At 40.9% G+C, this 72089-nt stretch overlaps 4 protein-coding genes across 4 annotated transcripts in view; 3 read left to right on the top strand and 1 right to left on the bottom strand.

The window, feature by feature from the left end:
* zgc:110339 (uncharacterized protein LOC550490 homolog) overlaps nucleotides 1-3068 on the top strand; it is a 7874-nt gene extending 4806 nt beyond the window's left edge. Inside the window, exon 6 of the mRNA XM_034685510.1 lies at nucleotides 1796-3068. Coding sequence (XP_034541401.1) covers nucleotides 1796-1909 — 114 coding nt within the window. The 3' untranslated portion in view covers nucleotides 1910-3068. The remainder of the gene's footprint in view (nucleotides 1-1795) is intronic.
* A 150-nt stretch (nucleotides 3069-3218) lies between these two features.
* On the bottom strand, nucleotides 3219-13794 carry galn (galanin/GMAP prepropeptide). The gene is made up of 6 exons (XM_034685512.1): nucleotides 13511-13794; nucleotides 13303-13383; nucleotides 11324-11378; nucleotides 5175-5261; nucleotides 4689-4760; nucleotides 3219-3424 (listed from the first exon to the last, which is right to left on the bottom strand). Exons 2-6 carry the CDS (start codon nucleotides 13381-13383, stop codon nucleotides 3363-3365), a joined length of 357 nt encoding a protein of 118 aa, XP_034541403.1. The 5' UTR covers nucleotides 13511-13794; the 3' UTR covers nucleotides 3219-3362.
* A 24121-nt stretch (nucleotides 13795-37915) lies between these two features.
* On the top strand, nucleotides 37916-61404 carry cfdp1 (craniofacial development protein 1). Its single transcript, XM_034685872.1, has 7 exons — nucleotides 37916-38278; nucleotides 39793-39919; nucleotides 45783-46011; nucleotides 46153-46256; nucleotides 53183-53314; nucleotides 58346-58504; nucleotides 60367-61404. The coding sequence occupies exons 1-7, from the start codon at nucleotides 38209-38211 to the stop codon at nucleotides 60455-60457; spliced, it is 912 nt and encodes a 303-aa protein (XP_034541763.1). The 5' UTR covers nucleotides 37916-38208; the 3' UTR covers nucleotides 60458-61404.
* Nucleotides 61405-69064: 7660 nt separating this feature from the next.
* The window catches only part of bcar1 (BCAR1 scaffold protein, Cas family member), a 102134-nt gene continuing 99109 nt past the window's right edge, over nucleotides 69065-72089 (top strand). Inside the window, exon 1 of the mRNA XM_034685506.1 lies at nucleotides 69065-69507. Coding sequence (XP_034541397.1) covers nucleotides 69496-69507 — 12 coding nt within the window. The 5' untranslated portion in view covers nucleotides 69065-69495. The remainder of the gene's footprint in view (nucleotides 69508-72089) is intronic.

Raw genomic sequence — 72089 nt, 5'->3', positions numbered from 1 at the left:
TTTTATATTTATTTGATCAACTTCTGAGGCGCTCAGACAGACACACACACACACACACACACACACACACACACACACACACACACACACACACACAAATACACACACACACACACCTGATACATTTCATTTAATCTAAAAACTGTGCTTTTGAGCTGAAACAAATCTTGGTAATGTCAATAAACTACAAGTAAAAAAAGCCATGGAAATTTCTCTTTTACTGTATTGAAAACGTATCGAACCGTGACACAAACGTATTGAACCGAACCGAACCTTGAGTTTTGTGTATCGTTGCACCCCTAATAAATACTTAAAAACAGACAGGTATGGGCGGGGACTTAGCCTAATAGTTAAGTAGTGTGCCCAAATAGCCGGCGGCCTGGGTTTGAATCCAGCCTGCAGCCTCTTTCCCCCATGTCATTCCCCCACTCTTTCCCAGTTTCCTACACTATCCACTCTCCTCTCCTCTATAAAATAAAGGTGTAAAAGCCCCAAAAATATAACTTAAAAAAAAAAAAAACCAGACAGGTAAAAAAAAAAAAGGCTTGTCTAAACAATTGGGGCTTTAACTGATTCTCATAAATGTCCTCAGTGTGTACAGCTCTCAGATGCAGTGGAATACTGTTCTGAAGTTTGTTGCAACAACCTTATAAGCATCGTCACCTTTAGTTTTTAGTCTGTTGTGAGGGACGGCCAGCAAACCCTGATCAGAGGACCTCAGAGTCCTGCTTGAGTTTTACGGCCTCAGCAGCTCTCTTATACATATGGGAGCCACGTATTGCTATATACACCACCACAAGAGTTTTAAACTCGATTCTGAACTTAATGGAGAGCCAATGCAAAGACTTGAGTGTGGGTGTGACATGAGACCTTCTGGATTATGTTATCTTAGTTTCAGTGTTTTGGACCACTTGTAGGCGGTTCAAAGACGTGTTGCTGAGACAATTGAACGAAGAATTATCATAATCTGAATGAGATGAAAGCATGAACAATCGTCTCAGGCTCAACCCCGGAAGGAGGGATTTAAGATACAGAAATGTCTAACTTCTGAAAAGTAAGTTAATTTATATGCTTCATACTCAGTCAGAGCTCCTTAACATGAATCACTGTCTGAAGTATCTGGTGTAGAATATGGAACTGATCTGTTGAGGTGCCCCTGTAGAAGTTCATTGACCCACAGTTACATTTGATTAATGCCTGAAAGGTGGACACATGCTCTGCAGGTGATAAGAGCGAGAGGTCCTCAGTACATCCCTCCTATTAATGCATTGGTTGAAGTGTAACACCTCATGTTCACGTGTTACTTAACCAAACTACCTCCACACCACAGAAGTCCTTTTCATTATCAGGACATCATGTCATGTCTTCCTGCCATTTCACCTGCATCAGTAGTTTGTGTTTCAAAGTGAGAAATCCTGCTCTTTGTAAGTTTTATCAAAGCTACCTGAAGTGAACCAACAAAGAAGCTCCAGAGTTATTAAATGGTGGTGTCGGGGTGCCCTGATGTTAACACATACGTGCAAATAAATCCTGCACGACAAAACAAGAACTGCATGTCAGACTGAATGTGACGGTGGTAATGAAACTGAGATTCACTGTGAAAACCAGTCATTACTGTCATTAACCAGCTTTTCACACAGTCCTGAATGCATCTCCATGAAATATAATTTACTGTGTGTGTGTGTGTGTGTGTGTGTGTGTGTGTGTGTGTGTGTGTGTGTGTGTGTGTGTGTGTGTGTGTGTGTGTGTGTGTGTGTGTGTGTGTGTGTGTGTGTGTGTGTGTGTGTGTTTTCAGGCTGATCTGTCAGTAGAGGAGAGTGTCTCTGCTCTTCTTTCTGTCCTCTCTGATCTGTCAGAAAAAGACCACGGAGGATTTAAGGACTACCGTGGAGACGATTTGCCGTGGTGAAACCAGACACCGGGTCTGTCAATCAGAGGGCAAATGAAGTGATGGATGACATGACGGCGCCCTGAAAGTGAAGCCAACACTCTCTACTAACAGCTGATTTCTTTGACGTGGAGGTTCTTATCATGTAACCATGTAGCTCTGGGTTAAGAGATTCGTAAGCTCCATGTATTTCTATATCTTTCCAAAGATTTTGAAGCCTTTGATTTCATCCTTTGATTTCATATGCAATCCTTCATACTCTAGAATAATCTGTTGGTTGTATGTTTGATGTAGAACAGTTTGTAGTTATTGATCATTACATGTCAAAAAGGTCAAGTTTCTTCAAGCTGTGCCTCAAGGATCCACTCTGCCTCTTTACTGTTTTTTTTAATTGCTGACAATCAGTCACAAGATTCAGAGATTAAGTCACGGTGAAAATAGGCAGTGTGTCATTATTATGACTGACAATCAGTGTTCAGATGCTGATTGTAGTTTTCAATCAGCATTTTGTAGTTTATTTCATGGCAGAAAAAACTTTCTTATAGTAATGTAGAAATGTAGAATCTGTACTCAGGGGTCTGGATTTTAGTATGAGAAGTGTTCTGCTCTGGTGTCAGCAGGCTTTTGTGTCTGCAGGAAAACAGTCTGTATGGAGAGCAAAAGCAGAAGGAACACAACCCAGCGTAATGACATCCCAGCTCCCATTGTTGGTAATCTGAGGAAGATTTATTTATCCCTATAAACAGATATCTGCAAGAAGAGCAGCTAGATCAGGAGGTTGTTTTTTGCATACTCCTCGCTACTGCATGCTGAAAAGTTTTCAGGGGTTTGTATGGGTGTCAGATGAAAGTGTGTGGATTCAGAGATTAAGGAAGTAATACTGAATATAAACTGAGAAGATGCCACTGACTTTAACCATCAACGCAAAGTGTGTCTCTGACATCTAGTGAACCAAAGCATTAACTTAGTATGTGACAGTTAAAATACAGATGTGAGAGCTCACATTGTTCTCCATAATGAAGGCAGCACAGACAGAGGGAAATGTCTGTTTATGTTGGTGCTCTCCTTTAGAATACATCCTGTAAAGCTCATAGCTCTACCTAACTGTGAAATAAACCAGGTCATGACTGATACATGTGTGGCTGACCTATGCAAAATAAATAAAGTCGTTGTCCAGTGAGTTCAGTGCCATAGTTTTATTCACTCCATTCTCTTCAATCACACGATACCATGATAGTTTAAAGGTTTTCACTTCATAGATCCCCCTTCAGTCAGCTGACGCTCTCTGACCTTCAGTGGATTTAAAGATTCATTCACAGGAGCAGAAAGATTTCATATCATTTTTTATTAGATTTTGGGGAACAGTTGATCTCTGTTAAAGAATCAGGTGTTTGGCAGCATGACTAATTCAGTTCAGAGAGTGACAGGAGCTACAGTTAGGAGACATGGGGGGCAGAAACAGACATATTAAAGATTAGGGATTGGCCAGTTCTTCTGATGTCACAGAGGATGGCAGGGTGTCCAACGCTCCCATCTCTGTAAACACAAACACACAGAACATTATCAAAACGCAATATAATGAGTCAAAATTATTTAAAATATTCAAAACACATGAAGAAAATGTCACTCTCTAAGTGATATCGGAAAGACTGCTCCCAAACTAAAAATATAAACACAAGGCTGATACGAAAAAGATCTCAAGGTTATTTTCCTGATATGCAAAAATGTTAATTTTAAAAACTGTCTGTCTTGAAGAAAGTTCAAATAAATAAATACAAGTTAGGATATCATGAAAAGTTCACTTTTTTCTGTTGTAACTCAAAACTAATAAAATAATACTGTAATATACTGAGATGTGTTTCCTTTCTTTACTGTGGGCTGTATCAAAAATGAAAACAGAAAAAGTCTTAAAACATTAGTTTAGTTTATATTTAAATTTTCCTTTCTTTTCTAGCTGATGGGAAATATTGAACTTTTTTACAATTGTCAAATTTTTTGATATGCCCTAGTTTTAATTTCACAACTATTACAAATAAATTATTATTTATAAAATTTGTCTCAGAATTATTTATCTATAAGAAGAAAAATGTGCTCACTGTAAATTCAAAAAGTTCAAGTTTAGAGAATTTATCAAAGAGGAAATTCAATTAGTCTCAGTGTAAAATCATCATGTTTTCTCAAGAGGTAGTGATAACAGCAACAATGTTCAAAGCTGAGACATTTGCCTCATTCATGTTTAAAGGTGCGTCAACGTCAAAGCTCTGAGAAGAAGGAGAGCAGAATGACGACAGAAATGTCAACATCAATACTCCTGAAGAAGTCCTGTTCACCTCGTCTAACGTTACCTTCAATGAAATGTTCACTTTAACGTGAGGTACAACAAATAAACAAGATCAGGTTTGAACTGGAACCTGAATTTAAATGTTCAGTTTGATGTTAATTCATAAAACAAGGAGGCTGAGAAGAGTCAAGGAAGCGTTACCGACGGCCAGGTTTTTTGTCGATCAAATCGTCTTTAATCAATATGTTGTGTCAACTTTTCATGTCTTAGCTGATAGCCAGATAGTGAGGGAGACACTTAACAGGGGGTTAAGCAAATGAGTATCCCTTCAGGATGAGACAAGGCCTCAACGCGAACCTGCTCACCATATTCAATTTGCATAACCACCTGTTTACCATGATTTATCCCAGGCTTATGATACTCAAAGTTCACAGCGGTCTGATGTGCATCAGGTTGGATTTGACTTCTCACATCAGTGGTTATTCTCAGGTTTATCTATCACAGACAGGATTAACATACCTTTAAGTTTGAGGTACGACAGAAAGTCAATTATGGTGTGGATGACGTCTCCATCTCCTATTCTCAGAGTACCTGAGGAGGTAAAGCAACAAAATACAGCCTATTAAACACGTCATCTACAGTCTATGGTACACTTAAAGGTTCTACATGTAAAGTAAGGTCAAAGTAATCTTCACTTTCTGTCAAACTGAACCAAATATCTCTGAAGTACTTGCGATTAACTTCTTAAATTCAGCAATTAATCAAGATTAAAAATAAATAGTTCATCAGCTCTGAAACAAAAAAGTCTCCAAATGGCTTAAGATTGTATTTAAAGAGAAATCTTATGGATTATTTTAGAAGTTCCCCCAAACAGTCATTGATACAAAGTGAAAAAAGGTATTCTTTGAGGGCCGTGAACTTATGTTCAGCAAAAAGGAACAAAGCTTAAAAGAAACAAAAAACATTGCAGAGGTTACATAACAATGTTTCTAAAAACAGACACACCTGTTCTGAAGTCCTCATCCTGGCCCATGTCCCTCTTTCCAGCCAGACCGGCCTTGTCTCCCAGAGTCCTGTGTCCGTCTATTCCATCTGAGCAGTGAGGAGTGATCAGAATACAGACAGTCACACAAACAGCCCCAGGTCACCTGAGTGTTCAGTCATCTGGTCTCAGAGTTAACAATAAAGTCCTACAGTAGTTCATTCTGCCGAGACATACATACATACATACATACAGTGCAAACATGGCACACCTGTACCTAAAGGAAAATGTTGAACACTGTTTATTTCAGCATGGTGTTTTGTTTGTAACTGTTTGGTTGAATTTCCAAACGGGTTGGAACCGGCTGCAGGGCTTGGCTCATGGAATTGCAGGAAAAAGAGGCAATAGAGAAGCACACATGTAAAACAGGATGAACAGCAGCTCGCACAGAGAATCAGTTAAAACAACAATGATGATGAGATGAAGATAAAGATAAAGAAAGGACAGGCGAGGTAACGTGCTATGCCATGATGATGGGTGCATTGACAGCACTGTCAGTGATATCCAGTTTTTAAGGGCACATGGATCATAGAGAGAAGTTTATATGCAGCCTTTTCTTATGAAACCTTTTTGTATCTGCTGGTTATTCCTGTCCATGTGTGTCATGTTAATAAATAATGTTAATAGGAAGATTTAAAGAGACAGTGCTTTGCTTTATCCTGGTACCTGTCTATAACTTGGGGTCTTTGATCAGCACAGAGAGAGTTTCTGAGTTTACCAAATTCCAGGAAGTAGCACATAAAGGAACAATGCAGTACTCAACAGTCAACGGTTAGTAAACAGAATCACAAAAAGGTTATAGACAATTATAAAATCAAGTGTAACTCCAGATGTTAAAGCTGGTGAGAGGAACAAACAGTTGATACTGAAGCTGGTTCCATCAGAGAGCCAGAAGTAATCATATTCACTTAATGCCATGCTCAAAGTGGGAAACTCCAGTGCTGTCAAAATGTTATACTGCTGTGTTTCAGGTTGTCGAATATAAAGCTGATGTTTAGTGTCACTGTGGATCATTTTCAACTCACTGCTTCTGGATGATCAGCAACTGAAAATGCAACAAGTGAAAATCAGGACAGGAACCTCACATCAGCTGTGTTCAAAGAACAGTTGATGTTAGTTCCCTGGCTCATCGTCTCTACAGGTTCTCACTGTTAATTGTTTTACAGCTGCTCTGTAAATGATAAAAGATTAGTTTCCTTTGTGTCGACTAACAAATCAAAATACAGTGAACATTAAAACAGCACTTCAACTTTCCACCCCCAACATGAGGTCAGAGGAGAATCCTGCTGTGTGAGTACGGTGTTTACTTGTCAGACGAATTCATATATTTAGAATTAAGGCCAAACAGGTTCAAATGCTAGCAGCCACGGCTGCTATGGGATCTCCTGAGGAACACAGAAGGGGCTGTGGGTTCACATGTACAAGCAATCTTTTAAAAGTAGGAGCAGTCGTGGGTAAAAAAAAAAAAAAAAACTCCTTTTAACTATCTCTGTATTAAAGTTTGACAGAGGTCTCTGAGTCTCCCGGGGAGTAGAGAAGGAGCTCCAGGAGAATGCAGTAATTTAGCAGCTTTATTTTTTTTCCTCCTTTTGGATAAAAGCTAAATTAAATAAAGGAATAATTATTTCATTTGTTTTGTAAGGAAAAATATAACAACAGACCTGCAAACTGAGTGAAATGTCTTTTTAGCTCCACAAATTTCAGATTCTGGAAACCACCCATGATTAAAGGCTCTGAGATGTATGCTTTTTTTTTTGTCACCCTGATTTAACTATCACGCTGAAGGGAGAGAAGGTCTCATATTACTTTTTGAGTTATGTTTGTGTGGTAAAAATATTCCTTCATAAGAAAACAGAAAATATCTATGTTTTCACACTGTTGTCTACGACTCTTACATACAAATCATCAGTTATTTTAATTTATGTAAAAATCGTTGAAGTACATCTTGACTCTGTGAGAGCTCCTGATGTTTGTAGCTTAGAAATGTTAAGTGGTCACGATGGTTTGACTCATCTTCAGCTTCCTCATTACATAAATCATTAAATAATTATATCATTATATAAAGTAGGGCCTGAGCTGGTCTCCTTTGCACTCTGTGCATGTGTTTGAACTTAAAATTAAAACACACAGCCCTGAAGTGACGTCAGGAGGAAAGAGATGTACTGGATTTAATTGTTAAAACGATAAATGCCGGGCGCAGATTTAGCTTAAAGGTTAAGTCACACGCCCATGTAGCGGGTGGCCCCTGCTCGTTTCCAGCCTGTGGCGTCCTTCCCACATGTCATTCTTTTGGTTTCCTGCTCTATCCATGGTCCTCTGCTCTCTAATAGAATAGAAGTGTAAAGTCCAAAAAATGTAACTTAAAAAAAAAACATGTTAATGGCATTCTTAAAAAACTATAAAATGCATTTTAATTTACCAGGTCTAAATGATAAAACATTTTGTTTCATATCAGTTTTTTACTTTATTTTCTTTAAAAATTCAACTTGGTATTGAAAGTATGATTATTTCAAAGTTTAATGCAAACTAAAACTAACAAACTAACTAAAAGTGGAACACTTAGCTGCTGATTTTTGTTGATGGGAGGATTTTAGAGACAGAATGTTTTAATTTTTCATTTGACATCCTAAGCAGAAGAAACTAAACTAACTCCACTATCAGTCTTTCTTCATGGTAACCCTTCACTCTGATGCCAAACGAAACGCAACAACAATGGCTGACACAAGATGAGGAAACTATCATTTTAACTGAGAAGGTGAGTCCCCCCGCCTGTGAGTCTTCTGTTTTTGCTATTCAAGTCTGGGTCTGTGCAAAAGTGACAAAATGTTTTTTTCTATGGGCACCATTTTGGTGGATTTCTGGATTTCTGTTGTTTATGAAACAAACTTTGGAGAGAAAGCGTTAGCCAACAGTGGCAGACTAACCAACACGCTAAGTTAAACGTTCATTAAGTGGAGTCAGCCGAGAACTAACCTTACTTTTTATAGTGTCTATCATGGTGTACATGCTGCATGTGGGGTCACTATTAGGATACAATGAGAGTCCTAGAGATGGATGGTTTTGTATCAGTGAGGGGCCATGCCTACCCTCACCTCTCATGAGATCAATATGTTTTCTTGGTTTGAAGCGCAGACAGAAAAGAGATGTTTGGATGTAAAAGCACAGACAGCAGAGAGATGACGGAGAGAAGCAGCAAACAGGCGGGTTGATGTTTGAGCAATTCACAGCCTGACACCAAGAGCCTGCAGCGGCCATCGTTTCTATCTTACATGGAGCGACCAGCTCGTCTCTGCCTCTGGCACTGGGAGAATCCTTTATCTGAATTAGGTGATCAATACGACCTGAAACACAGGATGAGGCAGGAGCAACCTTTACCTGGGCTATTCACACACATACACACACACACACACACACACACACACACACACACACACACACACACACACACACACACACACACACACAAAGGGACAACATTTCCAGGGGTTTCTGATCTCGACTGATTTGGACCCCACAGATTGGTATAAACCTACACACACATGTGGGAACGTGTCCTCTGAAGGTTATGGGGCAATAATAAAAAATAGCATGAGCCATCACAGTGGAGAGGGTGGACAGAAAAACAGAGCAGAAAATGAGCTCGACAGACTTTTGGGTTTCATCTGTGACATTTTCAGGCAGAACAGGAGACCTGTGAGTCCAGTAACCGCTCTGAAACAACAGGTGCATTTAAATGATGCTCTGGTTTCACCTCAAAATATCTAAACATTGTATGTTCCTTCACTACAACAATACAACCCTGTCTACTACATGTTTATACTATCAAACATGAAACACAGGACTAACACTGTGAGCAACCGTAGTTCAGTTTAGCAAAGTTAGTGGCTTGACTTTAGTAAAAGATCTTGATGTACATCGGTCAAATGAACTCTGCAGGTTACTTTACAAACATGACCTTACACTTCAGGGCCTGTGTCCATGAACGCTTTTGTCTTTAGTTTGCTGTTTTATTTGATAGAACAGCTTGACCAGAATGTGGGGAAAGAGTGAGACATGCACCAAATCATGCTGGGACCATGAAGAAGACTGTAGTCTCTGTGCATGGGGCGCCTGCTCTACGAGACGAGTCTTCCTTTGGCAGTGGCCATGAATTCTGCTCTCTGTATGCTTCATGTTTTCCCTTATTCGATGTCACAGAAAACAGAAGATCATTCATGTCATAGCATGAGCAGCAGCTCTAGCCATTGACATCATACCCCAAAAAATCACCTGTAGTCCCACATTCTTAAACTGAGAGTAATGAGGCTGAGGTGGTTTTGCATTTAGGACATTCAGGGCTGCAAACACTGAGCTACACAGTTCTTTTTATCCAGCACAAAACACACTCTGTCAATGGACACAGGCCTTAAAGATGTCAATGCTTCCTTTGGTGTCACACAGGAATTGAACTGTCAGCTCCTGGGTGAATATCATATGTATGTTTCTTTCATCTGTTGGCCATCGGCCGCCCCCCAAAGTGACTTACACCCTGCCTTTCCTCTTCTGAGGCCAGCCCCAGATTACAGGAGTTCAAGGCCAATCAAGGCTGGTGGAGTTGCCAAGAAACAACTATCGTCTAGCCACTAAGGCTAATGTTAGCTCATAGCCGGCAAACTATCATCTGAACTCCTGTTTAAGAGCAGTCAGTTCATGATTACTGTAGCTTCACAGCGAGGGACAGCAGCTTTAGTGCCAGCCTTTAAGTATGCAGACAAAACTTTTAGAGCTCCCCCGGTTGACCAGCCGCAGTATAATTCCTAAGGCCCGCTTCCTCCACGTTAACAGATGGGACATGGGTCATATTCTTAAATCCAAATCCAGGCCAAATTCATTATTCATTTTTCTGACTAGTTTAGTTTGAATTAGTTATTTGATGCTATAAAAAGAGGAGCTATAACATGGAGGGGTGGGGTGTCAATGTTAAAGCTCCACCACTCAAATCACTTCTGTCCATGTCTTTACTTTAATGTCACCAGTGCAATATGTCAGCACATATCAAGGTGCTATTTCAGCTTCCTGTCTTAACAAACGGAGGAGAAGGAGGCGTGTCGTCCATGTTTTTATACAGTCCGTTTTTGAAAACATCTCAAACATCTGGAGGATAACTCTGTTTTTCCATGCCATGCTTCTAATGTGTTTGCTTTATTTAAGTATTATCAGATTACTAATAATGAAAAGACGTCACATGTGTGTGTCTGTATCTCAGTGGTTTCTAATAATCAGAAATCCATAATTTCACTAATGTCGGTAGATGAGAGAAGAGTGGTCACACAAAGACGAACAGAACTGAACTGCCTGAAAATGTTGCCAAAGTATCATCGCTTTATATAAATTATATTTCTCTCCGGTATAAAATCAGTGATTTCAGTTTTACAGTCACCATTTACGTCATCCCACAGATCTCTGAATCCATGGTTCCTTAACTGGTCAAAGTTTGGTTGAGGAGTTTATGACTTTAATTTGTTATTGAAAGTCCAAATCTTTTTTTATTCGCTAGATTAATAAATGTGTTGGACATAAACAGGTTTGGACTCTGAGGACGGTGTGGGCGTAAAGACAAACCAGCAGCTGTCTGAGCACACAGAGGCAGAATGATGCAGAGACGGACATAAACAACGAAAATATTCAAACTGAAAAAGATCAGCAGCAGCAGAAACAAGCACGGAGAGTTAACGTAAGAGACGGCCAGGTTTATCTGCCGGGTCAGGGCTGTTATTTGGTCCAGGCAGTTTTTGTTTCCTGTGCAAATTTAGCAGACTTTATCATTTAACTTGCACTGCATCGATGTGACTTGACGACTGTTCATGGTGCACTGTTCTGACCAACACATAGCTCAAATTCCCCCCTACAGACATGCACACAGTTGAATGAAATAAGATGTGTTTTGGTCCTAAAGGTGCAGATGTTCCCTAACTCACCAACATCACATAACATTAAGAAAATGAGTTTAGCATACTAGAAATGTGTGTGTGTGTGTGTGTGTGTGTGTGTGTGTGTGTGCGTGTGCGTGTGCGTGTGTGTGCGTGTGCGTGTGTGTGTACTGTATGTTTGTGTGTGTGCGGCCAGTACTTACGGGGACCTAACAGGTATCCAGCACTGTTCAGTGTCCAGCCTCGTTTCTCCTTCGCCTGCAGGATCAACACACACACACGCGCACACACATAAAATCATCAGAACACACACAAACATGTCTTTTCCTTTATAGAGTTTATCTGAAAAATATAAAAACGATGAAAATAGTATTGATCTAGGAGCACCTTTCATTCTGGGAGGATGTTAAGTTAAGTTAAGGTAAAAATCTAACAGGCAGCAGATGAGAACAGGAATAATCAAGAACAAAGGGCTATATTACAGAAAAGAGAGCTGTGAAATGCATTATGACAAGAAGATATAAATTAAAACACAAAGTCAGAATAAAACAGAGGCTTTGTGACAGCTGGTTAAAGACAATGCTGAACAAACATTTCATTAGTTTAAAGATACGTCTGACTGTCATAGCCTCTCTTAAAGGACTTTCTAGGTGTTGATGCAGTGAGAGAGGCTGAGGAACTGTTTTGTTTTGTTTTTTCTGGGATATTTTGTGATCAGAAAAAGAGCTGAAGAGGAGCTAAGAGTCTGTGACAATTAAAAAAAAACAACAGTTGTACATTTTAAATATCAATAAATTAAACATTTATTTAGGATCATTCTGTAGTGCTTTAACCCTTTCAAGCATGGTGGACAGACATCTGGAAGTCACGTTAAACCATACCAGTTGTAAATTGTGCCGTGTTTTATCTGGAAACTGACATAAGCATCATCTGTTAATAAAATATTAGAGATGTTTAATTTTGTGGATAAAATAAATCACACTCAACACTTTAAAGTGCTTGTGTCTATATTTTCTCTTATTTAGTGTGTTCTAAATGCTACAATGCAATTATATACACTTTGCTAGTTTAATGAAAGCAACATTTCCCACATTTATTGTAGTGCTTTCAGCTGTGTTTATCATTTCACTGTTCAGCAGTAACCCCTGATTTATGGGCATTATTTCTGCAACATTTCCCAAAGTAAAGAACAAACTGGTTTGATTAAACGTTGATCCATGTAAGGGTTAAAACTTCTTCAGACAGGTACAGAAACATTCAACACAGTCTGATGTCAAAGTGAAGAACAATCATGAGACTACTTTGAAGTCATTCCCAGAACAAAAGCTGCAGGTGAAACTTAGAGCATCTTTTCTTTACCTCTGTCAGCTGTGCAGAGCATTTAGTGACTGTTTCTTTGTTTTCCTGCATGTTGTAGTTTTTGGGGATAAATTCAGCTTTTATTTTCATCTTGGCAGACAATATTTTAGATCTGTTCTTTTTAATTTCTACACTTTTACAGCATACCCAGATGATGTCATCCAACACATATTTATTTTATTTCACCCATATGTCTCTCTGTTTTTCTCTATAGATCCACGTTTTGTCTATTCTTTCTGTTTTTTGTTATAGTTAAACATATTTTTAGTACTCTATTTTGTTATTTTGTATGATGCATAAACGTTACATTTACCAATGTGATCTATTTATAACTTTTAGAGCATTTTCTTAAACTGTGGTATCTCTCTGTAGTACGTAAGAGTATTAGGTACACTGAAAAAAAAGAAGAATAATTAAAGTCAAATTTTGTATTATTATTATTACTATTATTATTATTATTATTATTATTATTATAAGAAAAAAAGTCAGAATTCTGACTTTTTTTCTCAGAATAATAATAATAAAAAAATGTGGACCTTTGGAGTTCTGAATTTAATCTCAGAATTGTGACTTTTTTTTATCAGAATAATATATATTTTTTAAATTGGACCTTCATCTCAGAGTTCTGACTTTTTTCTCAGAATAATAATAATTTTGAAAAAAAAATTGACATTAATCTCAGAATTCTGACTTTTTTCTCAGAATAATAGGCCTAATAATAATTTAAAAATTGGACCTTCATTTTTTTTTTTTAAGTGGCCCTAATCTTCTTCAGTACTGTAGCACCTGAGCATAAAGTGGTAGAATAAACTGATCGTCTTACCGCGATGACCAGTCCGATGGTCTCAGAGAGAGCTGCGCAGAAGATGAGCGACACGCAGAATATCCCGAAACACCTCTGCATCTAAAAAAGAAGAGCGGAAGAGAGCAGGCACATTACAAATAACAGACAAACTCAATTTTCAAAACATATGAACGAACTTTTCCACAGAATAAAAAGTATGAAACTCAAAAAACGGGAAGTTACTGACCTTGATGTTTTTTCTGTTCCTCGGTGTGTTTGAGCAGCTGAGGTGTCTCTGTGGTCAGTGTTCAGTGTTTGGGATGAACTCAGGTATCATCCACCTTTTATGCGCTCCCGCGCGTCCCTCTGCTGCTGTGCGCGCGCGTCAGCACCCCCTCCTCCTGCTGCAGGTCACGACCAGATCCATACTGAAACTCAATCACATCCGATAACAGCGTCATCTCTTCTCCTTTGTCACTCAGAGGATGAGATTGGATTTTAAAAAAGGAAAAGGCATTTGCTGTGTTTTTCTGTCCTGATCTGATGTTACTGAAATAACTCATTCACACATGGAGAAAGGAGCACACACAAACATAAACACACATAAACACACATAAACCACATAAACACACATAAACACACATAAACACACATAAACACACACACACACACACGCACACACACACACACACACACACACACACACACACACACAAACACACACACACACAAATACACACACGGTCTCCATCAGCTGTTTTGATTTTCACACATTTCATCCCTTCTTTTTATCATTTATTCCTCAATTATTATTTAAAAATCTTTATTAAAACTAAAATGTTCAGGTTTTGTTGAAACAGTTAAAACATTTCTCAAATCAAATCATCAGACTCTCTTCTTTTAGTTTTAATGAATGATTTCTAAAACAATAAATATATGAAATCTCCTGATAGATGCAAAATAATTAACCCACTGAATTCACCCAGCTCAAAGCTCCTGATGGAGTTTTAAGTGCTTATTTAACTGTGAAATGAAACCTAATGATTACTTAATATTAGCTACAAGAGCAAATAAGATCGTCAGTGTGAGGAAGAATTTATGTTAAATCAGTCGTCTGCTCACCTTTTGTAAGCTATGGCAGTGATGAATCAGAGTTTACAAAGTTATTTCTTTTATTTTTCTTCCATCTTATTTTTTCCATTGTAAATTCGGTTGTTGATCTTATTTTGATGTGCTTCATATCTTAACCATTAACTGTATAAATAATGGTTGACGTCACCCATCTGTTTCTGAAGCACTGCAGGAGCCATATTGGAAACGTTGAAGTCAGCCTAAGGTCTAGTGTGAGGTAAAGAGGCAGACTTTGAGCCTCATAGTCAACAGCTACAGGGTTCCCGTCTGTTAATCAAGTCAGCTGCGCCTCTCATATTTAAAAACTCTTAATCTTAATATCTTCGAAATTGCCGCATTATGAAAAAATTCCCCCCGTATACAGTGTGTGCCAATTGAGTAATTTGCTATCCAGACTACACTCGTTTTTTGTAACCAGGCTGTAAACATGTTTATTTCTGCTGTAAAGATTGTCTTTTTTGAATTCATGTGTATGGTTCACGGTACTTCTGGGGGACAGCCTCAAGCGGACATTTGATGAACTGCAATTTTAACGCTTCCACATTGGCTTCAATTAGGTTGCCGCTTGATCTTGCGGCACTAAAATGTGTAAGCTCTTTGGGGAAAACAAATTTTAAAAGCCATTTTCAATATTAACACCAGAAGACAGCAGCCAAAAAAGATGATTTATCTCTCAGGATACAAATATTTCCACATAATAAGTAAGAGCTTTCACTAAAAGCTACAGAGTTTAGAGCCCCAAATTGTTCTTCTAATCTGGTCTACGCTTGTAGTGAAATGTTTATCATCTTGCATTAGAGGGAGTTATCAGGCGCTTTAAGAACCCCTAAGAGCCTCTGTGATCCAAACCAATAAAAGTTCACGGGTTCAACGCCCTGCTAGGTGTTATTTTGTTAGATCTGTAATACCTGTAAGATGGTTTCTGATTTAATTTGAATCTGGTTTAAATATTTCAGGTTGTGAACTGAAATTTCATCTGAGTAGAACCACATGATGAAGCTTTAAATTACCCAGACACCCCAGGAGCTTAACTAGCTTTGCTTCTTACAATCAAATCTAATAACATTTAGTAATTGTCCATGCATACAAACAGTGGTGCCGTATAGGGGGGAAAAGTTAGGATGATTCTAAGGGCCCATGAGTGACAGGGGGGCCGAAAATAATAATAATAATCGGCATGAAAGAAGTCCCAGAAAAGGAGGGAAAGAAAAGAGAGAGAGGACCCAGTTTTTCTCCAGGAAAGGTTGGTATAGTCTTTCAGTGGTTAAAATCAACATGTTTGCTAGTTTGATGTCCACAATGAGATGAACTACATTTTAGCTAATTATACTAAATGGGTTTCCCCACCCTCCCTACCAGACTCAGCAGCTGATATGTCAGCAAATGCACTGTCTCCACACAACTCCGCCCAACCCAATGAACAAGAAGGTGAGCAGCGTAGCATGTCAATTAACATTATTGAAGGGGGTCTGTGAGAATCTCTTTTTTTTCCCTCTCTCTATCTGTACTATTACAATAGCCTATAAAACCAAAGCTATAGCTAAGCCATGAAAACATAATAAAATAAGGGGCAAATCAGTCATCTTGTGTGCAGGGAATCCTTCATCCGTCATACAGTAAATATTTGACTCCAAGAGGCAAGACAGCTGAAAATGTAGTTATGTAAAGCTTTGACTGGGTTGATTGGATCCTGGAGATGTGGTTACAGCAGTTGCACACGGTTCTTGTGGCCTTTGGTGATGGGGCCCAATGTGATATTTTTTCATTGGGCCCCAAATCCCTGGCGGCTCCCCAGCATACAAACAAGTAAAACGTTGGCTGTCATGAAAACACAGCTGATTATATAGGGACATGTTTTCAGATTAGAAAGATGGCAGTCACATTACTGGAAACACTGACTCCCACTAACTTCCTGCTTATCTAGAACAGACAGAAAGGTGGAGCTGATGGCCACCTGGCTAACAGCAACACACCCACCTGTCAGTCTAATCAGCCACACCCCTAAGCCTACCTCCCTTTAACCCTCAATCTAATGTAAACAGGTGAGTTGTATATAAACCCAGCTCGTACAGTTGTCATGAATAGAGAAATGAGCTATAGAGACGGAAACTGCTTTTGTACTGTAAACATGTTTATTTCTGCTGTAACATTTTAACAATGGGCTCTATGGGGACTGACTCACTGCAGGAGGTAGCCTCTAGTGGACACTCAGGGAACTGCATGTTGCTGCTTTGACTCTTTTATAAATGAGGATTCAGGAATTAGATGAAAATTGTAACGCAGTATTCAGTTTGTTCTATAACCTCCTCATTTTTAGCCAAGTAATAAGAGTTGTTTACATCTCCTTGTGCCAACCCTAGGACCAGAGAGAGATATTAAAACCTCCAGTTCAGGTCTAATGTGGATAAACAGATCTTCACTGTGATGACAAATACACCTCTGGCTTGATTAGCTTGTTTCGACAGGTTTTGCGCAGAGAATAAACCTCTGTGAGTACATCATAGCCCTTAGTTACCGTTGAATTATTTGTGTTATTATAATCATTATTAAATTTAAATGTTTGTAGCACCTATTCAGAGGCCTGGGGCGAGGAAACAGAAATGAAAGTCATCCTATAATGTCTTACAGGATGAGAAAACAAACAAAGCACAATTATAATATCCTCCCTGCAGGGGTCCAAACAAACCGAACTGACTTTTACAAACCCAGAGCAAAGAGGGAAGAAGCTGTTTTATGCTCTGTTTATAAAGCACGCACGCACGCACGCACGCACGCACGCACGCACGCACGCACGCACGCACGCACGCACGCACACACACACACACACACTGACCTGGAGAGGGGCCTTCCTGGCAGCAACCCCCTCTTATGATTTACTGTCACCAGCTGTAATGACGGTCACTGGTACCAGACATGATGGTGGGCATTACCAGGGCCAGGGCAGCTCATGATGATTATGACGATGATGATGATGGAGAGACCCAGGGAGACATGAAACTAAGAGAAGGAGAGGAGGTCACATGTCGAGTTAGAGAGAAAGGAACTGCGAGAGATGAAAAGAGAATGAGGAGGAGAGGACAGAGAAGGTGAGACAGAAAGGAGAGGGTGAATAAAAGAAATAGACGTGACTTGTTAATCACAAGAGAACAACTTCCTGGACGTGGACTTTGTTACGTCACCCTTGGCTCAAAAGCTGCAGTTTTGAGGAGTGGAGCTTGGAGTTACGACTGTCACCATTTTGGATTCTTTCAGAGCCAGGAGTGACCATGGGACACAGGGGATGGTAAGTGTTTAGTCAGTCTCTGCCCATGGCTGAATAATTCCCAGGCTAAGCAGAGCAACGTGATTTCAAACACAGGCCTGCTTATGACTCTTATTGTGTGTAAAAGTTGTATGGGAGGTAGCTTCATGATTCGGCCAATGTACTAGCTGTGTAACAGCCACAGGCTTACTATAGTATGCAGCGTCAGACCTAAGGTACCTTTTTGGACAAATGGTTTGTTGGTTAGATGGTTAACCATCATGTTGCCCACAGAATGAGATGTTGTGGTTATTGGCGAGAGTTTTACAGTTTTCAGTATCTAAAAGTCCAGAGAGCTTGTGAAATGTAGTCGACCAGCATCCACCAGGATTAGGTAAATGTCCTGAAATGACACGTTTCCTGTTTGTTAGGGTTTCATATTTTATTATGGGTTATTCTTTTTGAAATACGTATGAAGATAAGATCTCTGTAGACTATCTCAGATCAGACAGTAACTGAAGTGTGAACTTTAAACCCTGCCTTAAACACTTTGAGCTGATGGTTATGTTATCATCATGTTCAGTATGCACCAACAGAAGAAACCATTAGCAGTAAATGATCATGAACATGTGTTAGATCCATTGTGCAGGGAACAAAAAGGAGGAATAATGCTCCTGTGCACTGCTTCATTATATATCCATGTGATCAAGACATGGAGATAAAAGCAGTGTACAGCTGAAAGCAATAACAACCATCAAATACACAGACAGAAGAGAAATGATGATCATTATGAAAATGCCTTATTAACAGCTTGTTTTTCATATTTTCCCTCTTTGTTTGAATCATACTATCTGTCTTATTATTACAGGTGTTCACAATCAGTAAGGTGAGAGGATGAGGAGAAGGTAAACCTCTGTCAGAGCAGCATCAGATCTAAAGGTGTGTTGAATTCAGACTCTGTGAGGTAGTGTGTTTCTGCATCAGGTCCCAGTAACCTCTGTGAGATACTGAGTGCTCTGTGACTGTACACACCTCGTCTGCTGAGTGTTTAAAAAGGGATGCACCTGTCCAGAAACAACACCAAGGTACACTGTGGCTGTCTGACTGATGGTCAGTGGAGTGGTCACTGTGTGCCAGGAAACTACTCTCCACTACACCAGCCTGCAGCTTTAACACTCTATGAAGCCAACCATTTCACATGTTTACTCTCTCACCACCATACACAGAATGTGTTTTAATCCCAGATCATGCACTTTCTCTGTCTGGTTATGCAGTCATGTGTAGAGCTCAGCAGTGATTATAACTGGGACAATCTGCGGGTTGAAAATGTAGTGATGGCTGCATTTGTAGAATTTCTCTTTACAGTCGTTTCCTGTGATTGTGTTTTTGTTTCAGTTGATGAATTTGCTGTAAATTAATCTATTTCTTCTTGCACTTATTTTGTTGCATTTGTGCTGGTCTTTTGTATTTATTAAGTTAGTTTTGGGCTTTTAAGCCTGTATTTAGAGAATAGGATAGAGGATAGAGCAGGAATCTGGGAGAGAGTGGGCAGTGACACCACAGGTTGGAATCGAACCGCTAACTTCAGAGACTACAGCCTCTGTACATGCAGCGCACTATAACCATCAGGCCCTGAAACTTCAGTTTTTAACACTTCTGCATCTGCTTCATTTCTCAAGAGCAGAGGCTGCAGCCGGATCTTGACATTGGGCTCTATGGGGATTGATTCACTTTCAGTGACAGCCTCAAGTAGACACTGGAGGAACTGCAATTTTTGGGACTTCCACATTGGTTTCATTTGGTCCAATGTTTTCATAGTCTATGGTTCAAACTGAAATATGTTAAAAGGGAAACAGACAGGCTGAACATATAAAGATATACTGTTGGGGATGAAAAGCTTAAAAAAAGCCTTTGGATCTAATTTCTTTTCACTAAAAACTCGATCTCTATCTTAAACAGCTCACAATCTATCTTTTTCTGAAACAACAAAAAAGCTTTAGACGTTGCAGCTCCAAGTTTGACAAGATCAACTGCTTGAATATTAAATATTATTGAAGTATCAGCCTCAGTCTTTATCTTTTGGGATGAATAAGAAATTACCCCCAGTGTACATGGCTTAATTTGAAGGCAACACCGCTGGATCTGGTCCATGAACAGTTCATATGTACTTACCTCTGAAAGGCTGCCATAAAAACAACACAATTTGAGAGGAAAACAGAGACTCTTTTCTGAACTTCACTTAGATTATGAGCTGATAACACACAGGAATACAGTCTTATGATCCAGCAGTAGTGATGAGTAATGAAGACTCTTGACTTTATCATTGGAGCCTTGTTAGTTCTTTATTTACCTTAACATTCAGAGTGGAACGAAGGCAAAGATCTGCAGACTATCATACAAATCATGGGACATGCAGACTCAAAACTCACACAAACTCATTGTCTGATGTGGCAGGGTCAAAGGACAGACTGTCTCTGTGTGGATTATGTTACAATCGGTCCTGCTCTGGTTTTCTTCACTGTGGTCTCCCTGTTGTCGATACAGAGCGCTGCTGAGGTCAGGATTAAGTTATAGTGAGGGTTGTTACTTTGTGTACTCTGTTAGTATTGACCTGCATTGATCCGCACCTTCAGATCAGGTTTAGTTAACATTGTGAGAGATGATTTGACCTTCTGAGCAGGAGTTTCTCTATTACTCTGTTGACACTGCACATGAGGAGGTTGTGGTCTCTTTAGGGTATTCAGTCCAGCCTCACACTGTTATGTCGTCCCAGTTTTGTCTCGCTCAGACAAACAAACAAATGACCTGTGTAGACACCGATATATGGAGACAACCAAATGTTGTTGTGGACAATGTATAAATTAATATTAGAGGATTACATCCCAATTCAAAGGTGCACAGAGAAATTCTACAAGTTCATACAGGGATGAAAACTTCCATTGAGTTGATTTACTTCTCTTGAAAGAAATTTACATTGTAGTGTAAACTTTTCTGCATTGATATGTCTCACTCGATTGAATCTGCATTATGGTTACTGACAGAGTTTAAGGTAGGAAAAGGAGATGCCAGACAAAGTAGGCAAAGCAAGTCAGAGGACTTGGATGAGGAGAAGTAATCGTAAATAGTCTGGGGGCAGAGTACTTGTTTTCTTTTTATGTGTAATGCATCAGAAACATTGTAAAAGTTGTTTTCGTCTCCATTTGAGGACAGACCTGACAAAACTTGACTTTGACCCATTAATTACAAGAAAACGCAGTTTCTGTTTCAGCTTTATACCGCTGAGGTAAACCAGAGTGAAGCCTCTGTGGAACTTGATGTTTACAGCGAAACTGAGACTCAGCGTGAACAGATGAACAGGCGCTCCTCTGGGGGATGTAATAAACCAAAAAATTACAGTTTATTTAGTAACACTTTATTTGAAGGGGTATGCATAAGACTGACATGAGACTGTCATAACCATGACATGAAAGCTGTCATTAAGTTTATGGAGGCTTTATGAATGCTTATGAATGTTGTCATTAAGTGTCATTTGGTAAATTATGTCACCTCTAATGCAAAGTTGACATTGTTTTGGATGTCTTTGTCATGACAACTTGACATTAAACTAGACAAAATAACTGGTCAATGTCTTTGTCATGACAACTTGACAATAAGCTAAACAAAGTAGCCTTTCAATGTCTTTGTCATGACAAATTGATATTAACATGTCATAACAGGCCTGATTATCAAACCTACAGAAACTATTTGGCTTTATCTTTTAACAGTACATTAACCTGTCATATGTGGTTGGTGTTGACATTTGCTGTCATTATACCATTATAACAGTGTCATGAATGTGTTCCTTGACCTAAAGTAAAGTGGGACACTTTGGACTAGTCATAAAGGTGTTATTAAGTGCTATGACAAAGTCAAATTAATTTATAACAGTGTTCATTTATGATTTCCTCGACCTCAAGTAAAGTGGGACACTTTGGACTAGTCATAAGGATGTTATCAAGTGCTATGACACAGTCAAATGATATTAAATCAATACCTTAACAAAAGCAACATTAAAGTCAAGAAATTGTTTTTCTTTTACCGCATTTGTGTTTGTTCAGAACAAGAGCACAGGATTACTTCCTCATCCTCTGGCTGGCCCCGACATATACTTAACATGTACTTTTTGTACTTGAAGGGAAAAAAACAAAAACAAAAAAGGATCACTTGTCTAGATAACACTAAGATGTCATTAAATGGGATTACATTTTTCTTTTTTCAAAGATTGATCTCGGGATTTATTGAATTGATATGGGGTCATACAAATGGAAATGGATTTTATATTTTATAGTCCTAATATTTACTTGGCTTGTTTTTTTTTTACATCCTGGAAAAGTCTGCCCAAGACACCATTATGATGGCGTACACCTAACCAGTGGTGCCACTCGACCATTTTGAGGTGAATCTTCAGTGACTCCGAAGTACGATTACCTCTATGACGGCAGATTTCACACTTATAATTCTGCCATGCACGCTCCGTATGCTGAGTATGAGCACCAGTCTCTGGGTCAACAAAGTTCCTTTTATGGCAGACAGAATACTGGCCATATCCATACTGGGAAAGCTTCCCCTTGTAGGCTAAGGCATTCATCGACTTTAGCAATAGCAACTTTTTTTTGTCCCCTTTTCTCCCAATTTAGTCTTATCCAATTCCTGTATGTACTCTAGTCCTTGTTGGTGCACTCCCATCTGACGGCGAGAATATTCACCATGGGAGCATAGCACACTATCACTCACACCATTTCCCCCTGATTAGATGCCAAACAGATGCTGCAACCAACCAGTAGGAGTTGCTAGTGTAGCAGCAAGGACACATACTGACAGATACTGGTCCTGACTCCCTGTGGTCATTGAAAATCCAATGGCACTTATTGCAAAGAGTAGGGGGTCTGTGTCTCTCCATCTGGCCACCTAAGCATCCCGCAGTGTAACTGGCTCAATGATTCCCTCCCTCTCCACCTAAAGCTGATGCGTGGTGAGCGTTCTGGTGCAAAATGGCTGCCGTGCATCACCCAGGTGGGTCCTACACATTGGTGGTTGATGTGTTACACCTTTCTCTGTGAAGCACTTTGGGTATCATGATAAAGTGCTTTATGAATATAATCCATTACCATTCATAACTATCACAAAATGTTAAATGGTTTGTTCTGCTTTTTTAAAGGCGCTGTAAGTGATGTTTAATGTTTTCATTAAAATAAGTGTTTAATAGCTCTACCATCCAACAGCCATCACTGATTGAGTGTTTGGTCAGTAACGTCAGTCCCTCTGCTCTGCAGGCAACAGAAACTACATTTTCTGGTATCCTGTTCCCAGTTTCAGGAGAGAGAACTCCACACATTACGTGGAATAATCACGGAAGTGAGTGGAGTGAGGACAGTGTAGACTCGTAATTGTCCGTGGTTTAATTGTCTGTGGTTGAGTCTCCACGGTCCTCGCCTCATTCAATTCCGTGCTTTCTGATGTGTGTAGTTCTCTCACCTGATTGGATAAAGTGGGAACGGGATACCAGAAAATGCAGTTTCTGTCTCCTGCAGGGCAGGGGGGCTGGGCACACCAATGTAAATGCACCAATGACCCAACACTCTCTACCAGTGATGGCTGTTTGATTGTAGATTTATTTTACACTTACTACAAGAAAAAAAAAATAGATAGCCTACCTTTTCTTTTGTGGGCAAATTTGCTGTCATCGATAACAAGAAAGCAATGACGACCACCAATTTTTATTCCTCTCTTCCTCAGTCGCTTGAGGGCAGCAATACACTCCTTCAGCTTCTGTGTGGATAACATCGTACCCACCAAGACTATACGGTGTTTCTCTAACCACAAGCCCTGGATTACACCTGACATTAAGGCTCTGCTTAAGGACAAAAAGAGGGCCTTTTTGTCAGGCAGGGAGTTAGAGGGAGTTGAGGAGGAAGATCAGAGAGGGCAAAATCTGTTACAAGAGGAAGATGGAGAAAGAGCTGCAGCAGAACAATGTCAGCGGAGTCCGGAGGGGCCTGAAAACCATCACTGGGTACAAGAAACCTGGCACCCAGACTGAGGGGGATCTCAAGTGGGTGAATGACCTGAACATTTTCTTCAACAGATTTGATCAGTCAACCACCCCTCCCCCTGCCCAGATCCCACTGCTGCAACACCCATAGCCTACTGTAGCTGTGACTGGCCCTCCCCCTGTCCCCCTACCTCAACTGATCCCTATCCCTCAACACTCTGCATTTAGACCCCCTGTCCCTCTCAACTAGCCAGGTGAGGACTCAACTGAGAGGGTGCAAGACGAGGAAGGCTGCAGGTCCAAATGGCATCAGTTCAAGGCTCCTCAAATCCTGTGCAGACGAACTGTGTGGGATTGTGGGGCACATCTTCAACATATACATACTGCCTCCAAACACCAGAGTGCTTAGCTAGGTCAGTCTTGATGAAAGATCTTTTTCCAACAGAATAATTTTAACGTTACATGCATAAATCTAATCACAGCAGTGAGAGTTAACAACACTTGATACAGAGTAGTTATCCTACACTCATATCAGCTGCTGGGATATCATTGTGTAGCTAGCAGGGGAAAAAACTGATTTTGTGTTGTTAATAACTTAATCTATGGTTATTAACAGTGTTTAATGCTGAAATTGTGGGTTGTTTGTGTTTCTGAATGCCAACATCTCCTACGGGATGAATTAAAGTATCTATCTATACAGCTATCTATGTGATCTGACAGTATGTTTGAAAAAAAGGCTGGTTTACTATCCAGCCATTTTGTTCCCATTTTGCCATTAATTTCAATCCAGCTAATAGTAAACAAGTAGGTTACCCAAAATGACCTGTGAAACTTAGAGTACTAATGTAGCTGACATGATATGGTGCGTGTGTTCTTTGCTTTTTACAACTTTGACTAGATGGAAACTCGTTTCAGCAAAAGGACACATGGTGGGGGGATGGTAGCAAAGGAAGCTGACGAAGACCTGACAGAAGTTGTGGAGGAGATTAATGACAACCAGATAAGGCTGAGAGCCCTGTTCAACCAAAGAAGATGGTCAAATATTCCCCAAGGACATTATGTAAGCCATTTTTGTGTTACTACTTTCACCATCCACCGTCATCATAAATAAATTGCTAGCATCTTAAAATCTGGCTGTGGCTAAAACTGTCAATTGTGCTAGCAACTTTGGCAGCAGATTCTCAGCCTGTGTTCAATCTTTCTATCAACAAGCCATTAAATTTGGTTGAAAAAGATCTTTTGATGGAAATGAAATGAAAAAAAAAAATCTCATTACACTGAACAAAAATATAAACTCAACACTTTTGTTCTTGCTCCCATTTTTCATGAGCTGAATTCAAAGATCTAAGACTTTTTCTATCCACACAAAAAGCCTATTTCTCTCAAATTTGTTAACAAATTTCTCTAAATCTGTGTTAGCGAGCACTTCTCCTTCACCTGTGCTGAAGTTGTAATGTGTAGCACTTTGAGATTATCTTATAATGTAGTGTATTAGAAAAAAATATTATTATTATTACATTCTCGGGACAGTAGATTAAAAAAGGCTGAATTGCAATCACAATGTTTACCAAAAAATATTGTATGCAGGGTCACCAAAAAGGGCATTGGAGGCGGCCAAACTCAAAGAACAAATCAAGATGGATTGACAAAAGATTTAACACCTTGAGGAACGCATTAAATACCTGGAGGAGGACAACAGGGAACTGAAAAGCGACAAGGACTTCCTACTTTCCCAAATTAAAAGACACCCTCAGGCCCCTGCATCTACTGGAATGTCAGGTAGAATGGAATTACAATTAACATTATTCATGCAGTACTAGATGTTCTGAGATGGACTGATGTTCAGGCAAGTCATGGAGGACAGAGCAAAATAGCTTTGTTTTTAAGAGCTAAGGAGAGATTATGAGAGCTAACCTGCATTGTATTGTTTAAACACACTTGTGACGTGCACTTTGTTGTGATATACATACAATATGCTATTTTCTAAAACATCCCCTAAATATAATGAAGATATCAATTTGAGAGAAATTTGAGTTAATATGTGGTTGGTTGTCAGTATTTATATAGAAAACAGAATTGCCCACATCAATCTCACAATATTTAATTTCATCACAATATAGCCATGATACAATACAATAAACGATAATACAGAATTATTGTGCAACCCTAATTGTGGTAGTGCCGCCATAAACTTTTGCCTCTTTTTTCTTCCTCTGTCTGACTGGCTGCCTCTCCTTAATGGTGGAGGCACAGGCATGAATCACAGCATGCAGCTGTAACTAGGTTCAACTTTTGGAGGAAGCTCACTGAGGAGCGTGCTTCACTCGGTGTAGCAAAAAGTGGAACCATTGATAGTAATGTATTGAAGGGTACAGAGATCATCTCTCACCAAGATGTTGAAAAAGTAATTTTAAAATGATATTTCAGATTTAAGTGTCAATCCCTTTAAGTGGCTTTCGGATGGAATATAATTGTCATTTTATGCCTTTTTTGGAAGGCTCAATTAAGCTTAGATGGAGCTTTGCTAGCTAAGTTGTGTGTTAAGTGGATGCAATTCTGCAATAGAGTTCGACTGACATGGAGGTGAAAAGATGATGACCTTTTTTGAGCTTTGTTTACTTAAACACTTTTCTGCTTGTCCAACCCCCACCCCCAGCCCCACTTCTCACAGGCTCTAGAAAGACTGCTCTGGTACTTTCTTCATCTTTAACGTCTCCCACCCTCTACACAGACTCATCAGACTCAAGCCACTAATCTTCCTCCGAAGAGAAGAAGAAGAAAATGAAGAAGCAGAAGAAGTCCAAGAAACACACCGATTCACACAGCCATTCAAGAAGTAGGCAGGCATTGATTATCTATAATTAGAGGGTTTCTTACACTGCAGTTGGCAATTATTCAAAGGGATATTTCAGTTTTTTTGAAGTGGGGTTGTATGAGTAACAGTACACTATTGCTCCTGCTGGCCACAATGCGTGCCGGTGAGCTCTTCCCCTTTAATGAGAAGATTCCCAGAGGACCGGCAGGCTAACTAGGCTACAATTCTCTGTGGACGGGGCCTCCTATTTCAAGTGAGTTCGCTAAAGTTGAGAAAATATGGTCCAGGAACTCATCACGGTGCAATTGCATGAACCAGTAAAAAAAATTGGAGCTATTCAGTTTGCCGTCAGAAACCCCCTTTGTTTTGGCACTATTTTCGGACGCCCCTCACAGACCGGTGTTCTTCCGCTGCATGAGAACGGATACACGCCGATTAGCTGTTTGGATCAACAATGACTAGTCCAAAGTGTCCCACTTTACTTGAGGTTGAGGAAATCATTAATGAACACTGTTATAAATTAGATTGACTGTGTCATAGCACACAATAACATCCTTATGACTAGTCCAAAGTGTCCCACTTTACTTGAGGTCGAGGAAATCATTAATAAACACTGTTATAAATTAATTTGACTGTGTCAATACCAACCATAATAACATCCTTATGACTAGTCCAAAGTGTCCCACTTTACTTGAGGTCGAGGAAATCATAAATGAACACTGTTATAAATTAATTTGACTGTGTCATAGCACTTAAAGGGGACATATCACGCTTTTTTCATCAATATATATTGGTCTAAGAGGTCCCCAAAACATGTCTTTAAAGTTTATGCTCAAAAAAACACTTTGAAATCAGATTTTGGCATGCCTGAAAAGTCCTCTTCTTCATTCCTCATCAGAACACTCTGTTTTCCCTCTGACCACGCCCCCCACTTATCCATGATAAATAAAAATCATCCACTAGATCTTCAAATCTGCAGACGTGGGGAGTAAAACCGACCTCTGCCAGAAAGGCAGCGGGACCTTTTATGAAGGATTGGTCACAGATTTAGTGTTTCTTGTTGTTTTATTTGTCAGCTACAGCTACAGCTACAGCTATGAACATGTAGCTATGTGGCTATGCCAATTAGCGCTAGCACTTATCCATGATAAATAAAAATCATCCCCTAGATCTTCAAATCTGCAGACGTGGGGAGTAAAACGGACCTCTGCCAGAAAGGCAGCGGGACCTTTTCTGAAGGATTGGTCACAGATTCTGTGTTTCTTGTTGTTTTATTTGTCAGTATGTCGACGTGTGTCTTGGTACACAGCTACAGCTACGACATGTAGCTATGTAGCTATGCTAACTAGCGCTAGCACTTATCCATGATAAATAAAAATCATCCACTAGATCTTCAAATCTGCAGACGTGGGGAGTAAAACCGACCTTTGTGTTTATTAAGACAGCCTACAACTAGCATGCCTCCCTCCTAAGCGCCTTGTTAGCACACATTTGTGCAGGTAATGAAAAACGGAGGGGGGATTCAGTATTATTTTATACAGTCTATGGGCTGAACAAGCTCCGAGCTCTGACTCCGTGACAGACCGGATATTGTTGTTACGTAACAAAAACACGGAATTCTGAAACGGCTCGTTTCACACACATTTACAGAAAGGTGTAGAAATCAAAACAGGGGCAGAATGGATTTTTTTCATTCTCGGGGGGTTTGTAGACATGCCAGGGACACATATTTCAGGTAAAGAACCATTAAAAAGTCAATGTTGCATGATATGTCACTTTTAATAACATCATTATGACTAGTCCAAAGTGTCCCACTTTACTTTAAGTCAAGGAACACATTCATGACACTGTTATAAATTAATTTGACTGTGTCATAGCACACAACAACATACTTATGACTAGTCCAAAGTGTCCCACTTTACTTGAGGTCGAGGAAATCATAAATGAACACTGTTATAAATTAATTTGACTTTGTCATAGCACTTAATAACATCCTTATGACTAGTCCAAAGTGTCCCACTTTACTTTAAGTCAAGGAACACTTTCATGACACTGTTATAATGGTATAATGACAGCAAATGTCAATACCAACCACATATGACAGGTTAATGTACTGTTAAAAGATAAAGCCAAATAGTTTCTGTAGGTTTGATAATCAGGCCTGTTATTACATGTTAATGTCAAGTCGTCATGACAAAGACATCCAAAACAATGTCAACTTTGCATTAGAGGTGACATAATTTACCAAACGACACTTAATGACAACATTCATAAGCATTCATAAAGCCTCCATAAACTTAATGACAGCTGTCATGTCATGATTATGACACTCTCATGTCAGTCTTATGCATACCCCTTCAAATAAAGTGTTACCGTTTATTTTGCAAACAAATCTGAAGAGGTAGAATTCCCTTCTCTTTTGATCCCGATCATTGCAGTTGACTGTAAATGATACAGAACATGGTGAAGGAGGTATTCGCTTGAGGTCCTTTATCTTTAACAGCTGGCTGCGCCAAAAGGTACGGAGAAACTGGCCATGGTTCCCAGAGACAATTATTGTTGTGAGAGGAAAGTCAATGGGTTCTGAGATTGGAGCCCCAAAACTCTAAACTTAAGGTATTTTTGTTGATTATTTCACCCCTATCTTTGAATACACATTGTATTACATAATTCACAATCACTTTTTATTCTGCTTGACACAGGTCAGGTTGGTTTAAAGAAGCACAGGTTGAGGTGAGCTCTTGTATTAGAAATGTATACAGGTTTATATTCAGAAGAATTGGAAACAAAGGTATGCCATGTTGAGAAACAAACAAACAAACAAACAGGTTATTTTCTTTTGAGTCTTTCTTCCCTGAACTCATCATTACTGGGGATGAGAGTTTGGGTCTTGGGTCAGTTTCATCAGCTTTTACATCTGTCTCTGATGAAGCATCAAAGGAGACCCTGGGTACAACAGAAAACTCCAGCAGGACACAAACAGCACAGAGCAGGTCAGTCCTGAAACAGGCTTTCATCCTCCATCAGGATTTCTCCAGCTAATAAAGGAAAATATTTCTGTAAATGACAAAGCTGCTGTAAATGACGAGTGAGGTTGGATGTGTTTTCCTGAAGCAGAGTTTTGAAGCCTATACGTCAGTCGCCGTATTGGAAATGCTGACTCAAACTTTTGGACGACAATACAAGACGCAAGACGTGGAGTTGAGGCGGGCCTTTAGCCTCCTCATTAGCAGCTACAGTGTGCCAACCTGTCAGTCAAGTCAGCGATGCCTCTAATAATGCAAACCTGTGAAGTTTAATATCTTCAAAACTAATGAGTTACAATAAAATCCATCCACTGTACAGTAGGTGCTGAAAGAGAAATGAAATATTCAAACTGAAACTGAACCAGGCTATAAACATGTATCTGAAGGTTTTTAACACTTCTGCATCAGCTTCATTTCCCAAGATCTGGGGTTGGTGATCTCAACATTATTTAGATTTTATATTTTAGAATTCAGTTCCAACAACATCCTGATTGTGTTACAGAGAACAACTCAACCATCACATTGATATACTGTGTAATACACAATTATTCTCTGACCCAAATAGCTTAAAGGGATAGTTTTTATTTTTTCAAGTGTTTTTGTATGAGGTTCTTGCATAGACTGTACAAAAAATGGATGTAGTATCCATGACGTCAACCATCTGCTCCTGAAGCACTGTTTTGAAGCCAATCGTCGGCGGGTGACACATTGGAAATGCTGAATTCAACCTCCGGTCTGTCAAGCTAGTATGAAGTAAAGAGTTGGGCCTTTAGCGTTTTCGCCAATGCCCTTATTTAGGCAAAACTTCTAAGTTTAATATTCACCCCCTGTACCATGGTTGCCGATAAAGAATTTGGTTTTTCAGGTTTTATTTCTGATGTAAAGATCGTCTTTTTTGAATGGGTGTGTATGTGTTTTCCCGTGTTTCTGCACCCAGCCTCAAGTGGACGCTCAATGAACTGCAGTTTTTAACACTTCTGCATGGGCTTCATATTTTAAGGCTGGAGGTTGCTGCTTGGGTGCTTGTCAACAGTGAGTGTATTACTCACATGGGATCTTGGTCTAGCACCAAAATACAACTATGCCTTTAAGCGATCAGCAGCCGTATGTGATCCTCAAAGACTAGTTGTAAAGGCATGTATTTTCTATTTTCTTGTTAATTCAGCTGGTCTGTAAAGATGACATGCATCTTACTTGAGAATACTAGCTATTTGAGAAATGTTACTTATACAATCATTCCATTAATCACTTGTTGAGTAAAAACAAAATGCCATCTACAGATCACTCAGTCTCCCAGAAAACTGAGCTCAGGAAGAAAGCAACTTACAGTGCATACTATAAAAGACGCAGAAGTCTAAACTAGGCTTGAGGTGTTTCCTTAACGTTTATCAGAGAATCGAATAAAACGATTTGAATGTGACTTTATTCACCAATCATCTATCACAGACAGAAATTAAGAACTAAAGTATTGCCTGATAACTAAAGAAAGGAGTCTCTCCACCGTACATTTCATCATCTGGACATATTCTGTGGATGTAAAAATAAACATTGCTGATACAAAGTCAGCAAACTGTTTTTATCGAGAGCTTCATTGGTCACTGTAGAAATAGTCTAGCCTCTTATCCTTTTTTGGACCCAGTGGTCTGACAGCGCTGATCTGTTAACGTGCATGCCAAAATTAAAGCGACACCATCACCCAGTGTGGAACTACACTTACTGTATAGTGATGCTGCTTTACCTGTAGGTCACCTCTGTTACTACCTGGTAAGAGATAAGCTTAGAGGTCTAGAGGTTCCCAGGGCTGTTAACCGTTGGCTAATGTAAGCCAGAATTTGTTTTAAGAGGAATTAAAGTGACACGTAATGCTTGCCGCTTGTAGTTTTTCAGCACCGGGCCACTCGTGCTGTCATACACAGATGTTCATGATTTAATGTCCAACTGAATTTTTACTACCAGAATGTTAACAATAACCCCTCACAGCAGAGGAAAGACGAAACACCAGAGACCGTTTATACCCATGTACCTCTTTATGAGTCTGAATAAGTTTATCTGTCCCTGACGTGTGTTTTTCTCAGTGCATGTGGACTTTAACTTATTTTAAGAGACATATCACTGTCCTTACACTCATGGACAAACTGATCTGAATTGGATTACACCAGGATGTTCCTTCCTCATTGTGAAATTAAGCTGAGAGTGTACGTAATGTGTTTCGAATGAGAAGTCAAAGTCTCCTCAGGTAATACAGCTCTTAAATCTTCAGCTGAAATCGAAGCTCTCGCTGGGTCTTTGTGATCATTCTGCGGTGACATGAGAAGCCTGTGTATTTGTAGTCTGATTATTATCTGTGCCTCCCTGCTGATCCAAAGCAGTGACACTCTGTGACACACATACATCATTAGCATTTAGAGAGCCTGGGATCATCCTGGGATCCACAGCAGAGCCTCAGACTCTCATAGGCATACACAAAAGCAGAACAAGGAAAGAACAGCAGAAATTTCAGATTAAAAGTCTATTTTTACTTGATGACGTTTCTGTCAGTGAGCAGCTTCCCCGGGAGGAGGACACATCAGGACGGTTTATTGGACAAAGTTCCCACTCATACATCTTTGTGCCCTCTTAACTTACTTCTCCTCTTTCTTCCATCTCCTTAATGTGCAAATAAAAAGCGCTGACAATACAGACACATCCTGTCTGTACTCTATTGAAGGTTCTGTTACAGTAAGAAGAAGACACGAAGAGAGATTTGATGATGGTTTTCACTCTTTGAGACACTGACAAGTCTCTCTTCTGCCTCATTAACGTGGCATTAGAGACACACCTGTACAACCTGTACCAGAACATCCACTGAGCTGTTAGGGGAAGCTGCATGATGGCATCTTCAGGTAACCCACATAAACAAGATTTTACTGCCTCATAATATCTCACTTTAGTTATCTTTTGTCTGTACTTTTAGGAGTTTGTTTATCTTTTATTCTTTTATCCTCTGCACCCTTTCCTTCGTTTAAAGAGCCTGTTAGGGATACCAAACTCATAGGACCTAATGCATAAAACATACAACTCACAACTTAAGATCTGTTTAAGCACAAAGACTGAAACATGTATGCACATTGAAGATTTATAAAGTCTGTCTGAGGCTGTCATATAGATAATCTTTGAAGAGACATGTGGTCACATCTGGTTCAACATAATGAATTTGTGAAAAACATCTTTACAGGGGTATGCCACTTTAGAACTGTGAGCTTTCTATGCAGCAGGAAGGAGCCAGAAAAGTGTTTGTGCCATATGAATAGTGAAAATGGAGAAAAGGTTTGTCTTAGCTCTAGGTATTTTCAGGCTTCATTTAGAAGTCTATTAATGTTAAAGCTGATAATCTAAATTGTCTTTGTCAGTCGCCCTGTATGATGCAGTATAGCCACAAAGGTTTCACAAAATGTAAATCTTAAATTTGAAATCTTTGTTTCTATTGAATAAAAAATTTTGTTTACAAAAACCTTTACTTTAGTGTAATCAGCGGCATTCTTTTTAAAAAAAATTGTGTTAAATGATTAAAATAATCAGAATCAGAATCAGAATCAGCTTTATTGGCCAGGTATGCTTGAACACACAAGGAATGTGACTTAGTTAAACTGTGCTCTCTTTGTACAAGGCATAAGAATAAGACCTACAAATAAAAATAATAACAATAACATCAGCTATAAATACAAAAAGAACAACAAATAGGAATAAGTTCTTCTCCGGTAAAAGAAACCGGAGAAGCAGAGCATAAAACTACAAAAAAAGAGAAAAACGCAGCAAGTACAACGGAGCGCAGTACCAGGGCGACTGTCCGCGGCGCCATCTTGGTTGTTTTTACAGGGAGACTGTTCCATAAAGTTAGTGCCCGGAATGAAAAGGCCCACTCACCAATAGTCTTCTTTCGGAACTTAGGGTCCACCAGGTCGGTGAGATACGAGGGTGCAGTGCCATTTACAATTTTAAAAGTCAACAACAGCACTTTAAAATCTGCTCTTGCATGAACAGGCAACCAGTGAAGAGAGGAGAGCACTGGAGTTATGTGCTCATACCTGGGTGACCCATTGGGCGCATGTTTAAACTGCCAGGCCAACCGGCATCCTAGACCCAACTTTTTTTAAAGTTGTCTTTCAGTGATTTTATCTGTTCCTCATGACTACACTCAACCCTACTGTGATTTCATGGTTTTAGTTTTTCATGGCTTGAAGTGTTGTTTTTTTTAATTGATGGAAACTGAACTGAAAATTGTTATTATGATAGTTATTAAAAAAATATTGCAGGGGCGCTGTTAGCCAAACGGTCTTAGGGTGCACCCCATATATAGAATCTATAGTCCTTGTAGCAGTAGTCACGGGTTCGACTCCCAACCTCTGGGATTTGCTGCAAGTCTTCCCCCACATTTCCTGTCTCTCTTCAGCTGTCCCATCTTATATATATCTATATCTATATAGATATATATAGATTTACACACACACACATATATCAGAAAGAGTATTATTTGAACATTAAACTGTATTAAGTCATTATGTCAGAAAGCACAATGCAGAAAACAGTCAGCTTATTGATCGGTCCTTGAACTCTTTAACTGAACTAACATCACAGTTTGATCACATTTTAACTACATCAACCATTGGAGCTGTATATTTATCATGTTTTATTTAAAATAAGTATCATAGTTTATATGTATGTAATGATATTGCAAATAAGTGAACCATCATCTGTTATATATTTGATCATAGAGGTAGTCCAGCATCCTCTCCATTGAACCTCACAAATGAGTCGCACCACTCTGTCACCTTTTTCTTTTAATATGTGCAAATTACACTTAATCACTGCTCATTTATGTCATCTTCACACGGAGCCGCACGTCAGCCGTCTAAACACATTAAATCGTGACACAACAATTATGTGTTATTTGGGAGAGAAGGTATAATGGCCACTCTCTTTGTGGAAAAGTCGCTCTTTGCTTCTTCTGATCTGATGTCTAATACCCCCTCTGTGTTCATCTTCTACACAGTCGAACCAAGGATTTCTTTGTGTGTGGGGGGACAAATCAAACCCAGTCACGTGATGTTTACTACTGCTACATCTAACAGAATGTTTTCCAAACAGGAGCTGGGAATCTGAGGAAAAAGGAGAAGTGAACAGCTTTTTCATTGGTCCGTCAGACATCTCCGTTACGCCTGTTGAAAGAGGCTATGCTGTTTTTGGTGTATCACAATTTTTTGATCAGTATTACCTCCCAGCCTTCTTTTTCTCCCTTTTTTGTCCTGAGGATCACTGTGAGTCATGAACAGTAAATTACCTCTGTGTAACAACCAACAGCGTTCATTATGTGACTCACATGGTCAAACACATGTGGTCAGGGTTACTTTAAATTAGTCCATCTTTGTGACTGTCTACAGAACAAACACAATGTCTTGTCATTTATGTTTCCTTTCCTTTCATAAAAGCGGTGTCTACTTTCGTGCCACTTTGACTCCCATGTTTGTTTGTTTTTCTGTAAGTCTTGTTCTGTCAGACACATCCATAGTCTAAATTAAAATATCTATTACTAAAGCTTAAGCATATGGTGTTTTGTGTTTTGTTCAGAGAGTTCTGCTACCTGAATTTGAAAGGCTAAAAGTTTGTACATAAAAATCCTGGAGCTGCGTCACACTGGCTGCATGTTGGCCCCAATTAAAGCCACAAATTATCTATCATTATGAATTCATGGCTCAGTAAATAACAGAAAGGTTGATGCCTTCTATTGAAAGTGCATGTGATGTAAATTATAGTTTGCACATGTAAACTTAATAAACATATTGATTCCCCTTAACAGGCTGTTTGCAGGTGGGATAAGTTACATTAAGAAAGGGTCCTCTATTTACTTTCAGGTGAAAAGTGTGCAGAGACAGAGAGTAGAGTTTTTTTTTTTTAAAAGGGAGCTGAAAAAAGAGATGTTGATCGTCCCCTAATTTTGATTATCAAATTGATATACTGTACTTAGAGCCTACATGATTTATGACTATTTTTTCGAAACTATTTGTTCATGTGTGATGTGATGTGAGAGGAAGGTTTCCAGGTCAGGCTTATAACATCCCCTGTTTTATTATTAAACGCAGTGAGATCATACAAGAGGAAGTATCACTCATAACCTCATGTTTTAAAATAATTTACCAAGCTTACCTAAAGTCTACATGATTCACAAGTAACGACTATGATTTCTTTAACTAAGCTTTGGAAGATATTTTATTCACACAGGGACTATCCCAGACAAAAAATGGGAGTAATAGCACTGACTGAAACTAAAAGAGACTCTCTCCTGAAAAAAAAAAACAGATCTGTCTTTCACTGTGAAAAGCTTAGCAGATGCCTCCTGTCCTTAGAACAGTCAGTGTGAGATGTACGTGAAGGTGATGATCTGTTGACATGCACCCCAAACTAAAAATAGCAGTAAAGTGCTGCTCACAAAGCAGGGTTAGTCCAAGGTGCTACACATAAATACAGTGGCCCTGAAAGCTAAAACACAACAACATTTTACAAAATACAACATTTTCATCTCACAATGGAACCCACAACCATCAGATTGAAAGGTAACAGGGTTGTCCTCAACACCACAGGGCTTCTTGGATGAACTTACTTTTGTAAGTCTTTTCATTTCACCATTTGGATATTTAACTTCAAAAGCACAGTTTATGCTGTAGTGTGAGGAAAGTGTTTTAATTCCATCTCCCACAGACAGTCAGTGTCGGGTCATGAACCCAGGTTCCTTGCATGGAAAGGCAGCAGTCACATTCAGAAAACCACAGAGCTGCCTGGCAGTGATTCCCTTTTTACGCCTTTACATTCCAACACTTTATTGTTGGTGAAGTTCAAAAGCACAGCTCTACCACAGAGTGAGATGGTCTGATTTAATCTGGTGTAACAGTTTTAGACGTAATATTTTAGCTCCAGCCCTGACTGCGATATCAAACTGGACTAATAAAAATGAGAACATGTTTCAAACTCAGATGTGTTGAAGTTAATCTGGATTATGTGTTTAACTTCTTCATATTTTCCTAATATCAGTGCAGTGCAGTGTTTGAAAAATATGTGGATGTGCTGACAGCAGACTGTCTGTGTCTGTGATTGGTCATAAATTGCCTTCACTGCCCCGTTCATGTGAACACGCTCAGGGTAATTCTGGATTGACTCATTATGTTGATAACCAGCTTTGTGTGACAGTTTAGTGCAATCTCCTTTGTTAGGTTTAGTGAAGCCGGATCAGGAGAAGATATCTAGGATATGCTGAACTCGCTTCGTAGTATACCCCTGTTCACATTTATCAGTCTCAACAAAACCCACACCTTTAACCGCTGCATAAAACAACAGACCTTCTACTGCCATCTACTGGCACACAAAGGTACACAACCAACAAGTGTGTGACTTACTCTTCAGAGAGCAGCTTTCTCTTCTTCAGCTCATCTTTTTCTTTCTCCTCCATATGAGAGCTGCTGCCTTTCTGTACCAAGTGGAGCTTCTCTCTCACCTGATCTTCAATGTTCTTAACATGGGTGCCAATCTGTGGATCAAAACAGGTCATTATGATAGGTTGATATTTACATACAGCCTTGAATATCCTTGGGCCGCCCTCGTGCGGCTTGTCAACTTTGATCCACTTGATGGACATGGCCTTGCTGAAACCAGTCTTCCCAAAGATGAGTTTCTGCAGAGGGACAAACACAGAGAGTTGCAATAATGTAAACAAAATATCAAATATCTGCAATCATTCCAGTGTGGGCAGCCCCTTCCGTGGTTATACTAGTAAAATAATGTTTAAAAAAACAAACAAAGGCTACAGAACATTTAAGTCAAATTACTACACTAAAATAGAGTGAGAATATGTTCTAAGACTTCATGAATGATCTGCACATATTTTTATCATCCCAGAATTGTGGATGACTGTGACTCAATGTGGGGAACTTAAAAGATTTGCTCTTGTCTCATTTCATAAACAAAAACACAAAGTCAAACTAGTCACTACATAAAAGCGAGACTGAATAAATATGTTTATAGTTTATGTTTAAAAGTCTGAAAATCTCCAGCTCCTCTCAGATCTTCCGGCAGGCTGTTTCATTGTCCAGGAGCGTAGTGGCTGAAAGCAGCATCACCAAAAGTTAGTCGAGTATATTGGAGTTTTGCATCTACTTGTTAGTAATTATTTGAAATCAGAGGTGGAAACTTTACAAACACATCAAAGAGTTGGATTTTGAACCGGTATGTTTTAAGTATTGAAGGTATTCCAGTGATTAAACTTCACAAATATCTGTCAGTCTGTTATAATGCCCTGCACTTACACTCCTGTCCGATAGATGGCGGTAGTCCGCCTCAACACTGTTTAATCGTTGCCCAAAGAAGTGATTAAGGCATGAGATTTGATCCTTCTGCTTTGCCGTCGTGCTGCAGGAAGCCACATTGTGTTTTGCGTTTGCAGAAACGCGACAAAGAGCCCTGTTCCTCATATTTCTCTCTGAATTTCTCTCTATCTAATGCCGAATTGAAAAGGATTATTGAAGCTATGTTGTAGTTGAAATGAAGGCGTTGAAGAGAGTGTAGCGAAGCGTTTAAACGATTTAAAGTTGAGGTAAATACAAGATAAGCTAGCTGGACACACACTGTAGGTCGTTTCTATTTATTTTTCTGTTCCTCTGAGGGCCTTTCATCTAAAATGATGAACTACTCAGACTACGACTCTGATGGGTATTCATCTAATGAAGACGGAGACTACGTCCCTTCAGGTGAGGAGCAGAAACACCTGTCGTTAATGTAGCTAGCTGTGATGCTAAATATTGTTGAGTTGCTACAGAAAGTATCTCATGTTGAGGGTTAAAGTGGTTGATGTTTGAGTGATGTAGCTCTTTGATATCCATCATAACATCCTCAATGTGTTAGACTAATGTGAGATCACAACAATCAAAGATAGGCTGGTTAAATGACGGTGTGTGAGTGCTAATATGCTGGCACGTAAATTTCCAATGTGTACAGATAATGTTAAAACAGAGCTTGTTAGAGCTCCTCTTTATACTGCCCATTTGTGGTGCAGAACAGAAGAGCTAAAATGAACAAGCTTCAGGTAGCATATAATAATGCAAATCGAATTTCTTATGTTTGTAACAAACAATGCCCCTACACTTCATGCTGTACTGAGAAATGTGATGTATACATGTATGTGTCGCTTAGCTCTATCATCAGTTAATAATACATCATTATCAGTGAGCTGCTTCTTTACATTTAAGGACTCATATTTTCACATTGTTTATTATCCTGCTTTCATACTGATTACAGGCTGAGTTAAATGCTTCTTTCTGATTGGTCAAAACCTCATAACAATGGTTATTTATAATGCTGAATAGCGACACCAGGGACAGCCTGATCACACATCATATTAAATCACTCCTCGTAAAGGAGTCTGGCTCATTTCTGATGTGTATGATTTCACCTCTGCCTGTTGACACTGTGACAAAAAAAACTAGCATTAGTAAACATCATAGAGGGAATTTGTATTATTAAGTCCATGTATTGACTTATGAGAGCAGCAGAGAGAGAGAAGAAGAGAGGAGGAAACAGCTCAGAACTTGCTTGTATAGGTAGCTTAATAAACACCCAACACACTAGTCTTCCTCAACTTCCTCTAGATTTCACCTTAATATTTTCTACAGAACATCTTGTGACATTTTCCCCTCTCTATATTAAACAGTTTGGGGTTTGGGGATTGCATCCTTAACCTGGCTGAAGCCACGTGTCTAATGTTTGTCTGAACCTTGCCTCTGTAAACAAGATGCTGGATTGTCTAGATGAGAACAAGAAGTAACATTGTTCTGCTGGTTAAATTATCTTTATGTAAAGCACATTTAAGATCTCCTCTTTTGTAAAAATGCTTTGAAAAGCCTTCTCCCTCTCTAGAAAAGAATCACCACAAACTATTCTGGCTATGTAGACTCCTGAATACACTCTACTCATGAACTAGTTTCTGTTATTTATGAGACTTGAGTCATCAAGTAGAGATGAAGAGAGCTGGAGATGCACTGGCTGTGAAAATATGAACATGTTTGTCCATCACTTCACTTTCTCCTCCAGCTATCTACTTTCTGTTGGAGTGATAAATCAGGTCCAGGACTTGTAGAGGAAGTCTGTATCTCCGCTGTCACATGTCCTCTGTTATGTCATGTCCAGCTCTTTTTCCCGTCTGTAACATAACCTGTTCTTAATGAGGGAGTTAATTAATCCCTCTGCTCTCTGTCCTCTTCATCAGATGATAACCTCAGTGAGGATGACATTAATGAGTGTGAGAAAGAAGAGCCTCTGCACCAAGATGATGGTGTGCCACATCCTGACAAAGATGGCAAGAAGAAGAGGAAGAAGACAGACCTGAGTGTGAGGTGAGAGGGTGGGAAAGGAGCGTTACAAGCTTGTTATCGTGTTTACAAAGTTTAAATAAAACACTGTCTGTTCAAAAGCACTGCAAACAACCCCTCTTTTATTATCTAAACAATCCCTTTAACATTGTCTGTCATCAGACATACTCTGATTGATTTTGTGTACAGGCTGATTACAACACTTCAGTGTTTCCTGTCAGACTTCAGATTTGATAAATATTAAGTATTGAGTTTTTGTTCTGCATGACTGAACCAAGACGAAGGCCTAAACTCAACTTTTTCCTAACATCTGTGATAAAAAGTAAACGAGATAAACTCTCTTCTCTTAGTTGTTAACATATAAAGTCTTAAACAAACTGTCTTCTTCTCTGAGTCACAAACCGCAGACTAATGAGTCCCTGCAGTAAGAGTGAACAGGTGACCCTCTGCAGAGAGTTGTTGCAAACTGCATAGAAGTTATGAGAGATGTTACCTTTAGATGTTCCTGTTATCATCCTGTTATCTCCCCTTTGTAACCCTAAGAGGTGTTATCATGCTGTGCTATATTTTAATAACAAACTTGAAGTTAAAATGATGTCAGGACTAAATGTGTTCCGAGTTTCAGACTGTGAGGTAAACGTGTGTTGGAGTAACCTCAGAATGAGACTGCAGGCTGCTCTGAACAGCTTCTTCAAAAAGTCACACGAGAATTACCTGAGAGGTACACAAGATTCACTCAAACTTTTTCATCACAGATTGAATCTCCTTAAATCAACTCTCAGCAAACAGAGACGTCCTGCTTGGAGGATTTTCTTGTTGTTTCCTCTCCAGGTCAGAGTCAGAGTCAAGAACGTATGGCTGTTGTTCATAGTCAGTTACTTTAAATGGAGAAATACTTCTTAATTCCACAACAACAACTCTGTAGAATGATCGTGTACCACGGGGGCTCTTGTGGGGGGTACTGCAGGAGTATCGGGTTCAGGGGCCGCTACTGCTAGCTATCCGGTCCCTGTACGACCAAAGTGAGAATTGTGTCCGCATACTTGGCACAAAGTCGGACGCGTTCTCTGTGGGTGTTGGACTCCACGAGGGTTGCCCCTCGTCACCGATCCTGTTTGTAATCTTTATGGACAGAATCTCAAGGCGCAGCCGGGGGGAGGAGGGTCTCCAGTTCGGGGAGCCTGGAATCTCATCGCTGCTTTTTGCAGACGATGTGGTTCTGTTGGCTTCCTCGAGCGGGCATTGGGGCATTGGGGCAGTTTACAGCTGAGTGCGAAGAGGCCGGGATGAGAGTTAGCACCTCCAAGTCTGAGGCCATGGTTCTCTGCCGGAAAACGGTGGATTGCTCTCTCTCGGTGGGGAGTGAGACTTTGCTCCAAGTGGGGGAGTTTAAGTATCTCGGGGTCTTGTTCGCGAGTGGGGGTAAAATGGAGCGTGAGATCCACAGGCGGATTGGTGCAGCATCAGCAGTGATGCGGACGTTGTATCGGACCATTGTGGTGAAGAGGGAGCTGAGCCGGAAGGTAAAGCTTTCGATTCACCAGTCGGTCTACGTTCCAACCCTCACCTATGGTCATGAGCTGTGGGTCATGACCGAAAGAATAAGATCGCGGATACAAGCGGCTGAAATGAGTTTTCTGCAAAGGGTGTCTGGGCTCGGCCTTAGAGATAGGGTCAGGAGCTCGGACATCCGGAGGAAGCTCGGAGTAGAGCCACTGCTACTCTGTGACGAAAGGAGTCAGCTGAGGTGGTTCGGCTATCTGATGAAGGATGCTTCCCGTCACCTCCCTTTAGAGGTGTTCCGGGCACGTCCAACTGGGAGAAGGTCCCGGGGTAGACCCAGAATGCGGTGGAGGGATTATATCTCCCGCCTGGTCTGGGAATGCCCAATTTTGTGCATTTATTCTTTTACAAAACCATTCTCACCCTGATCCTTAGAGGGAAGTTATTGTTAGAGTTATGATTAGGGTTAGGGTTGGGATTAGGGTTAGGGTTAGGGTTGTGATTAGGGTTAGGGTAAGGATACGGGTTAGGTTAGGATAAGGGTTAGGGTTTGGAATAGGGTTAGGATTAGGGTTATGATTGGGGTTAGGGATAGGATTAGGGTTAGGGATAGGATTAGGGTTAGGGTTATGATTAGAGTAAGGGTTAGGGTAAGGGTTATGATTAGGGTTAGGGTTAGGATTAGGGTTTGGAATAGGGTTAGGATTAGGGTTATGATTAGGGTTAGGGATAGGATTAGGGTTAGGGATAGGATTAGGGTTAGGGTTATGATTAGAGTTAGGGTTAAGGTAAGGGTTATGATTAGGGTTAGGATTAGGGTTAGGGTTATGATTAGGGTTAGGATTAGGGTTAGGGTTAGGGTTAGGATTAGGGTTTGGATTAGGGTTAGGGTTATGATTAGAGTAAGGGTTAGGGTAAGGGTTATGATTAGGGTTAGGGTTAGGGTTAGGATTAGGGTTTGGATTAGGGTTAGGGTTATGATTAGGGTTAGGGTTACTGTTAAGGTTAAAATTATGATTAGGGTTAGGGTTTCGGTTTGGATTAGGTTTAGGATTAGGGTTAGGGTTAGGGTTATGATTAGGGTTAGGGTTTGGATTAGGTTTAGGATTAGGGTTAGGGTTATGATTAGGATTAGGGTAGGGTTAGCGTTTTGATTAGGGTTAGGATCAGGGTTAGGATTAGGGTTAGGGTTATGATTAGGGTTAGGGTTACGATTAGGGTTAGGATTAGGGTAGGGTTAGCGTTTGGTTAGGGTTAGGATCAGGGTTAGGATTAGGGTTAGGGTTACGATTAGGGCTAGGATTAGGGTAGGGTTAGCGTTTGGATTAGGGTTAGGATCAGGGTTAGGGTTTGGATTAGGGTTAGGATTAGGGTTAGGATTAGGGTTAGGGTTATGATTAGGGTTAGGATTAGGGTAGGGTTAGGGTAGGGTTAACGTTTGGATTAGGGTTAGGATCAGGATTAGGGTTCGGATTAGGGTTAGGGTTATGATTAGGGTTGGGGTTTGGATTAGGGTTAGGGTTATGATTAGGGTTAGGGTTTGGGTTTGGATTAGGTTTAGGATTAGGGTTAGGGTTATGATTAGGATTAGGGTTAGGATTAGGGTTAGGGTTATGATTAGGGTTAGGGTTAGCGTTTGGATTAGGGTTAGGATCAGGGTTAGGGTTAGGATTAGGGTTAGGGTTAGGATTAGGGTTAGGGTTAGGGTTAGAACCAGAACTAAACTTAAGCAAACAGAACCAAAACCAAACTCATGCAAACAGAACCAGAACTATACTCAAGCAAAGAGAACCAGAACCAAACCAAAGCAAACCCAACCAGAACCAAACCAGACCCAGAACCGAACCAAACCAGAACCATACCAGAACCATACCAGAACCATACCAGAACCGTACCTGAACTGTACCAGAACAGAATCAAACAAGAACCATACCAGAACCTTACCAGAACCGAACCGAACCAGAACCGAACTCATGCAAACAGAACCGGAACTAGAACCAAACTCAAGCAAACAGAACCAGAACCAAACTCAAGCAAACAGAACCAGAACCAAACTCAAGCAGACAGAACCAGAACAAAACTCAAGCAGACAGAACCAGAACCAAACTCAAGCAAACAGAACCAGAACCAACTCAGGCAAACCGAACCAGAACCAAACTCAAGCAGACAGAACCAGAACCAAACTCAAGCAAAGAGAACCAGAACCAAACTAAAGCAAACCCAACCAGACCAGAACCAGACCCAAACCAGACCCGAACCAGAACCGAACCAGAACCGAACCTCAACTGAACCAGAACCGAACCAAAGCAAACCCAACCAGACCCGAACCAGACCCAAACCAGACCCGAACCAGAACCGAACCAGAACCGAACCAGAACCGAACCTCAACTGTACCAGAACTGAACCAGAACCGAACCAGAACCGAACCAAACCAGAACCGTACCAGAACCGAACCAGAACCGAACCTCAACTGTACCAGAACTGAACCAGAACCGAACCAGAACCGAACCAAACCAGAAACATAACAGAACCGTACCAGAACCGAACCAGAACCGAATCAAACAAGAACCATAGCAGAACCAAACCAGATCCGAACCAGAACCAAACTCAAGAAAACAGAACCAGAACCAACTCAAGTTAACAGAAACAGAACCAACTCAATCAAACAAAACCAGGACCAAACTCGAGCAAACAGAACCAGAACCAAACTCAAGCAAACAGAACAAGAGCAAAACTCAAGAAAACAGAACCAGAACCAACTCAGGCAAACAGAACCAGAACCAAACTCAAGCAGACAGAACCAGAACCAAATTCAAGCAAACAGAACCAGAGCCAAACTCAAGAAAAAGGAACCAGAATCAACTCAAGCAAACAGAACCAGAGCCAAACTCAAGATAACAGAACCAGAACCAACTCAGGCAAACAGAACCAGAACCAAATTCAAGCAGACAGAACCAGAACCAAACTCAAGCAAACAGAACCAGAACCAAACTCATGCAAACAGAACCAGAACCAAACTGGAGCAAACATTATTAACGTCCTCAGGTTGGCATTGAGAAAAATCAGATGCCTCAGCTTGAATGGGCTGATCCGATTTCTCCTCTCAGTGAGTATTTGCCCGGTCTTCAAGAAGACTCTCTCTGAAGGAACAGATGAAGCCACGATACACAGCCTCCCCTCCATCACCTGTATCCTATATCCTCACATGTGATTGGCCGCATGGCCGCCATGCTGACCAATTAAAACAAAGTTCTGCTGTGAGCAGAGCTGGGGCTGAGCACTGTGAGAGCTAAGCAGCGAAAGGAAAAAACTGTGAGCCGGCTCTCTCTCGCTGTGAGCCGGCTCTTCTGATTCACTACAAAGCATCGGCTCTCAGAGACGCAGCTTTTGATCATGACACATCACTAATGTGCTTAATCTGTGTTACAATTATGAGGGGGCCTTGGACATTTTTCTCACCTGTAAGGGGTCCCTGGCTCCAAAAAGTTTGAGAACCCCTGCTCTAGCTAGTAGAAGTCCAAATCCCGATAGTGAAAACAAACGGAACAAAAAGAGCGACACAGCTGCACAGAAACTCCACATTGTAGACATCGCTGATCATAATAAACATTGCCATGCAGGAAGACAGTTTACATTTTTTTAAATCTCTGAGAGATCTTCAAATACAGAGTGTGTCTTTGCACTGGTGAGATTTTTTCAGAGTTTACGGTAACTCAAATAAAAAAACGTGACATTTGCTTTGTTTTATATCGACCACTTAGCAGGATGAATATCATGATTAAGCAGGTATATTTTGAGTTTGAGTTGAGTTGAGAAACATTTGTGGCCATTTTTGTCATTCAGATCTATTTAGGTCATTAATGCACTGATCCTCTGATCATTATTATTATTTAATTGTTTCAGTAAGGCAGCTTCCTGATTCCTTTGCAGGCTCTTTTGTTTTTTTCTTAGCTCATTTTATATTTTTTGAGAAAAGAGAAAGCTGAGATGAGATGTTGCCCATCATTGTTACTTGGTTGCACTAATAAAGTGAAGTGCTGTACATCTGTGGTTGCATTATTCTATTATCAATTTGCCATCATTTTTAAGTATGTAAGAGATGATTTCATTGATAGCCAAAGACTACATGTCTTTCAATGTAGACTTCCACTGAGAGGAACATATTAGACTATTTAGGAACTAAATAAGGAACTAAATTTAGACGGTCATACCAGCTTGATCATCAATGAAAATGTCCTGGAAATATCCTGGAAAATGATCACTGGAAAAGAGTGGGAACCCTGGCTGTGGCTCATGATAAGCAATTCATGATGCTGTCAATGCCATGATCAAGTCACTGTTTTTGAATCAAAGATAGATAAGCTGGGTCTGACTCTCTTCACAGGAAGAGGAAGAAAGGAGTCCTGAAAATAGACAAAGAGGAGGAGGGTGAGGGAGCAGAGGAAGCTCCGTTTCCACAGGAGGAGGAGGAGAAGACAGTGCGTGGAGGCGAGAAGGAGAATGAGGCGAAACAGAAGAAGAAATCAGACGACCTCTGGGCCAGCTTCCTGTCTGATGTCGGAACCAGACCCAAAGAATCGATGCCGGCCTCGCAGTCCAGCTCCACACAGAAGGTAAATATATGCCTGTGCTCACAGAGAGAGAGACTCGCTTCAAACCAAACATAAAGACAATGAAACACAGACAAAATCACCACTGATCCATAGAGTTTTAACCATCCTACTTTAATGACTGTTGATTTGATTTATCCTCAGGATGGTCCGTTGCTACAGAAAGTGGCTCCTACGAGGACAGAAACTAAAGTGCCGGCTAAAGTCACCATCACCAAAGTGTTTGACTTCGCTGGAGAAGAAGTAAGGTGAGTCTGTGAAAAAAAACAGAAGTTACACCTTAACTCAAGCACATGTAACCCACATGAATTATTTTTGGCTGTTGAAAAGAAATAATGCCAAAGGTTAACTTATGAATAACTATGACCTACTACGGCTGCGTGTTAAATGTTCAAAAATTTTGTGTTGGCTTGATAGTTTTATCTCTATTTGTCAAATTCTTGTGCCCCAAATCTAAAACAAATGACTTCAAACTGCACAAGTTTGAAATGATGGTGTTCTCACATTAGCTGTTGATTTCACTTTGACCACTAGGTGGTGCCACACACACACATGATCTGGTTGTGCTGATTTAGATCTGCACAAACAGTACCTCTAACAGAACAACTTGTTTTAAATTATCACTCCTGATCAATAAAGGTTAATAAAATAATAAGAACCCATAAAGTCTGCTCCCCTGTGACATTAGTATGAGCTTATTCAAGAGTTCTCCTGAAGCTGATTGAACAAACTAGGCAGTCAGTTTCTTCCTGTGGTGTCTCTGCAGCTTTACTTTGGTGGCAGGCTAACCCTCTACACTTAGAGCGCCATCTGCTGGATCACAAGCCAAACTGTACTCTGGATTTGAACAGCTCATCACAGTTAAGGCTGATTTATACTTCTGCATCTCCCCTACGCAGCAGGGGCTGACGCGGACATGAGCCCCACATACATGTGCATCAGTGTGTCTGTGTTGCGCAGCAATTCTCCGCCGAAACGCATGAGGGCAGTGCGGTCTCTCTGATACCGGTCGCCTGTTTCCGGTCCTGCTATGATCTCTGTTTACTTTTCCACAACGATTCAGAGCGTGTTATGTTAATCTACAGCTGATACATGTAGCTGTTTATCATACAGACATGATTACATGAAGAATAGAGAGGAGGAGATGAAATACACGGCCGGTGTCCGGCCGATGTCCGGGATCCAGGAAGTGCTGTGAATGCGGGAAAGACAAAGCCACCGAGTGGACCAATCAGAGGGCGTCAGCTCTACGCGTAGTTACATTTTGGAGGAGGTGCACTTCAGCTACGTGCGTAGGCCTCAGAGTAGGTACGGGAGCTATGCAGACCCCCGGCGTAGGGTACGCCGTTGATTCAACGCAGAAGTATAAATCAGCCTTTACACTCTGATATTCCTCCCCCTGTGCCGGGACAGACGTTTGAACTCAGTATAACAATGGAAGAGCTGGAAAACAATATCTGTAACCGTGGGGCGGCTGTGGCACAGTGGTCGAATGGGTCGTCTCTCAATTAGAAGGTCGAGGTTTGATCCCAGGTCCCGCTGTCAAAATTTGGAAGTGTCTTTGGGCAAGACACTGAACCCCAGACTGTCCCGAGTGTTCATGAGACTTAAGTTATAACGGTTAAAAGAAACATTATATTCTTAATAAATGATCATGCTACATAGAAACAGAACTCTGTACAACACAATGTAGTAAATTCAAACAGAAACTCAGTTTATTTATCATGGCTAAACTCAGGATCACAGAGTCTGCAGGTAAATGATGTCACATTGGTTTGCAGATTGTGGCTAAGGTTAGCAGAGCCAGCACCACCAGCCTTCAGTCCTCTTGCAGGTTAGCGTCCACATGGCTGTGCTGGTTCCTCATTGCTCTGGTCAAGTGGTTATATTTCAGTTTAAGCAGACACAATTTACATACAACTTTATCTCCATTGACTAGATCATATGGCTGGGCGATTAAACGATAACGATAATTATCATGGCATTATTTTTCTCAATATAAATATAACAAATGTACACTAAAACGTTGATATATTTCAACCTAAACGCTAGTTCCCACCCAACATTAAACAGTGGAAGAAGACCATATTGAGCAGCCAATCATGTCACAGGGTGAGAGGGAGGCTTAAAGACGTTTGGAGCAAAATGTAAACACAGCTGAAACAAGCAACAGCGACACTGAAGAATACTCAAAACCTCCCAGCTCAAAGCAGAGTGAAAACATTGTCGACAAGAAAAGCCACTACACTTCATTAGTTAAGATATTTTGGTTATTTACTAGACTACTAAATCCCAGATACAAGCTAACAAACCGTCTGGTTTCTTCAACTCTCACACAGGAGAAAAAACATCTGCCTTTGAAATTGTATGAAAGATTGATCTGACATTTATTGTGAAAATTAGCGACATAGGCTGATAGAAAAATGTTATTGTGATCCCATCTTTTTCAATATCGCCCAGCTCTAGATCAACATACTGACAAACCACGCTGTGCTACCAGATGAGTTCTGTCACGTGCTTGTTTACATCCAGGTCGTACAGCTTTATGACATTATGGCAGCAGACATTAGCCAGAGCTACAGCTCCAGCTAGTGGAAGGAGGCTGCACTACAGCTTAGACACACCATATGACCGACATTTGAGGCGTACAATAACAAAAATATGAATAACCAGTTTAACTGACAGGTAATTCTGTTGCTGACTAGCAAGGATGACAATGGTTAATCGTTTAGTCGACTTAATGCACACATCCCTGACTTCTTCCTCTCGGCTTGTCTACTCTGCAGGTCATGTGCTAAAAGTTTCTTTGACTTTCAGATTTGTTGTTTGAACTTGAGGAGACATTCACTATTCAGACCCCATATGAACCCGAGGTTAGCGTTTCCGTTGCAGGGCCTGTACATGCAAAGGCAGCTAAACCAGCTCCCTTAAAACATGGTTCTTCCAGATGCTGTTTTCCTGACACTGAGGGTGCATCCTGGGCTCTGCTCTTTGGAGATGGTAATACTTTCACAGCAGTGCACACAACCTTGAGCATTTCCTCCTCTGAGTGCGGCATCCTGCTGGCTCTAAGCATGCCATGTAGAGAAGTTTGAGACTAACATGTAGAGTCAGTGTGCAGGTTTCTGAGCGTCAGGGCCTCCCGTCATGTTTGTTCTGTCATTGTCTCAGTATAATGAGTGTTCTCTGTGAATTATGAATGAATCTCCATGTTCTTGTTGTCTCTGGAGCATCAGTGCACAGATTTTTAGTACATTATGTAGATCTGTGTTACTTTTTATTTTTTAACGACTCATCTGAACTCAGCTTTATTTATTCATGTTGCACCTTTCAGACGAGCACGCAGCTGAATGTGCTTCACAGAGCAGGATAACAACAGCACGGAAAAATAGAGCACAGTAAATTCATTTTACAACAATTACTTTCATAACAATAAACAACAACATATTTAGAAGAAAAACAAATTCAGGGACAGCTCAGTAAGTAGAACCTGTGCCAGGTCCTGTGCTCCTCTGCTGCTTCACACTAAGAAATGCACAGACAAGCCAGCACAGGTGTAAACATTCCCTTCACTGAAGCACAGTGTTCATGTGAGTGCACGCTGACGTGTTATATGTGGTCTAAACACAACATCAGACACACAGAGGGCCACCTTAATATCCAACCAGTTTGATTAATTTCATCAGAGAGTTTTATGCCCTGCTTGATTTACTTTGAAATCTCTTTACTTTATTAATCTTCTAAGATTAAGTGTCTGAGTCGATCACTCCTCACCACCACTTTAAAAAGTTGTCCCGTAGTAGTAATGGTTACGTTTGTTTTAAATTGCTCTGTATGCTTCATAGTAGCTTTTTAATCTAATATTAGAAAGAAATGTTAGCAGCTTAACACCTTGACATTATGAAATTGAAATAACAAGTGTTGTTGATTCCTCCTCAGTACAGACCTCCACTATGGTCAGTGACAATGTATATATCAGAGGCCCCATCCCTTCTTGATTTTGATTGGTTAGTGATGGAGAGATGAGTGTCTGGTTATTGTTTGGACACATTTATAAGATTCACAGAAAAAAGCAGAATAATCTGTTGTTTTTTTTAAATCTGCTTCGGTCAGACTAATACTGGTGTTCCAGTGTGTGAGGTCACATCACATTACAGCGTTGCAGAAGAGGCACACAGCTGGAGCTCCTCATACACACACACTCAGTCATGAACACACACACAGTGCTGCTCTGCCCTGCTGGCGCTGGCGCTACACAACACCACCTCATTCCCCCGCTCCACCTCTGTTACTACCTCTGAGGGAGGATCAGAGACCGAATTACTTTGACCCAGTACTATACCTTAATGCGTTAAACTTTGGCCCTCACATGCTGCCCACCTTGGAAGGACCGTCTGAAGAGGCGGTCCGTGTGCTGGGGCACAGAGGCCCACTTAAAGCCCTGCATTGCTGCACTCTACTGTATATCTTTATCACAACACTGAATTATGTGACTGTACATCTCGGTGGTATTCTAGATTTATAAACAATGTTGGTATCAAGGAGTGGTCAACTAATATCAAATTTTCAACGGCCGATGTCGATCATAAGAGAGCGTAGGTAGCTTTAGGATGCAGATATCATGTTATTGCTGTTTAGTATTTGATAACATACAACAATTTAATAATTTCAAATGAGAAACACATTTCTGAGTGTAAATGAACATTTTATTAAATATATATCTGGATTTCTGTCCATAATATGTTTGGGAAAGCTCTAGAAAAGGTATGAAGTCTTAACTGTTTCACTCAGGTAACATCATGTGAAACTAGAGTTGCCATGTTTCCCACAATCCCACAGTGTGTGTGTGTGTTTAACAGACGTTACTTGTTTTATTTTAATCGCCTCATGAGCGCAGACATCCGCTGACGCCATGAATCAACCTGGTTAATGGGTCGACAGATTAATCGGTCTACCTCTGATATCAAGAGTTACAAAAACTCTCATTTGAGAAGAAGAGGTGAGATCACAGCTTTGACATGTCTTCATCAGCTGCCACACAAACACGTGAGTGTTTCCATGAAATATCGATCTCGTCAAACTGCACCTCACACAGGCTGCAGACTGTTTACCATAAAACATTATAATGAGTATGTATCATAAATATATGCTCATGTCACTGACAGACACACCCTGCAGTCTGAAAACATGCTGGTTATGTCTCCTCCTAAATGTTTACATCTGTCTGTGTTTTAGTCCTGTCACCAAACACGGTGCTGGCTGTAACTCATTGCATTAGTTATGCATGGAGCCGTTAGCTCTGTAATTACACAGGCATAAGATTAGCACATGGATCATGGTTGTAGCTATTCCCACAGCTACAGTAAATACTGCTGACTGTAATGTTTCTGACTCTCAATAAAGTTTGTACAAAAAGAACGATGTCTCAGACCGTCTGCAGACATCTGTCCTCGTGCTCCTTTGGTTTACCCTCCTCTAAACTCAGAGGTCTTCCCTCTGTCTGAGACTTTTTTAAATGCTCTTCCTCCTCTTCCTCTGAGCTGTGTGCTCCCTCTGTGTAATTATGGCTGCATATAATTAGCATACAGAGCAGGCAGAGGCTTTCAGAGCGGCCATGATGGATGCTGCTGTTTGTGGAGTCTGTGCAGAGCTGATGTTCCCAGAGGACGCAGCGGTTATTCCTCTTATAGCTTAGCTCAATATGTTACCGCACGCACGCACGCACGCACGCACGCACACACACACACACACACACACACACACACACACACACACACACACACACACACACACACACACACACACACACACACGTTGAGAGAGAGGCTAGCATTCCTCATAGTTGATCATTTGCTGTTTATCTCTAAGCTTTGGATGCAGTCTGGACTCAGCAGCTGGTTTTAGGAGATATGTGAAGATGAGTGTTGCTCCTTGGATGAAACATGTTATTTTTCTGTGGTCATATTAATACTTTGAGGAAAATGTGAATGAATAATCAACATTTGAATTTGAATGTGCTGGTTAACCTTCAGTTTATTGTCGAGCAGTAAAAAGGCTTTTATCTGTGTGTTAGTGTTTTTTTATTGAGAGCCAGTTAAAGGGTTAATGTTTGAAGATGGGGAGAAGCTGCCATTAATGAAGGATAAATAAACAGACATGGATATAAATAAGTCAGGATGCTACTAAATAAACAATTAATATTTAAAAATAAATATGAACTAGTAAGTAAAACGTGACAAAAACTGGTGATGTGTTTTCATTGTTTTTTAGTTCTCCTTTTTTTCCTTTTTCTGTTTCATTCATGTAATGTTTATAATTTGACAGTAATTCATTTATTGTGTAATAATTATCTATCATTTTTTAAATTTACCTTGCTTATCCACCATTCATTTCTTCATACCTACCTGTAATAATTCCTCCCCCCCGTGTTTTAATAACTGTTGCTGGTGTTAGATTTACAATGAGCAGATTTCACTTTCAACAATTAATTAATTATAGACTTCAGTTTATTTACAAACCATCAGAATGTGTTTTATTAATCTACACTGCGCCCCGGCTTCTGTTGAATTGGGGTGGTTTTATTTCTGACTGTAATAATTCTTTGAGCTCGTCTTGGTGAATTTCTTTGGTATTTTTAAGAGAGGACTTTTATTCAGAGTTTATCATCGGAGTTAGTTTCAACTAGGGGTGTAACAGTACAAAAAAAATTGGGATCAGTTCGGTTCACAATTTTGAAGCTTCGGTACATATTTGGTACGGTAAGGGGAGAAAAAAAGGTACAAATAAAATAATACGAATACATTTACTTTTACCCCGATACTTTCAACCTATTGGATGTTAAACTAAAGAGCACATCAACTTTAAGCTGTCCTACCATAGATTGAAGCTATCCAAACTATAAATTCACAAAAAATACACATTTATTTAACTTTAAACTAGTTCCAGTGTATGAGGGTGGAATCCAAACAAAGATAAATAACCAAAGAGTAAGACTGAACTGATATATTTAGTATATTAATATTAATTCAAACTATTTAATCATTTTAATGTCACACTCTCTTGTTCTCCTCTTGGCTCTCTGAGTTTCATCTAAAGACAAAGTCACTGAAGTGTGTGTGTGTGTGTGTGTGTGTGTGTGTGTGTGTGTGTGTGTGTGTTTTTTTTTCTCTGTCAGGGTGGATAAAGAGGTTTCAGCAGACTCCAAAGAGGCGAAGACTTATCTGAAGTGTCAAAACACCAAACAGGAAGAAAACAGAGAAGAAGAGACGGAGGAATCGTCGCCCAGCGGACCTCCTCATGAGCCCAGGTACACCCACAAACATACACACACGGAACATAACGTGATTACCTCATTTTAGGAAGAGTGGTTCAGTGCATGTCCCGTCCCGTTCAGCTGAGCTACAGTCTCAGGACATTGAAGTAATAAACCCTACAGATTAAAGGTGACATATTACGCTCTTTTTCATCAAAATATATTGGTCTAAGAGGTCCCCAAAACATGTCTTTAAAGTTTATTGCTCAAAAAAACACTTTGATATAAGATTTTGGCATGCCTGTAAACCCCTGTTCAGAACAGGCTGTTTTCTGTGTCTGTGCCTTTAAATGAGAATGAGCTCTCTGGCCACGCCCCCTCAGGAAGTGGATGTGGCCTTGACTGTCCAGCACGTTGATGTAATGTTTACATGTTGGCTGCTCACAGACCCGCGTTACTTCAACCCTCTGAATTTGATCAAGAATCTGATCCTGACGGAGAGGCGCCTGCAGCAGGACCTTTCTGAAGGATTGGTCACAGATTTAGTGTTTCTTGTTGTTTTATTTGTCAGTATGTCGACGTGTGTCTTGGTACACAGCTACGAACATATAGCTATGTGGCTATGCTAACTAGCGCTAGCACTTTTCCATGAAAAATAAAAATCATCCACTAGATCTTCAAATCTGCAGACGTGGGATGTAAAACCGACCTCTGTGTTTATTAAGACAGCCTACAACTAGCATGCCTCCCTCCTAAGCTCCTTGTTAGCATACATGTGTGCAGGTAATGAAAAACGGAGGATGAGTTGAGTTGTATTTTATACAGTCTATGGGCTGAACAAGCTCCGAGCTCTGACTTCTGTTACAGACCGGATGTCGTTGTGATGTATGAAAAACACGGAAAACTGAAACGGCTCGTTTCAGCACACATTTACAGAAAGGTGGAGAAATCAGAACAGGGGCAGAATGGATTTTTTTCATTTTCTGTGGGTTTGTAGACATGCCAGGGACACATATTTCAGGTAGAGAACCATTAAAAAGTCAATTTTGCATGATATGTCACCTTTAAACTCTAGGTTGCACAGGTAAGTATGAAGTAGTCTGATTTGGGGGGGCCTTAAAATTCTCTCAAAGGTTAAGACTGTCTGCATCTTGGACATCGCACAGAGACTACTGCAGCGTCCTCTTTGCATCATGTTCTTAAATGAAAATATATAATTTTTTGCAGTTTTTCACCTGATTCTCAAGGGTACGTATTTAAGAGATATTGCCCTAGGCCTTTTCTCCGATCAAGTCCAAATCACACACATCTTGTAGTAAACACATTGACGATTCAAAGTTATCAGAAAAATTTCGCAAAATCTAAAAATTGTGGGCTTGGCAGACATGCAGGCAATGCATCAAATGCACATGTATTGTGATAAACAGGAAATTGGTTTTCAGGGGCTTTAAAATGCACAAAATCTCACCAAATCGGCCACACGCACTGGCAGCGCATCCCATTTATATATTTTGGGACTCTCGTCAATGAAATTCAAAAATCTGCTCCAGGGCGCCCCCCAAAGGGATTACAAAAAAAAAGGGTCAAATAACCCTCCCCATAGAGGTTTCTTTGAGCTACTTGCATGATTTCAAACATTCATATTCAAGGTATCAGGACGCACAAAAAAAGCCTCTTGCGGTCTACCTCCCGTGCCCACAACAGTTTGTCTTTCTTTGTGATGAAATGCTTCTCCTGTTCTGTGTGTGTGTGTGTGTGTGCGTGTGCGTGTGCCTGTGTGTGTGTGTGTGTGTGTGTGTATGTATTAAACCTTTTGTTGCCATGGTGATTAATCATGCAGGGTTGTCACATCTTCCCACCAAAACCTCAGACAGGAAACAGGAAATCATCTTCCACATCAGGAAGTACAGTGTGTCCACAAACCATTTCCTATTTATCTTTATACAGTGTGTGTGTGTGTGTGTGTGTGCGTGTGTGTGTGTGTGTGTGAGAGAGAGAGAGGAGAGGGACACCCATCACAACAGGAAAGAGCCATCAGCACCACTCCCTACTTCACCTTGGGCGATTTTACTCACTCACACACACACACACACACACACACACACACACACACACACACACACACACACACACACACACACACACACACACACACACACAACAATTGTAGTGTGTTAGCTTCAAATATTAAATGCTTGTATGAAATGTATGTGTATATGTGGTTTTTATTACTGGAGACTGTGGGTTTCTGTAGTGGACAGAGGGCGGGGCTGTTATCATGAGGGGCGTGGTTTGTTATAATGGGGGCGGGGCTTGCTTATAGTAAGAGGCAGGCCTGTACATCAGTGTCATTAAAATACCAGTTTGAAAATGCAAATAGATTTCATTTATTGGGTTGTGGTTTTTTACCCAGAAGATGGCGCTATACTAGTTTATAAAGCTGTTTGTCACCAACATATGCTGCCAGTGCAGCTGCCATCCGCACAACATCAGCATAGGCTGAGCTCATCCACCGTACCACAGGGTAGCAGGGCCGCAGACTCCACATGGTGAACACAGATGGTTCTAAAGAAAGCTGAACAGAAATCGCTCACTGTGGACTCTAAATGATCAGAAAGACAGTTTGATGCTTTGTTACTTCACTCAGAACAGTCAGGGATACACACAGTATGATTTGTGTGTGAGGTTTTTAAAAAGGAACTAAAGTAATTCAAGAACACATTTTTAAAAACAGAGTAAACATAGAAAACCTCTTTTCCTTCTGGGATGCCCCCCAAAACAGGCTGTATCCTTTTTTCTAGTGCAACTTGTGTTCTGCATTTTGTGCTGTTAATATGTCCTCTTTTTGGAGAACAAAAAACCTCCAGGTGATCAGTAAAAAGATCATTTCTCTATAATTAATTTGATTGTGTGTTAGCGTTGTCAGAAGGTTGGTGTCAGGCTCAGATATTATGCTGTAAAGATCCACAGTGAGTGATCCAAAAATGATCGAAAAACACTTTGAACAAGAAAAATAAATAAAGTATACACTTTGTCCACAGATGGTGCCAAAATCCACACAAACTGAAAGGAGCTTTTATTTGAATCAATTAGCTGTGACAGTAAGGGATGGGTTTTATACTGAAGTTAACAGTTTCATGTTCAATTCCTCAACATCGCTGCTGGGGTTTCAGGAATTTATGATAAATTCAGAGTCATCGACAAGAATCACAAACAAACAAACAAACAAACAAACAAACTGACAAACAACAAATCAGAAGCCACACACAGTGATGAGAAGAAATCCTGATGTGAATAAATGTTTGTAATGAAAAGATTCATCTGTGACGGCAAAGAGAGCATGGACTAGAATTATGGTGTATTCATAGACAGGAAGGAAGTCTCAGCCTGCACAGTGTCATGGGAGCATACACACACACACACACACACACACACACACACACACACACACACACACACACACACACACACACACACACACACACACACACACACGGGTAGCTGGCCTGGCTGTGAGGTGAAACAGTCATGATACATTAACAGAACTGGACAGCGTTTGAGGAGTGTTTAAAGTTTCTCAGCTGAACTTCATTAAAATGCTCTAAACAAGTTTTAAATTTATTTTGAGGAAACCAAACATTAACAAAGTGATGGTAAAGTGTAGTGTGTCTGTGTGTGTGTGTGTTTGTTATGGATGGTTGTGTGTAATGTGTGTATTTCTCGTGGTCTGAGTCCAGCCAGGCAGCAGTTAATGAGTAGCTGGCTCTGCTGTGGCCTCTCATGGAGCATCATTTCACTCTCACTAAGTGATGAGTGAATTTTCCTTTAACACAGAGCCGTCGTGCTGTTTAAATCACGGCACTGAGAGGAATGTCTCTGTCTCTGATCCCACAGGATGTACACCAGAGGGAGGCCTTTAGTTTGTGAGAGCAGCACTGATGATTAGCATCTTACAGTCTCACTGTGTTAGATGACAGGAGAAGTTGGGGAGCAAAAATAGACGTTTACAAAGCTGAACTGTGAATTAAGTGCTGGTGTTTTCCAGGATTTGAAATTACAGTGAGGGTACAGTTTGGGTTTGGTCTGTGTTGGTGTTGGAATTTCCCCCGCAGTGGTTCAGGGTGCTGCAAAGCACCGTCTGAGTGACGCTCTGACCTGTTTATGCTATTTCTGCTGTAAACGTAAACTTTATTTTTATATCACTAAAGGCTTTAAGGTTTTTGCACAGACTACTGTCATGGGCATATTTTGCACGTTGCCTCATCTCAGCTGTTTAGATCTCTCCTTTAGTCAGTTCAAAGCTGTAGATGTTGAGGAGTTTTAGTTGCTCGTTTTTTTACTCGTCCGTCAACACCCACCGGCTGCATTTTCAGAACCTAGCATGGAGCAGGACCACCGGACTGCTAGAGTCATGTGGTTGAGGTTTTCCCGCGGTAATTACTGCATAAAGGATTATCCTCCTCCCCTCCTCTTCCATGTTGTCTTTATCGGCCTCTGAAAAACCTTGACCAATTGACTCCAGGCCTGGCTCTGCTCTTCATGACGGTTTGTTGTTGTAATGAAGTGAAATATGATCTGGCGATAACACAGAGTTTTTTATTCAACAAAGAGTTTTTTATTCTGAAAATTAACAGGATCTTCTCCTGACTTCCTGTCCCGCTCGATCTGCTCTTCTGAGTATTAGTCTTTGTGCTCCGGCATCCTGCAAAAATAGAAGTCTTGCGTCTCTGATCCAACCTGCTGGATCAAAGACGGAGCTGGAACCCAACGGAGCGGATCCAGTGGAAGTTAACACATTGACTTGAATAGAAACCTGGATCTGGTGGAATTTGGCCATCACTTGTTAGCATTATAAGTTTGGCATTCAGTTCACACACATAGATTGGAAAACATGGAGATACACTTTGTCCTTCCTGTTTTATATTCAGTCAGCTGCAGGCAGAAGTCTTGTAATGCACACAGTGGCGCAGAGTTATTTCTGTATTTTCGACGTGACTGAACCACACTGCTTTGGTTTCTGTAGTCTCTTCTGCTATGTGTTTTCAGTGTGTCACAGTGTTCTTGTTTCTCCTGCATGTCTCCCAGTGGGAAGCGTCCTGCAGGTATGGGCAGCCTGCTGAATCGAATCGGAGGAAAGAAACAGAAGATGAGCACGCTGGAGAAGTCAAAGATGGACTGGGACGCTTTTAAATCAGAGGAGGGGATCACTGAGGAGCTCGCCATCCACAACAGAGGCAGAGAGGGGTGAGAGGCTATCACTGTGTGTGTTGACTCAATCGGTCCTCTTTGTGTCTTTAGTTATAAACGCACGCACGCACGCACGCACGCACGCACGCACGCACGCACGCACGCACGCACGCACGCACGCACGCACGCACGCACGCACTGTGCGTTTATAACTAAAGACACAAAGAGGACCGAGTGAGTCAACATAAAATCATCAAAACAGACACAAATTAGAGCTCAACAGTTAACCACAAAGCAGGAAGTGAAGTGTTTGACACAAAGGAAGTCCTCGTGGAGGATCTGTTCTTAATATGTGTCACCCACACCAGAGGGCTGAACTTTGACTCACCTAATGACGTGAGATATTTACTGGCTGTAAGCTGTACCAATCAGCCATCACATAATGACCACCTTCCTTATATCATGTAGTCGTCCCTCTCATCAGCTCAGGTCTAAACAGTCCTGACCTGATGAGACCTGGACTCCTCTAGACCTCTGAAGGTGTGCTGTAGTATCTGTGACATCAGCAGCAGATCCATTAAGTTCTGAAGTTGTGAGGTGGAGCTTTCATGGATCAGACTTGGTGGTCCAGCTCTTCAAACAGATGCTGGATTGGACTGAGATCTGGAGTCAACACCTTGAACTCATTGTGTTCCTCCAGACCTCCTTCTTCCATCGCTCTGTGGTCCAGCTCTGATGTTCACGTGTCCACTGTAGGAGCTTTCAGTGGTGGACAGGGGTCAGCATGGACAACCTGACTGGTCTGCAGCCCCATACACACAACAAACTGATTGCTGTGTGTTCTGACTCCTTTCTATCAGAACCAGCATTCACTGTTTCAGCAGTCTGACCTCAAGGAGCTCTTCTGTTGGATCAGATGGGCCAGCCTTCACTCAGCTTGGCTCATGACCCTGTATGAGCCGGAAAGTTGTAGTCTGTCTCTCTGTCTCTTGAGGACAGACCTGACAAAGCTTGACCTTTAACTTTTCACTAACCTTCATCATGATGCTGTTATATCAGCAAAGGTTCCTCCTCCTCAAATCAAAAAAAAATTTGGTGCGTCAGGTTCATGGCCCTGAACTAAACCAAGATGCAGCCTCTGTGTCCGGATTATTACAGTGAAACTGAGACCCGTTGGGAAATTAAATGTTGCATTTCAAGATTCAGTTTCAGAGGTTTACAAGTTGAAGCAGCGAGCTACAAACTACCCTTACACAGAGTCCTCTGTGTGTTTGGATGTGAGCCATAATGTGCAGTTAAACTTCCTGGTAAGTTTGAGTATCCCGAACCTACAGCAGAGATTACACACAGAAGTATAAATCAGGATTCACCCAAACATAACCAGTACTTTTCTAACCCCAAACCAAAGTCTACTCAGAACTTTAACCATTCATGCTCCAAATTTAAGCTCAAAACTACAAATTATGCTACTGCACATTTTTCTTTTTTTTTTGAGAGAGAGAGAGAGAGAGAGAGAGAGAGAGAGAGAGAGAGAGAGAGAGAGAGAGAGAGAGAGAGAGAGAGAGAGAGAGAGAGAGAGAGAGAGAGAGAGAGAGAGAGAGACAGAGAGAGAGAGAGAGAGAGAGAGAGAGAGAGAGAGAGAGAGAGAGAGAGAGAGAGACTCCAGCACAATACTAAACATGTACTTCCAACTTTCAACCAAGCACAAAGAGGAGGGTAAATTTAAACACACACAACCAAAAATATACACACACACAAAGGCTGCAGGAAAAGTTGTGTAAGTACTTCCTCTGTGGTTCAGTAATGTGTGTGCTGTGTTTTGACTGTTATGATGAAAGTATAACTAATGGTCTCTCTTTGTGTGTGTGTGTGTGTGTGGGTACTCTATGTGTGTACTCTGTGTGTGTGTATGTGTTTAGGTATGTGGAGCGGAAGAACTTCTTGGAGCGTGTCGACCATCGCCAGTTTGAGTTGGAGAAAGCAGTGCGACTGAATAACATGAAACAATGACAAGGACTGACAGCACACACATAAAGAGACACACACACACACTCACACCCTGTATCTCTCTGTGTGTCTCGGCAGAGTCTCTGTTCTCTCAGTGAAGCGAGCTCAGACTGCTGCTGAGGTTTGGATCTATTTCAGGATGGAGTATTATTAGTGTCGGAGTGTGTGACGGTGAGTGTTTGAATACTTGTGAGAACCTTCAAACCTTCACACTCAGGACATTTTTAGGACATGAGGTCACTCGCCTGGTTTACATCCTCTAGGCGCTGGTTTAGGTCTGAGCTCTACGGATATTTCATATTTTGTCTTTTCACTGTAGTTTTGTGCGATTGTTCTTTCCTTAACCATGATAATGTACACTCTTTGTTCATGTTGAAAACTGGGAACACAGCGAAGTCATTTAAAAGAGTCTGACAGTTAAAGACACAAGCCGTCAGATGGTTTTACTTTGGAAATAAAACTGAGTTTAAATAAACCAGAGTAAGGGCCTGTCTCCACTAACGGAGTTTTTGATGCTAGCTCATTTTCTACACAAACCAGTGGAGTTCAGCATCTGCACCATTCGGCGTCCTGAGCACTGGAACACCCTCCATGCCTGCTGTGCTCTCAGATCCACTCATCAATGCCACTCCTCCAATCAAGATCGAGAAGGGGCGGGACTTCCTTTATAAACTCTTTCAACAGCACTGGCAGAGGACAAACTGATCCAGGTGCTCATTGGTCAAATCCTGAACTCCACACCCACAGATTCACAGACTTGAAGGCCCGTCCCTGGTAAGTGTGTGTCAGTGTTCAGTGCTGTGTGTGAGGGCTCTCTGATGAGGGCCTCAAAACACCAAATCACACTCTCTCCATGAGTCATCATCTGCACAGACTTCACTGCGTCTTAACAGTTGTATATTTTTTTTATCTGTGTTTTCTCTAGCTGTGGATAAAACATGTTGAAAACACTGAATGTTGAATGTTTCCTCACTGAGTGAAGCCTGGCTGACATTGTCTCTGGTCATCAGGTCTTTTTGGTTGTTCCTGTTCTGGTTCCTCTTATTTTGAAGCTGCTCTGTTAATCTAGCATGTGAGTTTAAAAAAATGTAAATATGGGGGGAGTTGCAACCCTAATAGCACCTAGATATGTGCATCATTTGACCCTGGCTGCATTATCTCATGGTCTGATTAACAAAGCATAATGTCCTAATTTTAATCAAGCACAGGGACGCCCACTAAGTTTTGCAGCGCAATTAGCTCCAGTTTTGCGTCTGTTTGTGGAGATAAGCAAACAAAATCTCCACTTTATGCTGCACAGAGCTGCGTAGGGCGCTCTCACCCTGACAGAACTCAAATCTGTCCACATACAGATGAGGAGCTGAACTGGGAGGGGACATTTCTTACCAGTCAGGCTGTTTATATCCATCTCACTTAGAGAAGCCAGCCAACGAGAGCAGCTCATTCAGAAAACAAAAGTGTGACATCCCTTATAAATAATGCAGCGCTGTTCCCATCAGCTCTCAGCAGACGGTGAAATTCCACTCTGTGAGTAGCTGTTAGTGCTGCTGTGTGTGATTAAGGTTTTTTATTTCAATGGAGCATATTCACATAAAAAGGGCCGGAGCCTGGCTCATTTAAATGTATGCAAACAACAGTGGTGCACTGTGACGTTATGTCCTATGCAGAGCAGTATGTGGAGCATTTAAGCTTTTGTGCGAGCTTGGTGAAATTTTAAGACGATTTTGGCTCTTTTTGGGTTGTTTGCAAACATTTAACGGGCCCAAAGCTGTAAAATCCTTCAGTGAATCAGACCCTTTGTTTTCTAAATAAACATAACATAGCAGAATGTGCACCCCTGTTTTCCTGACAGTACTCATGCATTGTGGAAATACAACAGGGTTTAGAGATGTTTTCAAAAAGTACTTAGTACTCCAGGACTTAAACTCTCCATCATCTGACTGAGCAGCTTTCACCTGTACAGGAGTAATATTTGTCCCAGAAGATCTGTACTTACTAAGTGATCACCACTGTAAATGTAACAATGGTATTTGGTGTCCATCAGAAAAATCCTGGTCCTGATCCGAGCTAACAGGTCATCAAACTTAGCACTGGTCCGCCTCCGGTAACTGGAAGCAGCAGCAGAGTTCATCCAAACACACTTAATGGAGGAGGAGGGGATATCAACGCAGCTGAAGCAGGCTGTGTTTAACAAAATCAATAAAAATGCAGATGATCCAGTTACTGAAAATGAAACCTGGCTTTGCTTGTGTTTCAAACAGAGCTTCCATTGTCAGAGATATAAACCTTGTTAGCTAGGATATGGAAAAGTAGCACTCAGATTATTTTAGCTTTACACAAAGCCATCCCTGTGAGAGCTACTGTCCTCTCCATTTCTAGACAAATCATGTCTAAATCTAGACAACAGGATCCTCTGTTAGTACCTGGTTAACAGTAAACACAAAGACCTGTGATCCTCTGTTTTATATCTGGGACTAAACTGAAGTAAGAATAACTTTCTGCTCCTCCACAAAGACACAAAGGGTCCCAGAGAAGTGAAGCATGAAGTGAAGTTAGAGCTACTGCTGCTGAATAATTTAAGGTCATACTCTGAGGAATCATGAGGTTGTCTCTGTTTGGTTTGTGGACGAAATGCTGCAGTATTCATTAAGTTCAGCAGCCGTCCTTGAAGGAGAGTCTAATCAGAGCTGAATTGGAGCATATTCAAGTCACAGCACAGCTGCTGAAAGGATCCTAAAACCTTTAACAGACTGAGTCTGACTGCTGGATAATTCCAGGAGCTCAAGATCTCAACATCACGCTGACTCTATCTGCATGGAAACAGAATGTAAGGCACTCTGAATCATACATTTGACCTCTCCTATTAACTTATATATGCTTGTGTCTGAAAGTAAACAATGGAAGAATTTTGGTCATGTCAAGAAAGTTTCATGTTCACCAACATTTTTAAAACACTCCAAGAAAGATCTAACCTGACAGGAAAAGCCTGCTTCCTACTTGAGTAGAACCTTGTGTGGAGGTTCTTTGAAGTTTCTTAAGCTCTTTTCACTCCTGCGCTCCTGAAAGTCTCCAAAACTGTAATTCACAAACATCCCTCACAGCGGGAAGTGCTCCCTTCAGATGGTAGATAGGTCTCAGGAGACAAAACCTGACGGAAGAAGGACGCTGTGGTTTGTTTAACACCACAGCCAATCAGAGAGCAGCCTCCCTCCAGAAGACAACGTTCTTTACAACAGTAAATCAAAACCTGGTAATAAGAAGGATGCTAAACTCTCCTTTAACCCTTTAAACCCCAGAGGAGCTCAGTAAGTTCCTGTGTGATAAACATCCAGCTGAATTAAACCTGTATTTTATTCTGTTAACAACATCTGAGGTGTACAGCGGGGTGAGATACAAGGCTCTGTGTGGACACTATTGACCACGGTGGATCTGATCAATACCACAGAAGAAGAGTGATCAATCAGCCTGTGTGCGATCCATCATATCAGAGAGGACCACACCGGCTGCAGTAGGTCTGAGGGCTCGTGTTCACCTGTCACTCTGGTGTGTTCATGGTTGCAAACAAACACGATGATAAAGACTTCTTGTTTGTTAGTCTGAGGAGTCTGAATACATGTTTACATAAAACATGCATTCAACTCTGACTGATCCCCTTAAACTCTGTTCTCTGCTGAGATATAAGCAGGTTTGACCGTTCTTCTTTGGTCATATCCTCATTTACTGATGGTGTGTTCCTGCAAACTTGTTGGAATGGAATTATGGATCTGACATTACTCACTCTTCTGATTGGCTCATTCTGAAAGCCCCCCGAATTAACACTGAACTCGGTAGATCAGCATTTTCCATTTATGCCCCTAAATCATGAAAAACCCTCCAACAGACTTAAAAGTTTCCATTCCCTCTTTTGCAGAATTTAAGACTTTGATCTCTGACCGCGGTGTCTCAGATTGTATCTGGTTTAATTAATCTATTGTTTGGTGAATGATTGTGTGTTTGTTCGTTGTTTCTAATGTGCCTGTGATCTCGACGACATTGGAAATGAGGGAAACCTTTATATCTTTTAGACAATAAATAAAGGTTTTGAATTGAATTGAATTGAATTTTACCTCGGAAGTCAGATGTCAGTGACGCCATATTGGAATTGACCTCATTCCAGGTATGAGCTGAAACTTGGGAAACTGCTTAGCCATTAGCTCTGGATGTTGTTAGCATTGTTAGCTAATTCCATGTGATGACAACACTGAGTGATAGTTTGGATCAACATGACAACACGTCCACAGGTAGAACCTGTACAAAACAATCAGCATGATTGATTTGACTAAACTGAACGAGACTAATTTAAAAAATAAATACAAGTATAGTGTTTTTTAATGCTGATGCCGCCATCTTGGATTTCGAGCTGAGGTTACTAAAATTTTTCCACTTTAGGGAACGTTCCAGGTAACGTATCCAACAGACACTTCAACAAATAACTTGCAAATACTAACAGAAAATGGTAAATATAGTCAAGTAGAATAATATAACGCTGCTACATCCACACATGATGATTAACTGTTTGACAAATAAAATTGATTACCTTCTTGGACCTCAGGGCTGCCATAGATTCAGAAACATCACACCTCACTGCTGCTTCGTGTAATCCCTCCCAGAGTGTCACACTCTGTGCTCAGGCTCCTGAACACCCACACACACATACAAATACACACACACACATATGCACACACACTGACTGAGATGGGTGGGATTTTTATGGCACTGTGCTGAAAAAGGGATTATCTCACATGCTCACACAGTTTATAATGCTTGAAGGTGTGTGTGTGTGTGTGTGTGTGTGTGTGTGTGTGTGTGTGTGTGTGTGTGTGTGTGTGTGTGCGTGTGTGTACCTATAATTTTATTCCTGACAGGATGGAGGAGAAGAGGAACCATTAATGTCATCATGTAGACCCTGTTCTGTCGTCCAATCAGAGGATTCCCTTAAAACCTCCGGTAATCTCTGGTATGATGGAGACGATCTGTCAGCCTCAGTGTGTCTGAGGTTAACCTCTGACTGAACAGGATTACAGTTTACTAAAGGGACATCAGCAAACCTCCGAGTGTGCACTCTCATGTTTTATTACAGAGTGTGCAGAGGACAGATCGGTTTAACACGAAGCTGCTTCTGTTTGATTCCCTCTCCCTCTCCCTCTCCCTCTCTCTCTCTCTCTGTGTGCACCCAGTGACGTGCAGAGCAGCTGCATTAAGGCCTGCAGTCAGGTATTTGACAGTTTAATTTTCTTAATGGTGCAGGAGACATTCATCAAATTATGAACATACATCTCATTATCTTTGATGTCAGCCACAGGGTCCAGGCGTTGAAGCTGCATCTATAAACCGTTTTCTGTTTCTATCACTGATGATATATTGAAGACAGACAATGTACAATCAGTGCAGGACTGCACTTTGTCTCACGTATAGAAGGTTGATAGCTGTAGCAACACTGATCTGGAGGTGTGAAGGTGTGGTATGTCACGTCTTCGGTGAAAGGACTCCCTCTGAAGATCCATCTGTGTGTCCTCACTCTGAACTCCTCCAGAAGCCTTCTCTCTCCTCCATCCTTGTCTCCTCCAGGTGTGTTTAAGAAATTGGAAGTTCATTCCACATGGCGGAGCGGCTTTAGGGCCAGTTGGACCAGTCGGTCACTTAAGTAATGTGAAAGACCCGATGTGAGGGGGGAGTGACTTCATCTGAGTGAAACAGAGCAGAAGAGAGAAGAGACGGGCCAAATGTACCAAATGAGAAATCTTTTGTTCCTGAAACCGGCAACACACTCAATGATTTTAGGCCAGCTTTAGGGCCCAATTTGCAATTTGCCATCCCCAATGATCAGAGGGGCGTGGCCTGATTCAAGGCTTGACATAACAGATTATTTGTCCAAATAGTCCGTCAAAGACTGACCTAGGGAAAGATGTTTGACATTTATGATTCCAAATCAGACTGCCTCCAATGGAATACAATAACCAATGAGTGGAGCAGACTAGGAAGCGAGTATTGCATACTTTACAGCTCACGAACATGGCAGCAACGTAAACATGACTGTTTCCCAAGCCAACAGAATATTGTAAAAGAGGAGCAGCTTGTGGAATCATGGTAACACAACAAGTGCATATATAATGTCTCGTGCAGGACATACCACGAGGACAACCAGCTGACGACGTTGATCCTCTGTGTTTGTTTGCCTCTGTGGAATATTGTGTCTGCGAAATAGTCACCATGTTAAGAATCGGTCGTCATGTGTGAGGTCTCCCATGTCAGATACTTGACCACCAGATCAAGGTGGTTTAAACAACAACTCCTCTCTGATTGGCCTGTAGATCAGGTAAGAGGTTAGAGAAGATCTAGGGAAACACATTTTCACTCATCAGGACAGGCTGCAGAGACAGTTTCTGCTCATGATCAACTGTTGAGTTATTTGTCTGAGGAAGACTTTTGGGAATTTACTAAATTAAATTTAGTGTTTTGTCTGTTTTTACAAACTCTTTACCGTCCAAATGAATGTCTTAAAAAAGAGGCTTTAATGTTGAGGGGAAATGAAAAACTTTGGCCCAACTGGTATCAAACATGCGTCATTTTTATTTCCTCATTTTGTAACTTTGACCACGTCGACGCTGAGCGATGATAAAGTTGTTCTTATGCAGTTAAAAGGAAAGATGTAGAAACACTGATGAGTCTGTGTTTAATAAACATCACTGATACTTTTTTAAGAACACATGGCACTATTTTCACCCTTCACAGTAAAAAACAAAATAAACTTAAAACTGTACCCTTTTCAATAAATAGACTGATCAATCTATAGTAAAAGAAACAAACAACAACTCATAATCCAGTGCTGCTGACAGGTGTGTAAAAATGTTGAGGGTTTGAAATCCGACAGTCTCTTTCATTTGAAGTGTGTTTTATTTTTGGTAGAAACTTTCTTCTTGAAAACCTCACACACACTTTGATCCTCTGTCTCCATCACAGCGCTCCCTGCAAACCCTGACACAGCCAACCTCACTGTCACATGTTCGTCTGCCTAATCTGATTTCATCTGAAGCAAACATGTTTCAGTCTTTAATTACTGATGAGTGGAAGGATGTGAAAAAAGGTGTGTGTGAAAATAGCTGTTGTTGTTGTAAAGACAGTAGAGAACACAAAATATACACAATGAAACACACGAAGAATGCTGAGTTATTTTAATGCTCTTTATTCTGACATCCCTCTCTCCTTTGTCATCTGCTGACTGTAAACTCCTCTCTGTGTGTTTCACGGATTCATAAACTCTGCTTAGTGTCAGAGTTAGAATGATCAGACCTGAGGTACATTGGTAAAATGAGCATAAATGGAGAACCTGAGCAAACACACTCACACACACAAGAGAGGAGACACAACTGTCACAACCATCACCGTAGTTTTAAATTAGTGTTTGATGTTCATCTGATATATATATATATATATATATATATATATATATATATATATATATAAATATATAAGGTGAAGAAAAGAAAGATGACTTGATGTTTATGTGGTATGAAGTACCAACAAGTACCCTGAACCGAAACATGCAGAGCTCCGCCTGCTGAATGGCTGCAGTATAGGTCATAAACCCCGCCTCCTCCATGTTAACAGATGGGACATGGGTAAAACTCTAAAATCCAAACACAGGTCAAATAAATGTTTGTCAAACATGTTTTTTGTCATTATAGTTAGTTCTTATCATTCTGATTTATGCCACAGTGTTCATTTTTCTATCTAGTTTGAATTAGTTATTTGATGCTATAAAAGGGGATGTGACGTCATGACTGACAACTCTGTTGACCAATGTGGCTCCTGCAGTGCTGTGTACACTGTTCTGCTGTGGACTGGACCGACCTGAGAACTGGACACACCTGAGAAAGCAATGACACCTTATCAAAAAGGCAGATTTGGGTTTGTTAGACCAAGAGCCAGGGTATCAATGCAGCTCTGCTTATGCGCATGGCTTGGCTTAAAAATACCTCACCACCAGAATATATCAACGCCGATCACAACAGTATTTTTGCTTCAGTTTTACAATGGAGGAGATAGAGGCGTGTGGTCCATGTTTCTATACAGTCAACAGAAGCAGCGGAGACAGAGCTTTTTCACTGGGATGACCAAACTTGGGGTAATGCCTTTTGTAGGGGTGGCATGAAGAATACCTGCACACATATATTAATTTCATTTATTTGACCTCTCTGTCTGTTCACAACACACCTTAAACATTAACTATTTCAAAATATTATACAGATTCTATATTCTGTGTTCTAAATCAAATCAAGTTATCTTTTGAGAACAGGCTCTCAAGATAATGAGATTGATGAGATGAAGCCCATTATGAGAAAACCAGCTTTATTAACCTCAGTAAACGAGGCTGAGTCCAAATCTCTAAAAAAAACTCAAACTTACTCCACATCATGGAGGAACTAAGTCATTAAAATGTTGGGCACAGAGCACACGGAGCCTCAGGTTTGTCCTGTTAAGGTTTGTTCCATTAAATCTCTTCAGGGGGCACCCTGCTGTGCGTTTTTATAAACTGAAGGAAGTTTAGTGTTAGCATAGGGGCGGTCTCTTTAAGGCTGGACGGGCTTCTGTCTGAGGAGGACGAACGGACGCAGACAGAGAGGCGGAGACTGCTCCCGTTACTCCCGGTACAGACCCGTCAGCAGCGCGGCAACATCTCTCCTCAAAGCTTTGCGTCTTTTCCTGTTTTTTAGTGAGGATTGTGCTAAAGCAGAGGCCGTGAAGGAGTCCGTGAGAGAGGAGGCGGAGGACGGAGGACAAACTGCCGGCTGAGCTGGACAGAGAGGCGGCCTCTCTGCTGCTGCTGCAGCCGCACACACTACGCTCTGCTGCGGACACAGTGCGCTCACACACCGCGCCACAGCTGGATGTTTCCTACGATCATGGACGGGCTGAAGGAGGACTGACAGCGCAGAAAACCTCGATCTGTGGGAAAAGTACCGTCTGAGAAAGGAGCCGAGCAGAGAGACAGCAGCAGCAAGATGTCTGTCCCTGTGAGTATCTGAGCCTGTGCAGGCTTTAACGCTTCAATGTGCTTCAATCTGTCATTAATCTGCTCTCACACACACAGCTGTATGTGTGTGTGAGAGCAGGACTGAACACGTTACGCACACTGACAGCTCCTCTTCGATCCTGCACACACCCAGTTACACACCCAGAGGCTCTGTCTTTATTTCAATGTCAGCTCTGAGATCTGCTGTTCGTTTGACGGTGTGGAGAAAGGAAAATATGAGAGCCTGTTTGTATGTTCAGGTTTATTGAAGTGTATTACAGCTCCTACTGAGGGCTCAATTCACAGTTCAGTGAGGTCTCTGCGGTTCACTGTTTCTGTACTGACAGGGTTATTCCTGGCAGGCCTGTCAGCACATCAGACAGCTGATCTTTCTCTCTCTCTCTCTCTCTCTCTCTTTCTCTCTCTCTCTGTGTGTGTGTGTGTGTGTGTGTGTGTGTGTGTGTGTGTGTGTGTGTGTGTGTGTGTGTGTGTGTGTGTGTGTTGCTCTTGCACACACATGTTTCTGGTGAAATGTTCATGATGCAGCTTGTTGTGTTGTTTTTATCACATTCCTCAGGATCTGTCTCACAAACCGTGCCTGCAGGCTCTGATGAGTAGAGCAGGGTGTGTGTACGTGTGTATATGTGTGTGAGTGTGAAGGTGTTTGTGTGTGTATGTGCTCCTCATAATTTCCAGAAAATGTCAGGACAGCCTGAAATGTCCCACACAGCTTGAAGTTTCCCTGACAGACACTGGAAATAGGATGAAGCATCTTACTTATGTGCACCCAGATCTCACTGGTCACATGATACAAACAACATCACTTCTTCCACTCGCTCATGTTTCTGGACTTTAAGCTCATCCTGACTTCTTGCAGAAATTTTACCCAGTGGGTGCTGCAGGAAGAAGTCTGGGGGTAGTTTAGCAAAAGTATTTCATGGCTGTTTAGTGATCACAGTCATGCAGCTCAAGCATATCTTGTGCTTGTGTGAAAACTGTAATGGTCTTCATGATGCTTTGATAGTAACACTTTTTGATAGATCATGTAAAGCAGAAAACAATGTGTGGAGTGATACTTTCATGCAGTTTGTCCAGCAGAGGGCACTCGGACTCCGTTCCTCAGCACTGTCTGCAGCAAATTGCAGCTGAACAGATGCTAGTCGACACAAGAATTAAAATGTGACATGATTAGGTCTTTCTTCGCATTTTGATGTTTCAATACTTTTAACATTTGCAGTAGAGAGTCTTTCAAGTCTTATGCGGATGGATCCATTTTCTAATTTTTTCCCCAATGCTTCACTAATTTGAAGAACACCATCAGCCTAGCCTCAGAGTTCACCTGATGTCCTGTGTCTGACATACTGTCTGCTCTGAATCAAACTCTGTGTGCTTTTTATGCTTTGATTCATTGAAGCTGCAGCTTCTCCTCTGGGACGTCACAGATGTCTGAACATGTTTGCTCTCATTTCGGAGCAGAAGCCTTTGCAGCTTGATTTGAGTATGCTGTCAGGACTTTGTAAAAAAAAAAGAAAAAAAAATGCGCCTTTAAATCCCCGCCAGGTTGTAAAGCTGCAGAGACATTAAGACATCACCTTAAACCAGTTGAAGCTGGCGTGGAGTAACACTGTGAAGTTTGAAAGTACACATGGTTCCAGATAATCAGGTGGAAGCTTCTTAAACTGTCTGAGTCAGCAGCACAGAGCGCTCTCCTGATCACTGAACCACACCGGATGGTTAACACACTCTGAATTCATTGGCTGTTTGTGGCGATGATTTGTGCCTCTTGGAGCGAGAGCAGACTTGTAGGCAGCCGTGGTTTCAGTCCGCCTGCAGCTTCAGGAGCATGAATGAAGTTGGACTTTAGAAACCATGACCAAGAGTAGGTTTTTGTGCAGTTGTACGTTTAAAGACATTATTCAATGGTCCTGTACAGTATTTTGTATCTGTTTACAACATGTACTAGTGGCTTTTTAAGCAAGGTTTTGAATTCAGCTGCAAAAATCATCATGAAATCAGCCGCAGTGGAGGATGTTTATTTTTTTTTGTTCTCTTTTCTATAGGAGTCCCGATTGAGACACATGATGACAAATAACCTGTCACATCAATCAATACTTTATCAGACTTTAAGCAGTGAAACATGTGCATACACTGGTCAGGTGATCCTTAATTCTAGTTTTAAAATTCACTTCACTAATAAAATGATCCAGTCTGAGGTGAACTTGTATCTCAGATTAGAATGATGGACAGCTGGATCTGCAGCCTCTTAGTTTCCAACGTCTTTTTCCATACTCCTATCTGAGTGGGTGGGGATGCTCTGATAACGATGCTGATTGGCTGCCTGAATGTTGTCAGAGGGGGGAGAGTGCAGACAAATGCAGAGGTGGAAAAACACCAAAACAAACATGATAAACGCTCCAGACTAACCTGCGCTCGTGCCTAACCAAATGTTCTTGTAATAAATCGTAAATATTATCTCAAAGTAATGACACTTAGTGATGGCAAATCTGCTGTTGTTTGGTTGCAAACTGTCAAGATCTTTTAATGAGGGTCAGTGTCAAAGCAGACCCAGCTTTGTTCTGACCC

Source organism: Notolabrus celidotus, chromosome 6, assembly GCF_009762535.1.
Source record: "Notolabrus celidotus isolate fNotCel1 chromosome 6, fNotCel1.pri, whole genome shotgun sequence".
NCBI lineage: Eukaryota > Metazoa > Chordata > Actinopteri > Labriformes > Labridae > Notolabrus > Notolabrus celidotus.
The sequence above is the reverse complement of the archived record's forward strand: the minus strand, read 5'-3'. Positions and strand labels throughout refer to the sequence as shown.

Coding starts and splice junctions, on each gene's coding strand:
- galn (XM_034685512.1), bottom strand. CDS start 13,383: ATGCAGAGGTGTTTCGGGATATTCTGCGTGTCGCTCATCTTCTGCGCA. Junction 4,761..5,174: donor GGATGAGGACTTCAGAACAG/GTGTGTCTGTTT, acceptor TTACCTCCTCAG/GTACTCTGAGAATAGGAGAT. Junction 3,425..4,688: donor GTCGTACCTCAAACTTAAAG/GTATGTTAATCC, acceptor TTGTGTTTACAG/AGATGGGAGCGTTGGACACC.
- cfdp1 (XM_034685872.1), top strand. CDS start 38,209: ATGATGAACTACTCAGACTACGACTCTGATGGGTATTCATCTAATGAA. Junction 46,012..46,152: donor AGTCCAGCTCCACACAGAAG/GTAAATATATGC, acceptor ATTTATCCTCAG/GATGGTCCGTTGCTACAGAA. Junction 58,505..60,366: donor CACAACAGAGGCAGAGAGGG/GTGAGAGGCTAT, acceptor GTATGTGTTTAG/GTATGTGGAGCGGAAGAACT.